Raw genomic sequence first — 72,089 nt, 5'->3', positions numbered from 1 at the left:
GGAGTATGCAACCTGAAATAAATATATATTTTTTTCAGCGCCTCTGGCAGGAAGTTTTGAATTTCGTACAGTAAAAGCTCCTTATTCGCGCTTCCTTCATTCGCGTTTTCACTATTCGCGGATTAAAAAAATACGACCCACTTCCTATATTCGCGGCTAAAGATTTCTTTATTCGCGGATCTAATCAGTACGTACATACATACGTAATAATAAAAATTATTCCAATAGGTATCCAACCCAATATCCTTTGTAAACGCCGTCAAATAGTCTAATAAAATGTAAAATAGACCTTATTACAACTTTGCCTAAAGTATGTTGTTAAATGATATCGCCGCTGTATTGGTTCGGATTTTGACATAAGCCGCCTTCGCCGCATCGGTGTTTTTGAGAATATAAACAAACAGAATGAAAGCAACCTTATTACTCAATGAATAAAGTATATTTTTAAATGCCGCCACATTATTAGATGTTCCGTCCTTTGGTAAGATCCGCTTTGCGTGTTTTATTGTTTCGTCTTTCCATTCGTTACAAAAATTGTGATCGAGTAACACGTCTCTACCGCTGTCTTCCTAATTTATACAGTAATGTCAACTAAAAAAAATGAGAAACGAGTTTCGACACGAAAAAAATCTGTGTTACCGCTTAAAGTGAAAACAGAAATGCTTGATCGTTTACGCCTTGGAGAGTCGTTTGCATCCATATCACGCTCATTCAATGCCAAAGAATCAACTGTACGATCGATAAAAAAATCCGAAGATAAAATAAGGTCGTCTGTAGCTTCAACTTCACTGTCAGCGAAAATTGTCCGTGATCCAGCAATAGAAAAAATAGAAGTGGCATTGTCATTATGGATCAAAGACCGCAACCAAAAAAGGGTGCCCCTGAGTGGTCCAATGGTCCTGAAGAAGGCAAAGCGTCTTTACGCTCATTTTAAAGAACCTGATGGTAGTTGTAGTGGTGAATGTACAGATGGAGAATTTCAAGCATCGGAAGGTTGGTTCAATAAATTTAAGGTGAGACAATCATTGCATAACATTAAAATCGTTGGAGAAGCTGCATCTGCAGACACTGCTGCAGCAGAACGATATCCAGAAGAATTTGCAAACTTAGTAGCTGATGGAGGATACAAACCTGAGTAAGTATTTAATGCAGACGAAACTGCACTGTTTTGGAAGAGAATGCCAAACAAAACATTCATTTCTAAAAGTGAAAAGTCTACTCTTGGATTAAAGGCAGCAAAGGATAGAGTTACACTGCTGCTATGTTCTAATGCATCTGGAGATTGCGTCATTAAACCACTGATGCTTTACAGATCGTTAAATCCTCGGGCTTTAAAAAATCAAAACAAGAACGACCTGCCAGTGTTTTGGCGTGCTAATAAGAAAGCGTGGGTTACAAGGGCTTTTTTTGTGACTGGTTCCGGAATTGTTTTGTTTCTGAAATTGAAACTTATTATTTAAAAAAAAAGAAAAAAAAGAATTTAGACTTTAAAGCAGTTCTAGTTTTGGACAATGCACCAGGTCATCCTCGCGAACTTGAAACTATGCATCCAAATATAAAAGTGACATTTTTACCTCCCAACACGACGGCTTTGCTTCAACCTATGGACCAAGGAATAATCCAGGCCTTTAAGCTCTATTACATTAGACGAACCTTCAAAATCGTATTGGATAATATGGAATGTAATCCTGATATGAATGTTACGGAATGCTGGAAGAAATTTGACATAGCAAAATGCATCGTAAACATAAAAGAATCATTGGAAGAACTGAAGCCACACACATTGAAGTCATGCTGGAAAAAACTGTGGCCTGCTCTGACTGCGGAAAATGACTGAGAATGTGTGCAAATTCAAATTTTGACTGCAAACATAGCCGAAATTGCGAATGGAATAGGACGAGAGGGGTTCAAACAAATAGAATCAACTGACATTCAGGAATTGCTTGAATCGCAAGATGAAGATTTGACTGAAACCGACTTGGAGGAAATGTTAAATTCACAGCCCATTGAAGAAGAGGCTTCAACAAGCACTGGAAACGTGACATTTAATTTAAAAAATCTTAGTGAAGGTTTAAGAATGGCAAATGAGCTTTGTGATTTCTTTATGAAAATTGATCCGTCTATGAAACGAAATCTTATTTTTAAGAGGCAAATTGCTAATGCCACTGCTGAATATCAGTCTGAATTGAAGGAGCTTTCAAAAACTGCCAAGCAAGAAAAAATTACAAAATTCTTCAAATCATTGCCTAAGCCTGAAGATAATTAATTAATATGGTCAAAAACTTCAATTACAGTAAATTAATTTTTGATATATGTATTGTTTTTTTTTATTTTTTTTATTTTGTCACCTAAGAACGTATCCCCTATAATTCCATATAAATTACCATTCCGTATTCACGGTTTCTGTATTCGCGGCATATTTATGGAACATATACCCCGTGAACAAAGAGCTTTTACTGTACATACGAAGGTGGCTTAGCGATTCGATGACTACTGTGAAAGTGGGCAATATCTGTTCTGTTATAGTCAACTGTAACGTAATTACATATTACAAATGTCAGGATTAGAGAGTCTAACAGTTTTTTCAATGGAATTTTAAAGGCATTATTATATAATTACATAAAAGTGTTAATTTTGTTTATGATATTGTGCAGTTCAAATATTGTGGTGCTACATAAAATAATTAAATTGGAGGTGAATATAGATATATACCAGTTTTTGTATTTGTACCTTATTTTCTCTGAATTAATGTATAAATCTATTGAGGAGTATATATATATAAATTCAAATTATTTGGCAAAGCCCTATCAGAAAGTTCTTAAATATAAATTTATGAGAAGTAAAATAACATTAATGCATTGTATTAGGGTATATTTTGAAGATGGGTTAAACTTCTCAATTAGACTTACTGCAAGAACAGGTCTTGAGTGTAGGATATCAATCCACAGGTTATTATAAATTACTTTTCTTGTTCAAATCAATTTTCAGTTTATATTTCTCTATATTACATTATTGCTATAAAGTATTTGGTAGATACATCACCTTTTATTTCTATAACCTTATATTACCTTCTGTGATTATTGAAATATAGGTTTCTCTTTTGCTATTCAGAAATACACGTTGATATGATAACAGGAATTATTAGAGAGAAGGTACCTAAAATTTTGCAATAGAATGAACTTCGATTATTTCCCGTCATTTAACAATTATATAATTGTAAGGCTTGTCTCCCTGTTTAGATACATGTCCTAGTCATTAAAGATCAGTGGCCCACGACGGAGCTTTACCAAGGCACGCTGCAACGCTTACACTTGAAACCATACAGATTTACAATGGTACAACACACAGTGCTTAAAGTGACATCAGATGAGGTGACGGTATGGAACAAATATGACCATTTAGAGCAGTAATTTCGACAAAACCCTAAAGAGCATATCTACTCCTGACACTTTTGCACCATATTTGACGTGAAAAATTTAAAGAAAGAGAGAGAGAGAGAGAGAGAGAGTGAGGACTAATATAGTAAATGTTTTACATCTCACTATCATCAGCCTAACAGAAACAAATATTTATAAAATCATTTTGCTTCTCTAAGATTTTACTTGAGCATATCGGCGATCTAAATGTGGGAGAACACGAATGATACCGTTTACTTAAAGACTGCATTTACAGTAACATAGTGATCCAACGCGGTCTTTAAGTGGACTAAAACAAGAAAACACCTATATGCCCATATGCTTTTTCGTCTCATTTTCAAGACTTTGTAGGCACTTCCGTCTCGTCTCTAGTATCTAGTATTTAATGATTTTTCCGAATCTCATTCCCAGTTAAGTATAGACAATGTGAAAAGAATAATTTTAAATTTAGAAAAGAGTCCTGCAATAGCACGGGCTGATACATGTTAAACATTTTAGGCGGGTGATATGGTAGTAAGAATTTTTTAAAGGGGGGAGGGAAATGCTCGCACAAGTGTCGAAAAAAAAAATAAAGAGCACAAATTCTGCCATTAAATAGGGTGATATGGAACTGTTATTTCTTTCGAAGCAGCAGCAGCGAAATCTTTGATAGTACAAACATATTTGTTGACTCAATGCTAACGCCCTACTTATTTCTATGTGTATTTGTTTTAAACGCAAATTTCAATTAAATCAGTTACTTTTACCGGTATGCCATACTAGCCCATTTTCTAATTTTTGGATGCGTAACCGGCTCACTTTAAGCACTGACAACACATTACTGACGGAGATAAGTTTGCTCTTGGAGAATTCTACGTGGAAATGTTGGATCGGGTAGAGTTCATGTGAGAAATCAGTCTGTAATGTTTTTATAGTATATGGCTTTAGAATATGGTAAGTTTCAGTTTATTTATTTATTTATTGTTTGGCAACTCGCATCCTGTATTTACAGCGGGGAAATAGGTCAGTATTATGTGCTTCACATCGTATATGCATATTACATTACCTTTCACCATATTGCTGGTTTTCACTTTCCTCTTTGTAACAGTGTTCGTGGAAGACTAGATATACCTGCTGGCATATTTTGATTACACTCATTTTAATTAATAAGCGTAAACTACAGAGATATATTACATGAAACGAAGTAAAACAATTATTTTGTGATCGAAACCAACACCAAAATTAATTATAAATGTTATTGTTTCTTTTTTTTCAAATATAAAAAATTGTTGACGTGACCGTAAATACACATTTTTCCTTTTCTCGGATGCTCACAGTACGTAGAACAGGTACACCATTAGTGTTCAACATGAGATTCAATGTTTATGCAACAACAGAGGCATTCTACAATATTGTCAGCGTATAACGAGAAACAAACACCTAAAGAGGGACTTAGACCAATCGATAAGCATTACTGAGTTCAGTGGCGTATTTACGATTTTGTTTCGGGGGGAGGGGCTTGGCCTGAAAATGTGAAAATTCTGCAAGATATTTCATATACTTACTATAGTAAGTAAGATTTCGGGGGGGAGGTTAAGCCCGGAAGCCACCCCCTAAATACGCCACTGACTGAGCTGTACAAAATGATGAGGTGAATGCATATTCTCATGTGTAGGCTTTTGAAACGAATAACAATGTCACCTGCACACCACGTAAAGGAGTTTGGTTTATGTGACGAGATACTCTCAATTTATATCGAAACCAAGAGTTATAGTAGATTTCTACCACTTCCGGTTTTAATAGAGATAGATTAGAGTGAAGATGACATTTATATTCTTAGGACGCTTGATTGATTAAAGAAAACCGGGTTTCTCGTAATCTATTATCCGCTTTTACTTTATACTGATCAACGCTAAAACCGGAAGTGGTTGATTTATATCATGCCCGGTTTGAATAGAGAGCTAATAAAGAAGATGGTACTTATTCTTTGAATTATTGATAGTACGGGTCGTAGGTCATCCGGTCACTTGGGATACATAGGTCACGATTTTTGCCCGGGTCTGGATTTCGCTTCTCAGACCTCGTGTGACCCGAACAGACCCGAAAACCCACACATATCCGGTCTGACTCAGTGACTCGAACAGACTCGAAATTCCAAACAGATCTAGAGACTCGGTAAGACCCGGAGACTCAGTGACTCGGACAGACCCGGAGACTCAGACAGACCCAGTGACTCAGACAGACCCGGAGACCAAACAAACGCAGTCTTACCAGTGGCTCGAAAGACCCGGAGACCCAGACAGACCCAGTGACTCGGACAGACCCGGAGACCTAGATAGACCTGGTGACTCGAATAGACGTGACGACCCAAATATTAGATCTGTAACTTTCCTGCAAAATTTTGTAGTTAATTTATGATGTTCACTACTCGCTGTCGAATATTCATTTGTTTGATTATTCATGTAACATTTCTTAATCAACCTACCATGTCTTGAATATATAAGATATAATTTCATGTTCCTTCGTCTTCCTATACGTGGTGTATGAACATAGTTTATACGAAACGAATCAACAAAACACTGTTTGGACTTAGTGGTATCTTTAATATTCTAAACGACTAATTTTAGAGGTCGATTAAACTTTGACAATCCCCGTGTAGCTTGATTCTGACACGTTTGTATTTTGATTCACCCGTGTAATCTTCTTTTAGTAGAACGTTTTGACGCACGAGATGGAAACAACAGCCGAGAAAGAAAATTATATTTAGTGAAAAGGTAATGAGAGAGTAGAGAATCATATTTCGTAGAATCGCGTTAGTAGCACTCCCCATGTGTATGACCGACGCTTCATCTCAGGGTCGTATAGGGTCATTGATTTTAATTAAGTCTGGAACCAAGAAGTTCAGCAGATTCTTTAGACAAATTTAAGTCTTTAACTAGATAATTGAGCTAGCTTTGAATGAGTGGTATAGGGTCACGAGATCTACTAGGGAGGTTGTAAACTCCATCTTCTATTTTATACTGAATCATTGTACCCACTAGGATCACTTATCAGGAGCGTCATTTCAGATTTTGCTTGCGGGGGGGGGGGGAGCAAGATCCCTTGATATAAGTAAAATTTTGTGTTTTTCACTGATTTACTACTATTCTATTGACAAAATCTATATACATCTCAAACACAGGGGGGGCAAATGCCCCTCCCTGCCCCCCCTAAATGACGCCCCTGTCACTTATAAATTCAAGACTTGATGGAGGTGTCGGAACAGGCAAGTCTGGGCCGTGCAGCACAGGTCTCATTGCAGAAGGAATATTGGAATACACTATCTTTGTCTTGTTTCGAGTATTGTGTCTTACAGTTTCACAGGAACAGAAGTAGCAATCGTCGTTCTGGTTTCTGGGCTCTCTTGGTATTGCGAATGGCAGAGATGATCGCTTTCCAGTGCTCCAGTTCCGTAACGCTTCCACGCAAGATCTACACATATTGTGTGGAGGCCACGACTTATCTTGATCTCCAAGTTCCATATGGAAGTATGCGAAATATGCTGTTCTTACAAAATCTGTAATTTTCTGACTCTGTTTGCATGGAACAAATTCACCACAGATGTAACAAAATACATCTGGTTTATTCTTACAACCACGAGATGCCATGGCAACACTGTACTCAACGAACTACAAAACAAATTTTTTTTGTACTCAATGCTGGTGATCAACCAGCAACAGTTAGAAGGTTGCGCCTTCTGTGCGGTAATAGATTTAAACGTTATTTTTGGAGGTCTATAATTTTCGATGGACTAAGGGATGTTCGTAGAGCTGGTGAAGGATTTTCTATTTTAATTTCATTAAAAGGCATTTACGTTGTATATTATTGGTTTACTATTTTATTTATATCTTCTTTCTGAAAGAGGAGAGAAGAGAATGAAGAATATAAATGAGAAATATGAAGTGCACTGTAACAACACAACACATAGGTAATAGTTAGTGTGACAAGTGAGAGTTATCTTCTGTCCAGGGGCGACTCTAAACGGAATGGAGACAAAATGGGTGCCCTGTTAAGACATGAGGTTCTTACTGTGCAGTAAATGATGGTGCTATGCAGTGGCGTATTTACGATTTTGTATCGGGAGGGGCTTTGCTAACTTTCGGGGGGGGGCTTTGCCTGGAAATGTGAAAATTCTGCAAGATATTTCATTTACTTTACTATACTAAGTAAGATTTCGGGGGGGGCTTAAGCCCGGAAGCCACCCCCCTAAATACGCCACTGGTGCTATGTATGGAGGAACTATGAATGTTGAAAATGCTACAACTGCGTGGAAATCCGGATGATCAGGAGGGTGTGTATATCGGTAAAGTGCAAACAGAAGGATAAATGCGTTTCCAATATCTTGCGAGGTGGATTGTATGAAATGTCTGCTTACATGGTAGCGAGGAGTAATGGATGTCGGGACTCAAAACTAATCTAAGAGATTAACGCTTCATACCATTGAAGCACATCTAAGATTTGGGACAATTAAATAAGAAATTTATTTGAAATGAGATAACAAGGATTGATATAGAAATATTTTAAATAGTCATGCAGGCAACAGTTAGTTAATTTAATTAAGTTAAACTTCCCTACATTTAAAGCACATTTATCCTTATTACCGCCTGGATAATGTCATCACGTGCTCGCGACATCTAGCGTCAATCACTTGAATTACGCTTAAACGAGCATACCGCAATTAACAATTATAAATCGTGAATTGTAAGAAATTCTTGCATGATATGAGAAAACTAGTGCCAGTTTCGGTTCCAGCATGTTCAAATACACATAAAGCACCCAAAATTATATATATATATATATATATATATATATATATATATATATATATATATATATATATATATATATATATGTGTGTGTGTGTGTGTGTTTGTGTGTGTGTGTGTGTGTGTAAAAACAGACATACATATACATGTATGTCTATATACATATACATACATATACATACGTATACATGTATGTATCTTATAACATAGGCTATATATGTATATATATGTAAAAACAGAACCTATGCGGCCCTATGTAATCAATCCATAGGTGGCATAGAATTGAGCAAAATTACGATTGAGGATAAGTTTATTTTCCAGAAAGTCGAGAGTTGTTGTGCATAATAATAATTACTATACTTTTTATTATGCTTGTTTATTGAAAGAGACGGCTGTTACTTGAAAGAAACAACAGAAAAGGAAAAATTAATACCTAATCTTATGATGTGTAAAAGAGTTCTTTCAAATAACAGATATTGCAACACTGCATATTACCTTAAAGCTACAGCTTTATTTGCTAATAAGGTCAAAGGTTTTAACATTACTGTAATAAAACAAGAGTTTGTGTTTTGAAGGATTTTTTTTTATTTCCCTTTTTCATTACTATCTAGAGGAAAGTTCCTGAACTTCCTAATTAAGTTGTTTCGTAAAGCAAAACAAAATTAATTTTGAGGTATGTTTTGTAGTGTGTGGTTTTCTCAAGTGGGCTGGTGGTCAGTTTGAGAATAGCCGAGTAGTAAAAGGTATTAAGATAATCATCTCAATGTGAGACTACACATATATATATATATATATATATATATATATATATATATATGGCGTGACAGGTATAAACGAGAGACAATGTAAGACTATATATAAAGGATGTCTCAAAAGTCCTCTGACAAAAGGTTACTCTGTTATTATCAGAGTTACAACAAACTGTAAGACGGGAAACCATCTCCAAATATGATCAATCTAAAGTGAAGGAAGTTATTATTATTATTATTTTTTAATCGGACGAGCCCCTTGAGCTCTACTCTTTTTATGCGCCCGATGAAGATAGTTTGAAATGGGGGCTGGTCATCGACACGTTAGCGTAAAAGACAGTAACTTCATTTACTTATGTTGTGGGTCCAGGTATATGGCAACGTTGCATTTTAATTTAACACTGGGCGCATAAAATATGTACAGCCCAAACGGCTCGTCCGATTTAAAAGAAATCCTTCACTTTAGAGATTGAAAACATTATATTTTGAGACGGTTTTCCGTCTTATATTTTGGTGTAACTCAGATAATAATAGAATTATCCTATGTCAGAGGACTTTTGAGACACCCTATATATATATATATATATATATATATATATATATATATATATATATATATATATATATGCTCTAAGATGAAGTGTATAACCTAAATCAGTGGGCACCAAACTTACGAAGCTTCTGAGATATCGTACCGTTTTTACTGTGAGCTACCAACCAAAAGAACTACAAACTTTAAAAAAAAATCACATTTGTTTATTGCCCATAAACTTATATTTCTAGTAAATATGAAATCAAACTATCCAAGTTAGCAAATGTCTAATATACACAGAAAAACATGAAATCAAACTATCCAAGTTAGCAAATGTCTAATATACACAAGGAAAACATGAAATCAAACTATCCAAGTTAGCAAATGTCTAATATACACAGAAAAACATGAAATCAAACTATCCAAGTTAGCAAATGTCTAATATACACAAGGAAAACATGACATCAAACTATCCAAGTTAGCAAATGTCTAATATACACAAGGAAAACATGAAATCAAACTATCCAAGTTAGCAAATGTCTAATATACACAGAAAAACATGAAATCAAACTATCCAAGTTAGCAAATGTCTAATATACACAGAAAAACATGAAATCAAACTATCCAAGTTAGCAAATGTCTAATATACACAAGGAAAACATGAAATCAAACTATCCAAGTTAGCAAATGTCTAATATACACAAGGAAAACATGAAATCAAACTATCCAAATTAGCAAATGTCTAATATACACAGAAAAACATGAAATCAAACTATCCAAATTAGCAAATGTCTAATATACACAGAAAAACATGAAATCAAACTATCCAAATTAGCAAATGTCTAATACACACACGAAAAACATGAAATCAAACTATTTAAGTTAGCAAATGTCTAATATACACATGAAAAACATAACGCACACAACCCCACGCGTATCCAATCAACTGTGAGATAAGGCTGACAATTACAGTTACACGGGAGAAACAAGCAGTTGTTGTCGTCAGCGCCCTCTGTCGTAAGCGTCAACTCAGTGCGGGATTCAAAGTTAGCCAACACGAGCGTTAACACAATCTACCAAAAATATCCTCGCGAGTTACTAGTAGCTCGCGATCGACAGTCTGGCGATCATTGACCGAAAGAGAAAAGTGTGTTTAAATTTTTTTCTCATCATTAACACTGGGATCGAACTGGGTTGTTTACAATTTATTTTGATGGATGCACGGCGAGCGAGGATCAAATATCCCTTTGAAATATTTTTCACAAATCTATTCTTACACTGCGATGAACATATACTATATTCCAGCTACTTTTTTAAAAAAAAAATCAAAATAAGAAAAATGCTAGGAAGTGTAACTAAGACATTTATTTCATGATCGCAAAGTTCACACTCAGATTCATGAAGCAAATAGCTTTTAAATTCTATTTTAGTTTCCATCTGTGCAGTCACCTTTAATACTTACTCCACCATATTTTGGTATTACGGTTGGTCGTTTGGTACTGTGAGGAGGAAAGGGGAGTAACAAACTGCTGCTTTCTCCTTCTACTTCCGACCCCCCCCCCCGTAAAGAGTGGTCCAAACCCCAAGACACATCCTAAAGCTTAATCTCTTGCTTCGTGTTCTTAACTCCCCATACACGTCCTTCGGTTCTATCATTTAGACAACGGTTAATCAGGTACACAAAACGTACTCGTAATTCAATCTTGTGCTGTGGTATAATTCTCACCCGCTCTTTCTCACCACTTCTTCCTTCTCTTAATCTCCCAACAGACACAAACACAGTCACAGACGTACTAAGTACACTCTTCATAGGGAGCTAGAATCATCCTTTCGGGTATTTGCCTTTTAGGAGTCTTTTTTTTTGTTTTGGAGACAACGTCCGTCCGCGCCGTACCGTACTGATGATGCGTAATCTCTAGAGAACGTGTAAAAGCGCCAAGACGTGAATTTAACGTAAACATGGTCAGCATTTCCAAATCCTTCTGCACCAAAGAGAATCCAAAAGCAAAGATTATTTCATTAAAGATTCAGAATATTGCTACGGAGAAGAGAACACTAATTCTTCTATATGTTGCCTAACAATTTAAAGGGTTTAGGACAATATCTAGTTTTATGATATTTAAAGAGTTTGAATACTCTAAAGTATGGAGTTCAAAGATAAGAGATTTTGCACTTCTGATAATTCTTACGTATTTGTGAGAGTTCAGTATTTCAGGGCCTAAAAGCTTCAGGAAATATAGATTACAATTTTATATTTAAAATTTACCAAGTACTGAAAAAAAGAAATACTACCAAAATTTAAATACTACAAAATAATTGAGATTTGAGTTTCTTTTCTTAAATATAACAACCCACGATTATGCACCGAGATTAAGGGAAACGGTGATAATGAGATGAGTAATAATTGTGGAAAGTGAGGAGAAATGGGAAAGCTCCGAGAAAACCCACGCACAAGAAGTTTGTCCACTACAAATCTTACTTGGCGGGGGTTGGAATCGAACCACTGACCCAATGTGCTAAAGGTGAACGCTCTACCACTGAGCCACCGCGGTCCCAAGCCTTAAGATGAATAATGCATCTGAATAACGGTGAAAATATTCGTTATCTATATATTAAAATACTAGGTTTATATGTTTGTCCGCAATCCTTTCGACAATAAGATCTCGAAAACCACAAGTGCTAGGAACGTGCCGATATCACTGGTCGATTCCAATTTTGTGTAGATTGTCCAGTTTTCATTCAAATTTTGAAAAACCGTGTCGTTATTGTTCTATTCAACATTTTAGGGGCCGTTTTCAGCCTGTAAGATTAGCAGTGTTGCAGGCCGAAACTACGGTGTTAGGCAACTAGAAGAGAATTTACGTATGGCTGGTTGACTGACATTGCAGGCGTTTTTGCTTAAATCTGAATGGCAAAACCTATTGCAACCTGGCAACTTCAAAGATATGCAATGAGACGTACTCGTATGGATATGGATTTATTTAAAAAAAAAAAAATCTTGATGTGTTACTTCTACAAATTTGCTATAAACTCACTCCAACATATATACATAGCAATTTACTTCCTTTGTGAGTCTCCCATCCATTACCACCTCCATGGGGTCCCTGGTTCGATCCCAGCTCGCGCCGTGTGTACTTTGTGGTGGACAAACACCGTGCTCGTGGGTTTTCTCGAGGTTCTCCCGTTTCCTCCCACTTCCATCATTCCACCATTTCACTCATCTCTCATCATCACCGTCTCCTTCAGCCTAACCGGCATAACCGTGGGACGTAAAACTTAAAGATTTCATTTCATTTTTTCCTATCCTTTACTTGTGTGAGTAAGGAGACATGCACAATGGGAAGGAGATTCATGGTCATCATAACAGAACGATGCGCTGAGTAGACAGCTACTGGTAAATAAAAATGAAAGTGGCTATATTTGTGACTAATAATTCTTGAACTGCCCTACCGATCGGGATAAAATTTTCACCATACATGTGATTCGGGTCTGGGATGTTTTTTATTCATTTCACTTTGACGGTGCATCTTAGAGAAGGAAGAGGGAAAGGTATGTAAAAAAAAAAAGAATCGAAAATGATCGATATTAGTGCCGAATCCACAGTTTTCGGGGTCGCTGAAACACATCCGATGCCGTTTAAATCCAAATTCAGCCCCACAACTTGGAGAAGGAAAGAGGTGAGATAGATACAAAAATGATAGAAAATAACCTATATCAGAAAGCGTTTGAATAATAGTAAAAAAAAAATAACTGACTAACGGAACATATTACTAAATCCCTTATTTTAACCTAAAGAAACAGGTAATTGACACTAGTAATGGATTATAATTCTAGATACAAATGCAGGAAATATGATTCAAAAAGAAATTGCATCACTGTCTTACTCAACTAAATTAAATAAATCATTTGCATAACAATGGCGGATCTAGAAGGTAAAACCTGGGAGAGGCCAGCCAGAACCCAGGCTATGATACGTATATCATGAGTTTACTATAAAGTTTCAAAGATGTATAAATAATAGCTTAAATTGTTTTTTGTCGCTCAAAAAACTGAGGGACCCGGTTAGATCCGCCACTGTACTAAACTTACAGCAAACTATTATAATGTTTTTGCAATTACATTGTAGTTTCTACGGTTGTCCCAAGATGTCACAGACCGGTTAAAAAAACTATTCAATTTCTAGTGGTTTTTGACAGTTTTTTTTAAAAGGAATACTGATATTTTTTTTAGAAAAACAATGATAATCGACCTCAACAAATTCGCTAAAAGCGTAAAATAATTTATTATTATTATTATCTGTTAAAGTTTTTGAAGTCTGCACCAAGCCAAACAAATTAACACCAAAAATAAAACTAATAGTTTTGGTGGTAATGTTTTGAGTTAAATTTGCTTAGCTTCGCTAAGATTTCAAATTTGTTTGTAAATAGCTAATAGTACTTGAATTATATCTGCTTAGCACTTTTGTTAAAGTTAGTCAATGTTAGTCTCTATTTTTTTAAGAAATGTTTTTATTTTCTGCTTTTTAGTATGGTTTTAAAGTCGGTTACTTCTCGTTTAAGTTAATTTAATTTTCCCACTTTTTCGTTATTTCAGTATTTTTGTAAGACTTGCTTTACGCTGATATGGACAGTAGGGTGGGCCGAAAATTTTTTTTTTCAGACATTCAGGATTGAGTAGTTATCAAAAGTTGTGCATTGGTACGAAATGAAGGCATGCCAAATATGTTGATTTTAAAACAATATTTAACCGGGCCCCCGTGGCCCTAAAGTTCCCAATTTTTTGTTCAAATAAAATGGTTTTAGGTAATAATAACATTTTACCAGACAATACTATTAATACATAAAACATGAAATACATGGTTTCAACATACGCAAATAACTATTAAGAGCTGAACTAACTTTCATAACTACCATATTAACACACGAAAAACCTTTGTGTTGAGCCCAGCTCAGAACTCTCAAACTTTAAGAGAATATCACTTTTTCGCATCTGGATGCAAAATGCACAACACTGGCTTTCCGAAGGCGACATTGTTGAATTTAAATAAACTAGAAACGATATGTCTGCGAGCCTCTCTTCCTGTATTGTCTTGCCTTCGAATTAAGGATATGATTTTGAATTACAACTCAAAATGCAAAACGATCATTAACCCCATTAAGAAATGAGATATCCCCCATTAAGAGCCAAATTAAAGAAATTTAAGAACGGTGCTCAGAAGTTATGTGATATTTTCTCTTGCAAATGCTGCGATAGATTAATCTGTAAGTGTGGTAAATCAAATTATATACCGCTTTTGGACTGGGAGCTCATATTAGATCAGAGAAATCAGAGACAAATGACGAGTTGCAATGTAGATGAAGCAGAAACCCATAGGCTCAAAAGAAAGCATGACACACAGATCGATTATGATGCTACGGTACCAATTACAAGAGGGTTACAATCATTAGCCTCAATCCCGTACTTGGAACATACATTAAGCGCTTCCACCCCGAATTCAGACGATGAAGAGTTCGCATGGAGCAATCATTTGGAGAATAAAATCTAAACTAAACCTAAATAAACAATAGTGAGCCCTAAACAAATGAGTACCGCAAAAGATTTAACAGGTATATCGAATAGGTCGGCTGCTAAAATTGTACGGTATCCGCTGTTTTAGAAGATATGAATTTACTGAACAAAACTAACTAAGACAAGGTAGTAGATAAAAACAAAATCCGTACGAAACTAGCAAAAAATAAAAAGAAAAAGAAAAAAGAAACCGTCTACAGTGTAAAGCTACTAATTTTAAGGGTCTCTATTTTGATGGCCGAAAATACCAAACTATAGTTCTAATTGACAATTGCAATAGGCAAAGCACTGAAGAATATGCGGATTATATCGATTTGACCGATTGGTCAGAAGTAATAGTAACGAAACCTCCAATTTCGGCTAACGTATTAATAGAAGAACCAACCGAAAAGATTGTGGAAAAGAGGAGGTTTCAGTTTGTCACGTTCCCCTTCCACACACAGGCTTTGGAGAGGTGTGTAAAGGTAGTAACAGAATCTTCTTCAGAAGTGTGCGAGAGTGTTGCACGAGACTGTTATATTCGAGCAAAACTGGAAGCACGAAAGTATCTACCAAGCTTCGAACATAAATCTCAATATTTTGTTCCAAGATTCAACTAAGGAGCTTTAAGTAAGAGGAGGGTGGATGGGAGGAACTCGCTGTGTAGCCACCTCCACGTGGTGAGTTCTGCGCTGGTTTGGTGTTTGTTGGTCAATTTTTCAACCTTACCTTATGTATTTGTGTCCCTACTATTATATCTACTAAACACCAATCAGGCGAAGAGCTGCACATCAGATCAGAACATTTAAAATCCTAGGGTCAAGTTAAAGTATTAGGAATCTTAACCAATTTTCTATACATACTTAAAATAATGGTATTTATATTTTAAAAAAATAATAATAACACTTTTCGGACCCGCAGGGCCTGCTGAAATATTTTTTTCTGCCTCTGTTTTGGGGAAGAAACATAGCATTATACAACTTTTGCACGGTACTCAAACTTAATTTTCTGAAAACAAATATTTCAATATTTTCACTACTCACAACCATATTTTTTCAGCATTAACGTTCTTTTGGGATCCCGGGGCCCGGTTAAATAACTTTTTTTATCCAGCTCTGTTTTGGTGAGGAAACGACTTATAAATTTTGCACGGTACTCAAACTTAACTTCCTAAAAATATATATTTCAATAATATTTTCACTATTAACAACTTTTTTTTTCAAAATTAACGTTCTTTGGGGCCCCGGGGGCCCGGTTAAATATCTTTTAATGCGGCTGTTTTGGTGAGGAAACATAATATAACATTATACAACTTTTGCACGGTACTGAAACTTAACTTTCTAAAAATATATTTTAATAATATTTTCATTGCTGGCTACTTTTTTTTCAAAATTACCGTTCTTTCGGGCCCCCGGGGCCCGGTTAAATATCTTTTAATCCGGCTCTGTTTTGGTGAGGAAACATAATATAACATTATACAACTTTAGCGCGGTATGAAACTTAACTTTCTAAAAATATATTTTAATAATATTATCATTGCTGGCTACTTAAAAAAAAAAAAAAAAAAAAAATTGGCGTTCTTTCGGGCCCTTGGGGCGGTTAAATATCTTTTTATCCGGCTCTATTTTGGAGAAGAAACATAACGTAATATTATACAACTTTTGCATGGTACTCAAACTTAACTTTCTAAAAAATATATTTTAATAATGTTTTCATTGCTGGCTACTTTTTTTTTCAAAATTAACGTTCTTTGGGGCCCCCGGGGCCCGGTTAAATATGTTTTAATCCGGCTCTCTTTTGGTGAGGAAACATAATGTAACATTATACAACTTTTGCGCGGTACTCAATATTAATTTTCTAAAAAAATTTTTTTTCGGCCGTTTTCGGCCCACCCTAATGGACAGCCACTCCATGATTTCTCCAATCCGAAATAGCATGTGTTGAAATCTAACTTTATCTTGATTTTGGGCAGCCTAGTTCTTTTTTCCATATGTCTATATGAACTTTTTTCTCTTATTTTGATGTGAGGAATTACCTTACGTTTGTACGAATAATTCATTAACACCTCCTATATCTATCCAGTCTGTGCGTTGCGAAATTATACCTGAACTCAACACACAATATTAACACTATAGCTGTTGAGGAGTTTCATCGTCTCAAAATTGTCATCAGATCCAAATAACATAAATATCTAAAACCTGTGAGAAAGTATGCTCTTCGAACCTGAAGAATATTCTATCTTATTCATTTCTTTAATATTATTGACTAGCAGCGTTCACCCCGCTTCGCTGCGGTCACCCCGGAACGCAATAAACTTTGTTACTTAGATAATTTTTACTTTTTCGCTTTCAAGTGATATGATAAAAACCATAGAAGATTGCAGTAAATCTTAACATTATATCGCCTGTCATTTATGTTAACCCGCCCCGCTTCGCTGCGGTCATCCCGGAAGTTTTCGCTTTCAAGTGATATGATAAAAACCATAGTAGATTGCAGTAAATGTTAACATTATATCGCCTGTCATTTATGTTAACCCGCCGAGTGACACGGTCATGCGGGTTGCATATAAATACGTTTATTTTTACCTATGATGAACTAACAAAGGATTTGTACGTTATGGACACTTGAATGGTCAATTATCTCAAGACACTGGTAATTAAAAACTAAAGTGATATGATAAAAACCATCTAGGGTCCAAATCCTAATAACCCCCCAAAAATAAAAGAAATTGGTTCAGCCGTATTAGCGTGATGAGGGAACAAAGGATTTGTGCGTTCTCTTTTATATAATAGATTTTTTTCTATCCATTTGTAAGCTTCTAGTCACAGAGAAGACCATGAATGTTATTCTCTCTTATTTTTCTGTGGTCATATTCCTGTTGAATCTAAGTAGCAATTCAAAGTAAGAAGAGGAGCAGCGGTGGCTTAGTGGTAGAGCGTTCACCTCCGGTGAGTGAGGTCCCTGGTTCGATTCCAGCTCGCGTCAAATAACCTTTGATGTGGACAAACACCGTGTACATGGTTTTTCTTGGGGTTTTTCCTTTTATCCCACTTTATTCATTTCACTATTCCATTCATTTCTCATCATCACTGTCTCCGTTAGCGTAGCCAGCATAATCGTGGAATGTAAAACTGGAAGATTTCATTAAAAATGTAAAGCGTTCACCTCCTGGTTTGTTCCCAGACTATGGAAGTTTGTGGTGGGCAGTATCGTGTCTTGGGTTTTCTTTTTCTTAAGGTTCTTCCGTTTCTTCCCTTATTTCATTCTAACATTTTTTTAAATACTTATTTACTGCCATAAATCGTCCTTTAGACTAAAGAGCATATCCATGGGTCGCTCAATTTTAAAATAAAATTCTATTTTCAGGTTAAAGGTATTTTTATTATTAAACATCATCCTTCGTATTAAAAATTGAAACGCCAAAATAGGAGAAGTCCAAAAAAAGGAGCTAGTGTCTTTATCAGTTAAAGGCGTTGGGACAGGTCATATTTTATTACTGTTTTTATTATTATTGTTATTATTAATAAATATCTCACTAACATCACAAATCAGCATTCCCAGAGCTAATTTCATCATTTTATTTTCATATTTTGAGATTTTTTTTCCAGATGTGGAAATGGTTTACCACGTGATTACTACGAGTTTATGAAAACACTAGCAGAATGCCCATTCTTCGCACAGGGAGAATATGTTTCATTTTGGACATAAACGGCAATTTAACTGTCACCAATCAACTTAGGGATACTGAAAACTATGAATTCGACACTAATATCGGTCATTTTCAATTATTTTTTTTACATGTTACCCTTTAGGAGTACCATACTATTGGGAGCTGAATTTGGATTGACACGACATCAGAAGTGTCACTATTCACCTGAGCGACCCCAAAAAATAATGGATTCGATAGTAATATCAGTCATTTTTGATTGTTTTTATGTATGTCCTCCTTTCCAAGTTGCGAAGGTGAATTTGGATTTAAACAGCATTGGAAGTGTCACTGTGTATCTTAGCGACCCTGAAAACGCTGTATTCGATACTAGTATCGGTAATTTTCGATCATTTTTATGTATCTCCCCCTCTCAAAGTTGTGGAACTGAATTTGGATTTAAACGGGAATAGAAGTGTCACTGTTCATCTCAGCGACGCCGAAAACTATGGATTCCACACTAAGATATATATATAATTTTCAATCATTCTTAAATATCTATTCCTCCCCTCCCCCCATAATTTGCACCGTCAAAGTAAAATGATAAAAATACTCCCAGACCCAAAACTCATCTATGTTGGAAATTTGATCGAAATCAGGTGGCACAAACATAGTCACGTTCATTTTTATATATATATATAGATGAACAGATAATATTTCTAGTTTAAAATCCCACGAATCTACTCTGAGAATAAGAGAGATGGTGATAATGGTACTGAATTAAATTGTAATATGAGAAAAATGGGAGGAAACGGAAAAATTCCGAGGAAATCCCCTCCTACACAGTATTTGTGCACCACAAAATCCAGTTGTCACGAGCTAGAAACGAACAGGGACCCGACACATTAGAGGTGAACGTTCAGCACTGAGCCAACGCAGCTCCATTACTAGTTTTTTTTATTATTGCTACGGAGAGTTTTCTCGCAGTTTATATGTTGTTTTACTGAAGGTGTTAGTACGTAACGTAAAATAATAATAATAATAATAATAATAATAATAATAATAATAATAATAATAATAATAATAATAATAATAATAATAATAATAATAATAATAATAATAATAATAATGTGAATGAAAGTAACACTCACTTGTAATCTTCGTATAACAAGGAAAGCTATATTAACGATGAGGTGAGCAGAATGCAAATATCGTCTTACAAAGGTGAAAAGCCGCGTCGTAAACCATCTAAAAAAAAAAAAATCCGTTACAACAAAATACTGATACCTCAAGGCCGCGAGTGAATGCATCAATTGTTGAAGTGACTAACGTATAAGGATAAATTTAATTTAATGATGTACTTAAAAAAGAAGAAAAGAAAGAAAGCTTAGAGCTCCTGCATGCACTTTGAGGAAAGGTACATATAACAAAGGCATACATTTCATACTGGCGTGTTTGGCGCAAGTTGCAAACGGTTTTCTACTTATTTGGGTCTCGCCTTCGTAGTTCAACTTGATAGATAAGATATAGGCATTGTCGGATCTAGAATGTAAAAACGGACCAACCAGAACCCAGACTATTTACACGATAGGTATATCATGAGTTAGTATTAACTTTCAAATATATATAAGTAATTTTTGTCACTCAAAAACTGAGTTGCTAGGCCCCTAGGTCCCCTGGCCTTGGGCTAGATCCGTCACTGCTTATAGGCTGTCAAATATAGAATAAAATATTGTTTAGATCCATATCGTAGTTGGAGACACAGTGGCTCAGTTTTACGGCGCAGACTTCTTTTTACGAGGAGTCCCTGGTTAGTGAGTTTGAGGTGGGTTCTCTGGTTTCCTCCTACATTCTCATTCCATTATTTCTTTAACAATCAATCGCATTCCATTATCAGCCTTCTCTTTTTAAGATGGATCACCACCCGGAAGTCAATACATATTTTAGCTCATTGCCTTAACTACTGCGCAATGAAACGTTACATATTATAAATATTGTACTATAAGATAGAGTAATTTTTCAGCTACAGCACAAGACACTGATTCATTTGGTTGTGTCTCCTGATATCGAAAAATGTAATAAATAAGAGAAAATATTTGATTCGTTTTACAATGAGCACACAAGATGGCGCTTTCTGTTCGATCTTACTAGAAGTGATCCGTTTTATGAAATGTTTATTTGTATGTGTAAAGTATTTTAAAGTAATGATCTTCTCACGAAATAGATAAATTGTTTGACCGTTTTTCGTGTTATGTTTCATATGTTATTTAAATATTAATTTACATCTAAGGAAATAGATTTTGAGACGAAACTTGCGCAGAACGCCATAATACGTTGTTGCCAAATTTGTACGTCACAAGAAGAAAATTCCTGGATTCTAGCGTTACAGTTCGAGAAGCGGAATTGAAGTAAGAGTCAAAAACTAATTTCTCTAGTAAGTATCCAAGCAGAATTCCATGATTACTCCTTTTATTATCTCGAGGCATCAGTAAACACTCGACACTATCTCTCAACGCAACACTATTCAAGCAGCGTTTAGCATGGCACTGGGAACACTTAGTGATCCACCTTAACATTCAAGGCGTAATCGTGGAACATAAAATTAAAAGAATTCATTGTAATGAAATAGAAACGTTACTTTAACATCTCCTTGTTATGTCTTGTAGGCTATACAAGACGTTTGATGAAAAACATGTAAATGATGAATGAAGGTAGTGGGGGACATGGAAAAATCTTTGAGTTTAACGTCCCACGATTATGCCCTTTAGGACATGGGAAATGATGATTAAGACAATTGAATGATGATGGAAGAAATGGTGTAATGAAAATGTGGAAGGAAACGGGAGTTCTCCGAGAAAACCCACGGACAAGATGTCCACCACAAACTTACTTGACCGGAAATCAAACCATGGTCCTCGCGCACCAGAGATAAGCGCTCTACCAGTAAGCCACCGTGCGCCCCTGTGAGGGAGACGGCACTGGTATGATATTCACTATAATCTTGCAGTTGGCATCAAATAACTCACTGGTCCTCTTAAAGATTATAATATCTTTACTATTATCTCACAATTACTCACAAGCTACATAATTGACAATAATGCCAGTTACCAAAAATAAGAAATTAATTTCCATAGAGACGATAAACTTCTTTTACAGTTTGAAACACTGTCCAAGACGTAGTTCCGTCACCACATACGGTCAGTGTGAATACAGTATCCACTTTTTCTTGTGGTCTTTTCAAATTTCTTACTAAAAGCCAGAACTTTTGACGTCCCACCTTTTTAACCTCCTTTTCTCATAAGCGGAGTTAGCAACACCAGCGTACTGTAACTACCACTAAATTCTTGTACTTAGCATCTTCATTCACAGACTGTTTTGTTTTTTGTTTATTGATACTTTTCTTTTAAATATGAGTATATTGTCTGACATCGGTTTGTGTTAAAAGCAAGTGTGAAGTCGTTCCTGGTACTGTGTACTTATTTTCCATTGTGATTTTCTTTTCAAGCGGCGTAGCTAACTAAAGAAACCAAATACTATTTTGGAGAATTCTTTTTCTTTTAAAGTTCTGCTGTGAAAGAAAGAAAAAAAGACAAGTAAAGCAAAGAGAGAACAAAGTACCAGTATCACATGTTCACCACCTGAAGGAGTTTGTTGTGTAAAGAGTGAGTTTTTCTTAATTAATATCGAAATCGAAAGCAGTACTAATATATTACAACCACTTCCGGTTTTTGTAGAGATATTGGAGTAACGATGGAATATATTCTAGGGTATTTAATTGATTGCAGATTGATTTATTTTCGCTATTACCGTTATTACTTTATAACGATCAACGTTAAAACCGGAAGTCATTGATTTCTGCCACTTCCGGTTTGTATAGATTGTTAAGAGAAAATATGATACTTGTTTCTGAAACAATAGATCGATTTACAGCTCCCTTGTGGCTAAACGGTTAAGGTAGGTGCCTTTGCGTAGGAGATCCCGGTTGGGTTTCCGACGGGAACTCATGTAATTCGGATTCCACGTTAATCAATAGGTCCACATCTCATATAGCTTCTCTGCTGAACGTGGCGTTAAACTCAAAATCAACACAATAACATAAATCGATTTAAGAAATCTGCTTGTTGCTGTCTCTTACAGTTTCTGCTCTATGTAGATCAATATTAAAACCGGAAATTGTAGTGGATTTCTACCATTTCCGGTTTTATAACACGATCAGTCACGACTCTGAAACTTATTACGCGAATAACTAACACTTTCTGACCAGAGCTTATTACAGTTATTCCTGTTTTAGCAAAGAGTTACGGATGGAGATGAAATAACCTTTGGACGCTTAATCGATTTTAGAAAACCACTTTTAACTACTTATTACTATTGTTCCTTTATAGTTATTTATCAATGTCAAAACCGGAAATGGTTGTTTGAATATTATCTCCGTTAATGAACTCGATTCCTAACTTTTAATCGAGTTCATTCCTAACTTAATTATCGTTACTGAATTCGATTCCTAACTCGAGTTATAACTCGATTCCTAACTTGAATATCGTCTTCGTTAATGGACTAGACTCCTGACTTGAATATCATGTCCGTTAATGAACTCGATTCCTAACTTCAATGTCGTTAATGAACTCAATTTCTAACTTCAATGGCGTTATTAACTCGATTTCTAACTTGAATATCGGCTCCGTTAATGAACTCGTTTCCTAACTTAAATATCATTAATGAACTTGATTGCTAACTTGAACTCCATTCCTAACTTGAATATCGTTTCTGTTAATGAGTTTGATTCCTGACTCGAGTTATAATTCGATTCTTAACTTGAATGTCGTCTTCGTTAATGAACTCGACTCCTAACTTGGATATCATCTCCGTTAATGAACTCGATTATTAACTTTAATGTCGTTAATGAACTCAATTTCTAACTTCAATGTCGTTAATGAACTCAATTTCTAACTTCAATGGCATTAATGAACTCGATTCCTAACTTGAATATCGGCTCCGTTAATGAACTCGATTCCTAACTTGAATATCGGCTCCGTTAATGAACTCGTTTCCTAACTTAAATATCATTAATGAACTCGATTGCTAACTTGAACTCCATTCCTAACTTGAATATCGTTTCTGTTAATGAGTTCGATTCCTGACTCGAGTTATAATTCGATTCTTAACTTGAATGTCGTCTTCGTTAATGAAATCGACTCCTAACCTGGATATCATCTCCGTTAATGAACTCGATTATTAACTTTAATGTCGTTAATGAACTCAATTTCTAACTTCAATGTCGTTAATGAACTCAATTTCTAACTTCAATGGCATTAATGAACTCGATTCCTAACTTGAATACCGGCTCCGTTAATGAACTCGATTCCTAACTTGAACTCGATTCGTAATTTGAATATCGTCTCCGTTAATGTAGTCGGTTCCTAAGTCGAGTTATAACTCGATTCCTAACTTCGATCTCGTCTCCGTTAATGAACCTCCTTGAATATCGTCTCCTTTAATGAACTCGTTTCTTAACTTAAATATCATTAATGAACTCGAGTGCTAACTTGAACTCCATTCCTAACTTGAATATCGTTTCTGTTAATGAGCTCGATTCCTGATTCGAGTTATAATTCGATTCCTAACTTGAATGTCGTCTTCGTTAATGAACTCGATTTCTAACTTCAATGTCGTTAATGAACTCGATTCCTAACTTAAACTCAATTCTCAACTCGAGTTATAACTCAATTCTTAACTTGAATAACGTCTCCGTTAATAAACCTGCTTGAATATCGTCTGCGTTAAGGAACTCGATTCCTAACCTTTAATCTCTACATTTTGATCAAAAATTGATTCGAATCTGTCAATTAGTTCTTGAGATTCTTTTTGTCTCCCAAAGAGACGGACGGAGAGACAGAAGTGTTGGAAAACCAAACTCCTTAAAAACGAAGCAAGAAACCTAAAAGTGTTTGTTAAAGGAAGTACCACTTATAGCAATGGTTACAGTGCTCACTCTTCGATAAATTTTAATTGATTGATTTTTTTTCGTGCTAGTTTGAGGGCGCGAAATCCAATGGACCTAATATACTCATATCCATCTACGTAGTTACAAGGAAATTAACTTACAAACTATCTATTAACACAAATATAAGCATCGCAACTTTAAGGTAACCCTTTTCGTGGCTCCATACACTGGTATATTTAAAAATTGTTCTATTGGATTCGGCATCCTCGAATTAGTTTAGAAACTCTATTAGAAATTTATCCATAAAAGTGTTTCTCGCTATCCATTATCTTATTGCTTTATCATGACCAACATTGAAACCGCAAAATGGCAGATAACTACTACTGCCGGTTGCAATAAGAAATAAAAATGGTCTTATGGAACCTATTCTTGAGACGCTGACAAGAGAAGTTCGGGAGAAAGCACTCGCCTGCAGAGTTACTAAGCATGCCATTTGAAAGGCCAAGTCAAATTGATTACAACAAGCTAATAAAATTCTGTACGATTGAGAACTTTTCGAAATATTCAACGTTAAATGCACGATTGCACTTTCTAGCGACCTACTATTATTATGCCGTTTTGATGGTTTGAACTTGCTACTGCTTGATCACTGGGGTCCATTCACAGACAAATTGTCCATTGCAAGTTAGATGACAGATGGTGTAAAGACATAATGGTTGGGAATATACCAAAAGAACTGCACACGATTTGTACAAACATTTAATGTCTTTGGATTCCGACTAACCAAAGATTATGGCAGGAGAAGTACATAGTATGAAACTTCTTCATCCGGACGTTATGATGTACCAACGAAATAATCAAATAAAGTTTGTGTGCATGCTAATGAATCAGTTCCGATCGCCGTGATACATTGGGTTGTTTCAATTTTCGTTCCACGAGACAGGTTACCGAACAAAGTATATACCTTTTGAGTCATCTGTCGAATTCCCTTCTCGCTTTAGTTATCCAAACTGTTCCCTTGACGGATGCAACTCAATTGCACTGTACATGGTGCAAGGAAGTCTTTTGCCTACGTTATTTCTTCATAGAACAGAAGAACAACACTGATCAATTTTCATCTCTAACCAATCATTATTATGAACAGTATAAGGACTAATTTTAACTAACAAACCGATTATTGAAAAACAGTTTTTTTCTGTTACCTCCGATAGATTTCAATTCGTATGTCAATATTCGTTACTTATAATGTTGTACTTAACGCGTTTAAATGCGCTTATAACCATTTTTTCATATAAACTCCCAAGTTGAATCTCTCGAACAGTTCTCAACCGTACTGGAATTTTATAAGCTTGTTGTAATCAGCATGAATTGGTCCTTCAAATGGCATGCTTAGTTTCTCTGCACACGTGTGCTTTCTCCTGAACTTCCCTTGTGAACCCATATAAGAAAACTGCTTTTCGCTATCTCTTACAGTTTTGTTCTTAATCTCGCTATCTCTTACAGTTTTGTTCTGAATCTCGCTCTCTCTTACAGTTTTGTTCTTAATCTCGCTATCTCTTACAGTTTTGTTCTTAATCTCGCTATCTGTTACAGTTTTGTTCTGAATCTATCTATCTCTTACAGTTTTGTTCTTAATTTCGCTATTTGTTACAGTTTTGTTCTGAATCTCGCTATCTCTTACAGTTTTGTTCTTAATCTCGCTATCTGTTACAGTTTTGTTCTGAATCTCGCTATCTCTTACAGCATTGTTCTTAATCTCGCTATCTCTTACAGTTTTGTTCTGAATCTCGCTATCTGTTACAGGTTTGTTCTTAATCTCGCTATATGTTACAGTTTTGTTCTTAATCTCGCTATCTCTTACAGTTTTGTTCTTAATCTCGCTATCTGTTACAGTTTTGTTCTGAATCTCGCTATCTCTTACAGTATTGTTCTTAATCTCGCTATCTGTTACAGTTTTGTTCTGAATTTCGCTATCTCTTACAGTTTTGTTCTTAATCTCGCTATCTGTTACAGTGTTGTTCTTTATCTCGCTATCTGTTACAGTTTTGTTCTGAATCTCGCTATCTCTTACAGCATTGTTCTTAATCTCGCTATCTGTTACAGCTTTGTTCCGAATGGAAGTCTTTTAAGAAGTAGGTAGCAGTTTTTTTTTCTTGCTGAGAAAAATGGAAATAGAGAAAAGAAGAATTTACAGTGCCTTCAGTATGAATGCTTTTCTTTTTAGAGACTAGACTAACACCAGGAGAGGGTTTCATTCTTCAATGCCTAAGTGAAAAAAAAAAAACACTTACAGACAGGAAGAACAGAGTATATCCAGTATCTGACTCTAAAATTAGAGTACAAAAGATTGTAAAAGGAAACTCTAGAGTTAATTTTGTTTGCAGTCCAAGAAAAGAAACACTGCACAAACAGTTGACATTTCCTGGTAAATAGTCTACAATTATCTGTCACTTGTTTTGGGGAGGTCCTGAGAGAAACACATGTAGAAAAAAAAAACATATCAAATTAATTCAATTGTAAATTTCCTACCAGCTGTTCTTATATGTTAGATCTCAAATAAAAAAAAAATGTATTGCTAAGGAACATAAGTAACCTTAGCAGCAACATGGTCTTATCCTCTTTGCTACTGGCAGCAAATAGTTAAAAGATATTGTACAGAGGTGACAGCAAGCGGTTTCTCTTCGTTACATACTAACCTCTACAAATATATTTCCAAATTTTACTTTCCTTATTTTCCTCTTAAACAACAGTTGTGTATGTGTTTGCGAGTGTGTGTGTGTGTGTGTGTGAGAGAGAGAGAGAGAGAGAGAGAGTGTGTGTGTGTGTGTCCCAGAATAAAAGAGAAGTCAGGTGTTTGTTGACAAAAACATTGTGCATTGAGGCAAATATTTGCAGGCACTCATTGCAGCTTGTTGAGAACAAACGTCTTTTAAAAAGAAGTATTTATGGGCCTCGAGTGAAAGTTTATCTTTACATCCTCCATGTACGTATGTTTTTTGTATTTTTGTTTTGTTTTATTTTATTTTTTTACTCAGAAGCTAACGACTTTCAATTGAATGGATGGGGATTTTGTTGTATATTATTCAAACACTTGTTTTTGTCTCTCTTTCTTAAAAGGAAGATTGAAAGCAGACGACAAGTTGCATACTTTAAACAACTAAGTATACCTATATGGACTAAGGAATTCAATGGGTTCATCGCCGCAGAAACAAGCAAAAAGATCTGGATTGGATTGAAAAGCCAATACACTCTAGATTCTAATTACTCACCTTTCTAAATCCTGTTTTATACGAGTACTAGAGTCAATTACCCGCTTCGCTGGGTTGAAATAGGAAAATAGCGGGTAATTTGGATTTAAACGACATCGGAAGTGTCACTGTTCATCTCAGCGATCCCGAAAGATATGGATTCGACACTAATGCCGATCATTTTTATATATATCCCATCACTCCTCCTTCCTACTTGCACCGTCCAATCCCAGGTCTGAACCTCATCTATGTGGCAAATTTGATTGAGATCGGTCGGTTGATTGAGTTGATTTTGAGTTTAACGTCCCGTTCAGCAGCAAGGCTATATGAGACGTGGACCTACTGATTAACGTGGAATCCGAACCACATGAGCTCCCGCCGGGAATTGAACCCGGGCCTCCCACGCCACGAGATCGGTCGGGTGGTTCAAGAATTATAAAGTCACATACATAGTCTCTTTAATTTTTATTTATATAGATAGATAATTATGTTTTCATTTCTATGTAAATTAATAATATGTGGTCCACTTTATTCGAAAATTTATTGATAAAATTTATAATTCACAGAGGAGGAGCGAACTTGGGTGGCATTCATGTAACTCATATATCAACATATATCTAGCATTAGAAGGCTTGATCCAAGCTTGCAAGAAGGTATAGAGTGGAATGCCTAAACAAATATTCGTTTACGTGCACACCCACCTTCGCTAACACTTTCATAGATACACTCCACGCTGTCACACGGTGCTACCAGCTTTGCTGTGTCTACAACCAAAATAGCTCCGGATCAAGCTTGTAGTAAATAGCCAACAAACGTTAGTGTGTGTTTATTGTACGATTGATCGTTTTTAATGGTAAAGCGTTTGGAAGGCATTCGGATATTATTTGCTTCAACAAAGGTAATGTGAAAGTACTTTATTGAGTGGTCTACATGTTCTCATCTGCAACCCTCCTTCTTCTTGGTCAACATTAAGGTCGTTTTCCTGAAGGCTTCACTGCTAGGATTAAACACAAGTAACGAGTCTTGGTTATCTTTTTCTTAATTTTAGTTTCTTTCAATCATCCAGACTGTAATACTTCTCGACTATGTTATGTCTTTTCAGTTTAAAGTTTCATTTTTATGCTTGGAGGCTTAGGGTGACCGTGATGATTTTAAAGAATAAACTGGTAGAATAAAGGAAATAGGGGAAACTGGAAAACCTGGAGCAAAAACTACGCATCTACCTCAAAGCAATTTGGTAAAAGCTGAGATCGAAACAGGGACCCCATGCACACGTGCACGTTCTATCACTGAGTCATCGCGGCACGACTATATAATCTGTGTGGCATTCGGTGACAGTTGCCATTCTGAAGTTTAGCGCTGTGTAGCATTATAAATTCTTCCAATTGTTTGTCTCTTTTCGTGCCAAGTATTTTAACGAAACCTTTGTTTTCGAAACCACTCAGTCTCTGTTCTGCTTTGCATGTGAACGGCCATCTTTTATATCTATACAATAAGACTGATGCTTTTATAATTTTTTAATATATATTTTTAGATATATTAATTGCGATGATAAAAGTGTTTTGTACTGAGTACTAGCACTCACCTCTCCCATGAATTTACTTAATTATGACATTTCCGTGAATAATGTTCTTCCTCGTTACTGTGCACTGCATCTTCTCAAGTGGACTTCGTCGGGTTCTCCCGTTTCCTTACACTTTCTTCATTTCACAATTTCATTCATTTCTCATTATCGCCGTCTCCTTTATCCTAGCTGGCATAAAAGTGGGACGTAAAACTAAAATATTTCTTTTTCTTTCTTTTTTCTTTCTTTCTTTTTCTTTTTTTTTTGGGGGGGGGCATCTTGTCAACACTTATATTGCATAGGACTGATTCCTTCACACGCTGCTGCTTGAATATTTGAATTCTCTTGTACTGATTTTTACGTTCCATATCAATAATTTCGTCGTCTTCGTTGTTCAGTGTATTCAATTCGTTAGTCCTCTTTACCTTTCTTGATTTATCCTAATCGCGTAATTCTAGAACAAAGTTCCAGTTCGATCCCCGGCCACGGAATTTTGTGATGGAAAATATCTTATTCATAGATTTTTCGAGGAGTTCTCCCGTTTCCTCCCACATTCTTATTCTACTATTTTCATTGTGGCCTTGCGTAGCGTAGTCGCTAACGCTCTCGTCTTCGGTGCGAGCGGTCCCGGGTTCGATTCCCGGTGGGGGCACTCGGTCGAAAAGGTGTAAAAAGCTTTCTCAGGCCAGCCATTCTGAATGAGGTTTTCCTCATTCACACCAGGCAAATGCCGGGTTAGTACCCAACTTATAGGTCCCAGATCGCTTCCTTCATTCCCCGGATAGCATGCTCGCCGAGGGACGTCATCCCTCATCCATGACGGGCTAAATGGCCATCGATGCGGAGAGGCCAGAAATTTAAATCCTATATCTAGTATCATTTTCATAATCATTCAGTTACCATTACAACGTAACTCGTTATACACAGGTCCTCAGTCATAATTATAGCTAGATTAAATTACTAAAATCACTTAAAACAGTTTAGGCTGCGTTTAGCTTTCCCGGCTTTTATTGTGGCACACACTTATTGAAATAAATACACACATTTATAATTATGCGTACATTTCTTTATGATGGTTCCGGAATTATATCGTTTATTTACAAAACGTTGCTATGACAATGTATAGAGAAAAACTAATCATAAAAATTCATCATATTTGAATCAATTTTTTGATTCTCTTTCCTTTTTTCGTATTTTCTTCTTCTTCTAACTGGTTAGTGCATATTTTAAAATCATGCATTGCCCGGAAATAGAAAGAAAATATATTTAAAATTACACTGAAAATACAAGCTGTCGTTGCACCATAACCAGCTATTCTCTTCAGCCCTAAGTTCTTAATCTTACGATATTTAATAAAAAATAATTTCGTATCAAACATTTGTTATGATTAATTATTAGCTTCCATTTTAAATCCTAGAACAAGTTTTGAAAAGAAAAGAACCCACTAAAACGTATAATTATGTACTACTCATATAAGTTTAAACAAACCTGTTTTCTATGGTTTCTGTTGTAAATAATTTAATTTTGCCTCTTGTTTCTTGCAGTTCAATTTTGTTGGTAAACTTCTGGGTCCAAAAGGAAACTCTCTCAAGAGGCTACAAGAAGAGACGATGACCAAAATGGCGATTTTGGGACGAGGCTCTATGAGAGACAAACAGAAGGTAAATTAGAGCTCATTTTCTATTAGCTCGTTTCTTTATTTGTTTACTATGTGTTTTATCACTGGTGCCCCCCCCCTCATATCCATAACGCACCCTCCTCAATTGTCTATCCGTAGGTGTTCTTGCATGAAAAAAAATCTTTTCGATTAATTTTTACACCCCATCAAACACATTTATATAGATTTTTAACCCCCCAAATATTTCAATGACGCAGTTTGAGTCATAGCCCCCCTTTGTGGGCTCCCCTGTGTTTTATAGACAAGTAAATTTAAGCTATTAACTTGCGATAAATATATTTTTGTCCATTTTCTGCAGATTATGTAAAATGAATCCATGCAGCATAGAACAATATTTGGTGATTTACAGCTGACATTATACATTGTATTTAGTAGATATTTTATTTTAAGGTAAAGGCCGTGGTGGCTCAGTAGTAGACTGTTTATCTCTGGTGCATGGGGTCCTTAGATCGATCCCAAGTGAGCTTTGTGGTGGACAAACACCGTGTGCATGGGTTTTCTCGCGTTTCAGCCGTTTCCTCCCACTTTCTTCATTCCACCATTTCATTTAACTTTCACCATCACCGTCTCTTTTAGCCTAGTCAGCACAAGCGTGGGACGTAAAATTTAACGATTTCATTTCATTTGATTTTGAGCTAATAAACTTAGAGTAAAGTAGAGATTATTTGCAACCAGTAATATATATTTGATGTGGTATAGCAACGTAGAAGGGATCTTACTAGTAATGAACATTTGGAAGCCCGATAGTATAGACATAGTAAAACTTTACTTGCAACCAAATATGAATATTTTGTGATATTTAACCATGTCCCCACCGGGGACATAAAATATGACGACATTATTATTTCTTTACAACTTTATAATCAGGCTGGCAACATTGAAAACTGTTTACAGGGTATGATCTTACAAGTAAAGGTTTTCTCCCAAGAACCGTTGATCCGGAAACTGCGCATATATTTAGAGGAGGGCCACGCCGGGCCGATAGCAAAGGAGAAATCCAATATGGCCGCCCGAAGGTCATACCAATTGACTTTTGCAAGACACATCTCACCCACTTCCCATGGGCAGATTGACTTAATGTTTTGCAGATTGATATATGTATGAACACTACACATCTATTGGTTTGAAATTTCGCGGACGTTGACGTATTGGGCCCAATATGGCCGATCAAAATGTCAAAGTGTCAACGACTCGTGACTGGAAAACGAATTGTACTAGGAAGTACAGTATCACTAGACGTGTGCGAGAAGCATTAAAATATCTCCATGGTTAAAAATATCTCCATCTGAAAATCAATATAGCCGAATAAAATCCTGAACCAAACAGCTCTTACTACAAAAACGAAATTTGGTGTAAAGATCCATTACCACTAGTAGGTGAGGAAAATAATACAAATGGATCAGAATTTCTACATCGTGTATCCAATATAGCCGCGAAATACGCATATAAAATATACACTGTAAACAGTTCAGGTGGTTTCGCATGAAAATTACCTACAATTCACTGGAACAGATTTGGCAGATGAAATACCAGTAAGTTAAAAATGTTGCCAGTGCCTGTGTTATCTGTTTGAAGTGTTACACGCAAACATATACTGTTCATTTGGGAAGGTCTAGAACGCACTAGCCACAAATGTCCTAGAATACGCGTCTTAAAGTTTGCAAACCATATCATATATAACAAAAATTTACAGTGTATATTTTACATGCATATTTCTCGGCTATATTGGATACACGATGTAGAAATTCTGATCCATTTGTATTATTTTCCTCACCTACTAGTGGTAATGGATCTTTACACCAAATTTCGTTTTTGTAGTACGAGCTGTTTGGTTCAGGATTTTGTTCGGCTATATTGGTTTTCAGATGGAGATATTTTCAACTGTTTAATACTTTTTGTACACGTCTAGTGATACTGTACTTCCTAGTACAATTCGTTTTCCAGACACGAGTCGTTGACACATTGACATTTTGATCGGCCATATTGGGCTCAATACGTCAACGTCCGCGAAATTTCAAACCAATAGATGTGTAGTATTCATACATATATAAATCTGCAAAACATTAAGTCAATCTGCCCATGGGAAGTGGATGAGAGGTGTCTTGCTACTTATAATCAGCGATAAATATTAGGTGCTTTATAGCAGTTAGTATACATGCAACCTAGCAGGGATTCACTTGCATCCAGTAATAAATAATAAATGTCTTATACAGGGCCGTTCTAAAGAGTGATTAGTGACATACTAAAAAGTTCGACTAACATGTTTCCTGCAGTATTCAGGCCTTTAGTACGACTCATACGTTAAAACGACTCTGCATAAGGCCTAAGTGGTTTAAAGCAGATGATATTCATATAACAGCGATTTAGAGTACATGAAACCTATTATAAGTTTTCGATATTTCGTAGCAGACGGGAAACACATAGTTATATTTACTTATAACCAGTAATAAATATTAGGTGTTTTATAGCAGAGTGTACAGAAATAGTTACTTGCGACCTATTTGGTGTTTTTAGCAGATGGTATACATAAGCTATAGTGGGGATTTACTTCTAACTTACTATAAATGTTTGGTATAATAGATAGCAAATATGTAGTTGAGTATACTTATAACTAGCAAATACTATACATACAGTATATACTAGTAGGAATTTACTTACAAGCATATATATATAAAGTAGTTGGGATTCATTTGCAGCTAGTGATAAACATTAGGCGTTTTATTGCAAATAATATCCATATAGCAGGTAGAGATTTACTTGCAACCAGTGATAAAGATTTCATAATTTATAAAAGATTGTTTTCATATACTAGGGCTTTATATGCAAAATCCTGAGACGAATATTCGGACCCAAGAGAAACGGGAATGGGGAATGGCGGAAACTTCATAACAATGAACTACATAATTTATACGGTTTACCCAACATTGTTAGGGTCATGAAGTCTATGATGCTGCGGTGGGTAGGTCATGTACTAGGATGGAAGAAAGTAGGAACGCTTTCAAAGTCTTGACTGGAAGACCAATCGGAAAACGACTATTAGGAAGACGTAGGCGTAGGTGGGAGGACAATATTAAGATGGATCTCGCAGAGATTGGAATACAAAGTAGAAACTGGGTGCAGTTAGCTAAGGATAGAAGTCAGTGGAGAGCTTTTGTGAACGCGGCGTTGAACCTCCGGGTTCCATAGGCCATAGAGTTAGTTAGTTAGTTATATGCAACTAACGATAAATATTGAGCTAATATTTAGTACTTCCTTTCTCAAATTGGGTTTATAGATCTATTCTCTATGTGTTGTATGGTTTTGTGAGAATGAAAAATGCAAAATTTTGGCGAAATTACTTTGTATAAATGTACGAGTTAATTGTCAGATTCCATGGTCACGAAATTTAACAAGAGAGTTTCGTTGTATATCGTGGAAGTACGTTAGATTTTGAAACTACGTGTATTTCAACACTAAAACTGAAAGTAATAGTTCTATAACTTCCCGTTATAATAGAGAGAAAAGGTCAGAGGTCGAACCGGTTCTCTTTACAATTATTACTCTAAATGTATAGGAATCTTTATTAATCTAAATATAGAAACAGCTGAGATTAAGTTCATTATTGTGTTTCTCAATCCATTCTGACTATACGTACCTGTATATATTGATTATTCTAAAAATGGCACCCACGGACTAGAGAGCACTATTCTATGTCAAAAATAAAACAAAAAGTATATATAATTATATACTATAACGTCGCAGGCAAAGAACCATTGAGTACATCTACCAATCTATCAAAAAAGTTACATCGATTCTTTCCAGATGACAATTAAAGTCGGTAGGCGTTGACACTGGCGCCAGCTATTAGCGTAACTATAATTGTTTGACGGATTTATTGAACAATATTAATATAATGTTCCAAGTCAATCTCCGACTTCAAGTTTAAAGAATCCATATTTAAAAACCCTATTTTAACTATCTTTTACCATTTTTGTTCTATGAGAATCAACATTAAAACTGGAAATGGCTTATTCCTTCCACTTCCGGTTTGAACAGCGAAACTAATGGAGAACATGGAAACTATTCGTAGGTAGGACCCTGAGTCGATTTAAAACAGAAAGAAAGAAAAGAAAAAAGAAAGAAAAAGAAAAGTGCTTTTTTCGTCAGACAGAGAGAGACAGGCGGACCTAGCAATTTTAAAAGATTTCTCATAGTTCTGTGTAACACACATAGGCGTGCGCAACGTGGGTGCCATGGGTGCCTTGGCATCCCCATTAGACAAACATTTTTTATGTAGAATTATTACAAACTGAGAAGAGATTACGTGTAAATTATTTCCCGTCTGCATGTGTGCCGTGCGTCGCCGACGCAGCGTCGGGTGTAATGACTCTATCTTTTCTTAGGGGAAAGGGGGGGGGATGACATTCCATATGGTGGTACTTTAGATCTGACACCCACGTTCCCAATGTCCTGCGCACGCTAGTGGTAGCACAATAGAGTTATACAAAACGTAAAGTAAAAGTATATCCCATAAAGAATGCAGCTTTTGAAATGTCCGCCATTTCTGTTCTAGAAAGTTGCCAACACTGAACGTTACACGATTTTCATTTGCTGTCCTTGTAGTTAGTACTCACGAAGCGCTGAATAGCGCATGAGCGTCATCTGTTTTCTATACGGATAGGAATGAAGCGCTCACCATATTCGTAATAAGTTTTTCTTTTGACAACACGCTGCTCCGTCGTCAAGCGCTCCATTTCTATCCGTATAGAAAACAGATGACGATCATGCGCTATTCAGCGCTTCGTGAGTACTAACTACAAGGACAGCAAATGAAAATCATGTAACGGTCAGAGTTGCCAACTTTCTAGAACAGAAATGGCGGACATTTCAAAAGTTGCATTCTATATGGGACACCCTTTATAGAAGATTAAGCATTTCATTTCATTTACATAAAGCAGGCTTTCTCAATCCATTTCATATTATGCCCCCTTTTATTACACCCTCTTGCTAACGACCCTTAAGTAATACCTGGTTTATCATAAGCTTGTTATGTTGCTTATTGGTTACAGTTTGTATATGTGTTCCAAGTCTTACACACTTATACAGCTTTGTAAAGAATAATAAAAGATACCAAACCAATCCATCTCCAATTTTAAATTAAATCATTTCTCCATTGTCGCTTTACCAAAAGACACAGCAGGGTCGTTACGAATTGGACCTTAAGCTTTGTAATTCCTCCGCACTGCCAAAATAATAAATTATTATTATTTTGCTAATCATAGCTACTCAATTATGCAATCCCAATCTAGTCAAACTACATAAGGCTCAATTTCAACTTAGGCTTCAATTTGAATTGTACTTTAATTTCTAGTTTTCCATCAGTTTCATTTATTTTTTTCTTATTCCAATTGAAACTATTCTCTTTTTGTTTAATATTCTTTACTGTATTGGATAACAAGTATCTTAATGAAACATATGTCTATCAATATAAAGAATTCTAAATAATCTTGAAAAAAATGTTCTTTTTTTCGCGGATAAATCCTGATTACGTTTATATTTCTCACCTTCCTTCACTTTTATTTATTCCTCTCACTACTCTCCAAGAGGTCTCTTCTATTCCACTTGTTATTCTCCTACAAGTCCCATGTATTCTTCCCGCTACTCTCCTACAGATTCCATGTATTCCTCTCACTACTCTCCTACAGGTCCCGTATATTCCTCTCACTACATCTTCTAGAGGTCCCTTGTATTCCAGTTCTTACTCTCCTACAAGTTTCATGTATTCCTCCCGCTAACCTCTTACAGGTCCTTTGTATTCCTCTTGCTACTCTCCTAGAAGTCTAATGTGATCCTTTCACTACTGACTTAAAGATCGCATGCATTCCTCTCGCTACACTCCTAGAGGTCTCCATATATTCTTCTCGCTACGCTTCCGGAGGTCCTGTATTCGTCTCGCTACTTTCCCGGAGGTCCTGTATTCGTCTCTCTACTCTCCCACAGGTCCCATGTTCCTTTCGCTACTATCCTAAACGTCTCATATATTACGCCTGCTACTCTCCTAGAGGTCCCATGTATTACTTCCGCTACTCTCCTACAGGTTCCATGTACTCCTCTGCTACAGGTCTCATGTACTCCTCTCCCTACTCTCCTAGAGGTTCCATGTATTCCTGCTACTCCTCTCCTAAATTTCCTAAGTATTCCTCTCGCTACTCTCCTACAGGCTCCATGTATTCCTCTCGCTACTCTCCTAGAGGTCCCATGTATTTCTCTTGCTACTATCCTAAAGGTCTCATATATATGACGCCTGCTACTCTCCTAGATTTCCCACGTATTCCTCTCGTGACCAGACCACATAAAGTAAGGTATCGCTTCAAGAAACAATTATATACATCACTTACACTCAAGGTTTTTGAAGTTTCTTGGATTAAACCATAGTACTCAAATGCATTAGATTGCGCCCTTGAGCAGTAAGTGGACTGTATTGGTCATGAAGTGCTTTCATAGGATTCTTCCATTAAATCTAGATAACGAAAAAGTTTATGAAAAAGAAGAAACTATTGATCATTATGTGATAACGCCAATAATTCCAGTTTTATAAGTAATTGTGAAATCATTTTCCAGTCATATGTTCGGTTTTTATTAGTGACTTTCTTTTGTTACTTCTGATATTACAATTAATGTCGCATGAAATTGATATTTTTCATGTCTTTCAAAGTTACCTGCATAACATCATTATGGTATTAGATAATGCAGGAAACACAGAATAGTGGATTGCCTTACGTTCTGCAAACAGCCATTAATTATAGATGGTATCATATCTGTCGTGTAATATTTGCCCCTCAGCACATGAAAAAGAGCGCAAAATAATAGTAATTTATAGACAGGTATGTTCACTCCATTAAGTATCGTAAAATGCGTAAATCAGTAATTCGTCATGAACTTTTTTTGCGGTAGAATATTTTAAGACTATGTGGAAATACGAAATGATACAGTATTTGACTTCATTGTGCTTATCGTTTCTAGATCTTATTTCTTATCGAAATATTACGTAACATATGGGAATTTCAGAATGTTTCATTGGTTTTGTAGTAGGTACACTCATGTCCAAAATGATTGTCGCATATCTATAACTGTCTTCTTGTAACAAGATAATTTGATAATGATTTTGCAGGGTACTTTTAATACTCATACTATGTATATAATCGGGAAATGTATATTTGTGGTAAATTTGATAGGAAAGGAATTATAAATACGAAAATTAGAATGAGTAAAACAAAATGTTGCTAAATAGACAAGAAAGTTTTATTTTAGTTTTATTATACTTATTTACTGCTCTTTTGATATGAAATTTGCCACATGCATGTCTTTGCTTATTTTACACATACTAACATTATAAGAAATACAAGGCGAATTCGTTATCGAATTATATTCCTACAACAACATTTTTATAGACATGCGACCATAATTTTGGACATGAGTGTACATTCAGAATCAACGTGTTTCTTTTTCTAGTAATTTTGCTATGAAATCAAATCCTTTCATTAGAAGGTGTTTGGCAACACTGAAATCTTCCGCTAAAAGAATATAATTTTCCTTTTAATTGATTTATGTTACCATTGAAAATGACTGGAAACAAATATTACTATTCCGTTCTTAGCTGTGTGTTATAGTCACGGTGGCTCAATAGTAGATCGCTTACGTCTGTAGCGTGAGGACCATGGTTCGATCCCAGGTCAAATAAATTTATGGTGGATAACATCGTACTCGTGTCTTTTTCGGGATAGTTCCCTTTCCTCCTACGTTGCCATTCCACAAATTCTTCCATCATCATTCACTTGCTTTAATCATCATCTTCCTTAGAATAACAGGCATAATCGTAAGACGTTTAATTCAAAGATATCATTTCACTTTCATAACTGTGTATCGTCCTTCCTACTAATACCTAAGAAACTAATAGCAAAAACTGTGTATGCTCATCGTATTGTATGGACAACGAAGTTGCTCGGTGACGTTTAAGGATGAACAAATAGTGAATTTAGGATGCTGGACAGCTCTGAGCTACACACTACGGATCATGAAGGGTTATTATGCATATGATGCGTAGATCCTAAAGGAAAACCTAGAGGAAAGGATAAGAAGATAATTTCATCTCTTTACACGGTAGTTTGGGAATGGGGTGATACGTTCCCTTTGTCCCCCGACAGAGACACCTGTGTCTAAAAGAAAACTATCCAAAACTCGTTGTGGCCCAAAAGTTGGTATATACCCCAGCATTGATTAATTACAGTGTTGTAGTGTATGAATTTATTTGCTTCGGCTGTTCCGAGCTTAAGATGTAAGTAAAAACACATTAAGAACAAATAATAAAGAAACTTGGTCTTAACAATAAGAAATGATATGAAATACAGTGGGCTGATCAGTACAGGACTGTATACCTACTTTTGGGCCACCCTATACATTACTGCTTTATTTCCATCCAGTGGTTTCATTTGAGAAGGGTATGGGGAGCAATAGTCCCCCTTGAATTTGAGAAACATATGTTTATATATATATATATATATATATATATATATATATATATATATATATATATATATATATATATATTATAACAAAATACTTTGGATAGTGTAATAATTACCTGTACCTTGGGCAGAAAGTGCTCATACATATGCACTATACTTCATAGAATGTTAATTTAATAATAACAGAAGAAGAATGTTTTTAAGATATGTAAGATATTATTATGGGATAGTTGTTGCTATGTACATGTTTATGGATACCTAGTCAGCAAGTTTGTGTGCTTGACAGTGTTAAGGAAAATATATTATAAAGTATATCAACTAATAAACCATTTTTAGCACTGTTTATCGACGTTATCATTTTTATATAAATGGTGAGAACGATAGTATATAATTATTAAAGACTACTACCACTCGAGATTTGTATATCACATTTCGACGAACCAGGTTGACGACTACCCTCGGTAAGTCGTTATAAAAGTTTTGGTTTACCTCACCCGGGATTTGTTGTAAATTCATATCCCGAAGCAGAGTAAGGTTGAATTTACTTTTGTCATAAAGTTAATGAGTACAAATTTCACCATATTGAGAAGTGGTAGAATAATTATAAGAAGAATGGACACTGAAACAATGGAGAAAGAATCCACTAATAGTGACAACGGTGAACCTAATGTAACACCAGGATTGACATCAGAAGACCGAATTTTGCTAGTCTTACAGCAGCAATTGATTCAAATGTCTACCGAATTAAAGCAGACGATGAAGCATAACTCTGAAGAATTAAGTAGACGAATAGAACAGAAGTCTGATGAATCTAACAAGCAATACGAAGAATTGAAGCAGACGATAGAACAGAAGTTCGACGAATCTAACAAGCAATATGAAGAATTAAGTACACGGATGGAACAAAAGTCGGATGAAACGAAACAATTAATTATCCAGACGATGAGCGATATCACCTCGCAGTTCGAGGAAAAGTTAAAAGGAATATCGGAGGAATGCCAGGGTAATCACAACCACCTGAGCCAAGAAATCAATGATATAAAAAAGGATTTAGAAGTAACCGAATCTTCTGTTCAACAACAAAAGATCCAGGTCATCAATAATGCTAACAACATACGAGCAAATACGCAGTCGATAGCTACGTTACAGGAAGAAATTAGAATGCTACAGGTTAAGGACAACACATACCGTAATAACATGTGTAGTGATCGCATGGAGTTTCTCCAATCACCAGAGATGAACTCGCCTTTGCCGGTGTCTGATGAGGATATTATATTGGAAGAAATACATCCGAAGAGTACAGATGGGCGAAACATAGATGGTGTAACGACACATCACGTCATGGATAGGAACTATCACCCAATAAATACACGGAATGATAAAAGGAAGGTAAAATTAAGTGTTAAGATGAGTGAAATAAGAGCTATGAGCAAATTCAGTGGTAAGTGTAACGAGAATGCTACTTCTTTCTTAGAGAAATTCCAGGACGAGTGCAATATTATGTGTATAGATAGATCACAATATATGAAATTAATCCCTCATGTATTACTCCCACCTTGTTCATTATGGTTTAAAGCAGTACGTGATCACATCAGTACATATGAGGAATTCAAAGCGGCACTGATCGCAAACTATGAAAATGACTTTTTGCTTGCGAATAGAGATGCCACCATTAGAAATCAACACTTCAATCCTCGATTGCATAAATCTGTTGTAGAGTTTGTTGTAAATACATACAACGAATTAAAGGTCGTTAATCCATTGCAATCGGAATCGAGAATAATAGCATCGATTCGAAATTTGCTTCCATTTAAGTTACAACAGATCTTATTTTCCACGCAGTGTATGAGTTTCAACCATTTATTAATGCTTGTCCAATGCTATGAAACTCAATACCATGCTATGAATCAACAAGCAGGAATGGGTAAAAATAAGAATAATTCAGATCATTTGGTGCCTGTTCGGAATTTAAATATCCGAAGTGTGAATAATACAGAACATAACCTAAGCCGAGTATATTCTAGCAATCAAAATGAGCAAAATAGGCAAAGTCATGTAGGGAATCCGCCTAACCTAATTAATCGTAGCAATCCATATGTTAGATCATATAATCAAAATAGGTTTAAAAATAGACGGAATGTATGGCGAAATTCCAGGAATACAGCGAACTACGTGAATAGACGTAATGAGAGGACAAGAGATGGCACTTCGCATCAAGATCCAGGTATTGAAGTAATTTCTGTACAGAATAATAATACGGGACATAATCATGATTGTGCAGTACAATGTACTTTATTAGAATCGTATGTAAGTACGAACGTAACCTGATTACCGTTAATGAAATTAGGTTAAATTCATATCAGCTATAAATTTTCATGAACATTTATTTTATTTTTATTCAATTTAATTTTCTTTAATTCTCATTAAGCAATGATAATTCTCAAATGTTTTTAATATATGTAAGAATTATAATTCGATTCATAAATGATTGAAAGCAAAGGTTATTTATGTTAGATTGATTTGTATTGAAAACTTAACTGTCAAAGATTATGTTAAGAAGAAGATCTATTCTATAAAACTAATTATTCGACGACTGTTTTTATGAGCTATCCTATATATTAGCCGAACAAGATTCTTCTTTATTATGACATCTTAGTGCTACGATGTATACATTAAAATGTAACATCTAACTTATTTGTTATTTAATGCGCCCTGAAAGATTAAACATTATTTATAACATCACTGTTTTAATAATGATCAAAACTATTAATCATGGTAATTTGTGTTTCACCCTCGTTAATTATATTAATAAGCGACGATGTTTTGATAATAATGAAATAAATATAAGTAATATAATTAAAAATAAGTATTGATGAAGTGTAATATTTGTTATAAATGTATATATATATATGAAATGTAATGAAGATATATACGAGGTGCGATCAAAATGTGATGGACATATGCAATGTAAGAACAGTATTGTAAACGGACCAGTGGTTCTTGAACATAAAAGCCAAACTCGCTTATGACTTTTATATTCAGTCCATTTGTCGGGCGACATTTTTATATAACAAAATACTTTGGATAGTGTAATAATTACCTGTACCTTGGGCAGAAAGTGCTCATACATATGCACTATACTTCATAGAATGTTAATTTAATAATAACAGAAGAAGAATGTTTTTAAGATATGTAAGATATTATTATGGGATAGTTGTTGCTATGTACATGTTTATGGATACCTAGTCAGCAAGTTTGTGTGCTTGACAGTGTTAAGGAAAATATATTATAAAGTATATCAACTAATAAACCATTTTTAGCACTGTTTATCGACGTTATCATTTTTATATAAATGGTGTGAACGATAGTATATAATTATTAAAGACTACTACCACTCGAGATTTGTATATCACATTTCGACGAACCAGGTTGACGACTACCCTCGGTAAGTCGTTATAATATATATATAAATTCTGTAATATACTGATAAAGAAAGTGCAATACATTCGATTTGAATACATTACAGCAAAGCTCCCGCCATAATCCTTACTCATTTGACGCTGAGTGGCGACTGTATTAAATGTAACCTCCCGCTTGGAGAAAACGAATTACACGTAGTTTATACTTGGGGGGGGAGGGCTTTGATTTCACTCCATACGTTTTCACGATCGGTCTTCGACATGTCAGAGTTTGTCGATCGGTGTGTGGCGCTCAATAAATAGTTTCAGTTTATCTCTGTTTCGTCATCTAACGAAGTTCACCACTGATGGTTTAACGGAGGTTTAAAGACAACCCTCGTATATAAAGAAATTGACGTACTCGTCATTTAAAACTAAGTGAATACGATTCTCAATGTAATAAAGATTTCAGAAAGTTTTCTCCGTAGGGGAATTTCAATATAGTAGAGGTGAAAAATAATATTACGAAAATACTGGGAATCCATATTGAGCACAATAGGGTATATGCCCCCGGAGGGATTACGTGGCTTCAGGGGGAAACTCCTCCCGGACCACCCCTGAAATCATTACTATCACTACGTATTCGAAAATTTAGCTTTTAAAGGTTAAGAGGTAAAGACGATTGTATGACAGTTTATTACAAAACGTTTACTTTTATTTCACACTTCGTTATGCCCTAAATTCGTTTTTGATGTACTAAACAATCACTTAACGCAATTCACTAGTTAATGTTCAAATTTCGACACAGAATACGATATATGCGAATTTATGTATTTTGCATAAATACTTTATCATTTACATTCTTAAGTTTTACAGAATATTTTCTTTTTAAACAAATATACACTCCTTCTCAATGGCGTATGTTTTATATTCTAAAATAATTATATAAAGCATAGATATTTATTTCTGGCCCAAACTAAATAACATGAATAGGCAGATCTGGTCATAAAAGAAAATGATATCGTACACTACGGACCATTGTCCATAGTAGCATATATACAGGGTGTTAATGAACTATACCGACAAACTGTAAGAGGTGTCCTCATATCAAAATAAGAGAAAAAGTTCATATGGACATATGGCGAAAAGTGCACAATTTCAGCGCTAGAGCTGTCCAAAATAACGAAAAAGCCAAATTTCAGGAGGCCCTATAGGGCCTATTGAAATTTTGCTTTTTCACGGTTTTGGACAGCCCTAGCTCTGAAACTATGCACTTTCCACCATAGGTCCACATAAACTTTTTCTCTTATTTTGATGGGAGGAATCACCTCTTACAGTTTGTCGATATAGTTCATTAACACCCTGTGTATACATATTATCGTTGTAAGTTCACATAATTCCAGTGCAATCGAACTTGCACGAACTAATATCTCCAAAACTAGATAAAAAAGTGCATATATATACATCAATCAGTGGCGTATTTAGGGGGGTGGCTTCCGGGCTTAAGCCCCCCCCCGAAATCTTACTTACTATAGTACAGTAAATGAAATATCTTGCAGAATTTTCACATTTCCAGGCAAAGCCCCTCCCGAAAGTTAGCAAAGCCCCTCCCGAAACAAAATCGTAAATACGCCACTGACATCAATCAAATATTTTTATAAACTTTATTCCTCCTGTTAGAAGATTGAGCATTCTCCTAGTTCTTATATTTTTAACTGTTCCTATCAGAATATTGAGTTAATATTTCCAAAATGCTGCTAAAAGAATCGACACTAGTATTCACAAATCCACAAGAGAGGGAAAGAAACTTATAATGTTTCTGAAAACGATGACAAGTTTTGGAAATGGAGTTTCCTCTAATTAAACATACGTGATAGATACAATTTAAGTGTGTAGAATCAGCAATTAGTATCTGAAATTTTCTACCGTAATTCCATTCCAGGTGCTGTTGGATATTTTTTTAAACACAAACTCTAGTGTTGTATTAAAATAACACAAATAACTCTATCATAACATTCCATTTCGCTTATTTTAATTAACAAATCTAGTTCTGTATAAACAGAATCAAAGCAAATATAATTTAATCATAGGTAATTGACAAACTTCCTGTTTAGTTCATAGATGGTGGTAATTTGAGTTTTGCTTTCTCTTCCGTGAGAATTTCAATTAGTTTTACTTTCTAGTGTCCCTATTGTAATTGTTTTATATCCCCGGAATTTCTCTACTACGCGATTCGGCGAGTTTCAAAGTGTCCAATATAATTAGTTGTCATGATTAGGCGTTTTCCAGTCTTTGATTTTGAACGTGCTTAGTTTGGAAACTTTTTTCCTCTCGAAGATATTTACAGGTAATCAATCATGTTTTGAATCTGATTCATCACTCATTCTGATTCAATTGTCAGACTTATTTAGCATCTGATATTCTATTCATGCTTTACAGATTTCACTACTTTTCAATTATTATTATCATTAACAACAATCACAAATTCTCATTACGTACTTAATGAAAGGCTTATACAAGATATTGCAACTATTTTAGTATTCTACACACCTAGGAATTCTGTTTCATAAAATAAATCTAGTATATCTGAAACAATTCGTTACTTTCTTTTTGCCGTTATAAAGATTAAAACGTTTGTAATACTTGTACAAGGAAGTGCTGAAGCATTTAGAGAAAATGTTAATTCTTAAAAGTGTCAATTAAAGTTTAACGTGTGCTTTAGACAACTAATATCTACTTGAAACTGTTTTCGGCAACAGTCAATAAGCCCATACACAAATGGCTGTAGGGGTAATCGCCTCCTCCCCCCAGAAGAGGAAACTTCCTTATTTTATATATTAATAAAACCCATCCCAGAGTTTGTAGTTCTTAAAAGTAACTCTAAGTAGCAGTATTACATCTCACCGCCTTTCCCTCCAGAAGTTCATCCTGGATCCGCCCCTGAATGGCTGTGTACATGCAAAATCTATTACGGTGGTGCTACATTGTGTTAAAACAGTTTTCGACATTAATTGACTGATTTTTCGTCACAAAAGTCCCATCAACTAACATTAAGAGAAAATATAGCATCGTCCCATATGCTTACTTTCTCGTTGTAAATGGAATATTGACTAAAGGTCAAACTAATTGTATTTATTCATCTTAAAATATTGGTGGAACAATACCCAAAATAGACTCTTCGCGGTGACCTATGGAGAACGCCACGAGCCTTTGGTGCACGAGTCCATATTCATGGAGAAACCTTGAAAATTAAACGCAGTACACAGGGCTGGCCCTAGGTAATTTGCCACCCTGTGCACTGACATCATTGGCCGACATCCTTCCTTCAGAAAGATCAAATCTTTAAAGCCACGAGTTTAAGTATGCTACCCCATCTTGAAGAACGAAAGAGAGGGAAAGTGCACTCACACTCAGAAAGGCCTAAACACTACAAATACAATCTTGTTGTGTCTGTTTTTTCTTTAAATAATAATATGTTATGTTAGTGAAAGATAGAGCAAACACACCTGCAGAGGAAAGATAGTAATCCTTTTTATAGGGTTCGATATCGAGATTCAATCTCAATATATCAGTTTGCAATTCCAGTGCAACTAGATCTTTTATCTTTATTTCTTGATTTTCTTCTACATCTGTTAATTTTTTTTTAAAACTTGTTTCCACCTTCAATGATAAGGAACTTGTTTGTGACAAAGAAAAGACTAGTTTTCATATCAAAATTGTGATTACGTAACTAAATGGAACAGGTATTCGCTACTGTTCGAGAATTGAGTTTTTGTCTTTGACAACAATCAAGCAATTCATACTGGGATAGTAAATTTAACTACTATCGTAATGAAGTCTGTTTCCAACAAGAAATATTTATTTTTTAAATAATAATGTTACGACAGACTTTGCCGTCCCTGGCTAGGGATGCGCACGAGACAAGATTTGAGGCTGTCTCGTCTCGAAAATGTGCTGTAAAAGTGATGTCTCGACTCGAAAAACGTATTCTTTTCTATTCTGTGTCTCGACTCGTATTTTGTCAGGAAAATTCTGTCTCGACTCGTCTCGTGCGCATGCCTATCCCTGGCAGTACAGTGTTTCGGACTCTACCTTAAACTACCTTAAGTCCACTCCACGTCTCCATATAGCCTGGATGGTTAACATCGGCACTAAACTTCAATGTAATCAATAAATCAGCACTTAAAGCAGGAAAAATATAAAACTTTTGTTTGTTAGGTGGCGCCGTAACTCAGTGATACTAGCGAAGTATATTAAGTGATTTTAAACGCTACCTTTTTCGGCAATTCTGAAGAGCATTCGTCCATTTAATTGTACTCGATGTTTTTCAACTCGTTGGTTGAATTGGACTTTAGTGTGCCTTTTAAGCATTAAGGATATATAAGACATGAACCTACAGTTTATGTGAAACCCAAACCAGTGGCGGGTCTAAAAGGTAAAAACTGGGGGAAGGCAAAAAATGAAAAATATTTTAAATTTTACGCCCCACAGTTATGTCGGCTAGGCTAAAGGAGACGGTGATGATGAAAAATAAATGAAATGGTGGAATGAAGAAAATGGGAGGAAACAGGAAAACTCCGAGAAAACCCACGCATACGGTGTTTGTCTACCACAAAGCCCACTTGTTGCGAACTGGAATCGAACTAAGAACCTCATACACGAGAGGTGAACGCTCTATCACTGAGCCACCGCAGGGAACGAGCAGCCAGAGCCCATACTATGATAGGTATATCGTGATTTTGTTATAACCTTCATAAAATATATAAATAATAGATAAATTATTTTTGCCACTCAGAAATTTGGGTAGGTTTAGGCTCCTCCGGCCCCGGGGTAGATCCACCACTGACCCAAACCATCTTAATGTGTTTAAAATTTAAATGCCTTTCTACTGGTCGAAAGACATTGAAATTTGAACACATTAAGATGATTTGGATCAGTGGCGGATCTACCCTGAGGCCGGTGAAGCCTAAACCTACCTAGACAAAAAATTAGGAGTACAGCGCTCACCTCAGATGATAGGGGTCCCTGGTTCGATCCCAGGCTAAGTGAGATTGTAGTGAACAGTGCCATGTCTCTAGAGATTCTCCCGTGTTTTTCCCCATTCTTACTACAGCAATTATTACATAATCGTTCATTATAATTAATCACCTGTCACCTTTAGCCTAAAGAGCATAAAAGTGGCTGTTAAAAGTTTATTTTTCTTTGTACAAAGAAGTGAGTTTTCACAAATCGACCGGAAAAGAGCAGCGTAAGAGAAGAGAAAGAAGAGGAAAAGATAGAGAAACTGTGGTAGACAGCAGTAGAAAGTTTGTTTGTATTTTCATTTATCTTGATTCCGAGAGCATCAATCGTGTAAGTGAAAGATTCCTTCCTTCGCAGCGCTTATTTGAGTTACGAAGGAAGAAAGAAAGAAAGAAAGAAAGAAAGAAAAAGAGAGAAATTAGATGGATGTATATACAGAGAAGATGATCCATAAAAATACAGTTGATTGATGCGTTTCGTCTCGTTGGGTGTTCTTCCGCGGCATTTTAAGCCAAAATGGTGAGAGACCGACCGATGAATATTTTCTTGGATGTAAACCATGAGTTAAAAGCAGAACCACGAAGCATCAAATATTAATTCTGTTGAGGTGCATAGAGGGAAGATATAGGCTCATAATAGATTTAAAAAGGACCCTTAAAAAGAACGAGATGTTCTATTTCCTGGCACTGAAAAAGCGTTGTTCAGCTTTTTATACACTGAAAAACCGAATGCCGGGAACTGAATTAAAAGGATTTTTTTTTTTGCTTGTGCAAAAAACGTTAGAGAAAACCTGAAAAATCAATATTTTATTCCATCATGTGATGTCTTTTATTTCTGTCAGTAAGTTACAATATGAAATGTTAAAGTTCCAATTTGTGAAGGTGGGTCAATTTAATGAAGTGATAGATTTCCACTTCTGCAGCGCGAGTTTGTGAGTTCGAATCCTGTTAGTACCATCTGAAAAATTATTGTTATAGAACTCGGACCATTTATTATTTGTATTTATCATCGTTTTCTTTAGGCTAAAGAGAAAGAACCCGCAGAATGGTTAAGTTTGGGATTGGATTCGATTTAATTTTAATCTGTCGTTTTAAGTAGTTGCCAAAAAAAAAAAAAAAAAAAAAAAAAAAAAAAAAAAAAAAAAAAAAAAACGAAAGTAAAACTTATGACATGAATATAGAAGTTTTATAATATAGTACGAAAGCTTTGCCACTATTTGTTACCTGGTTGGTTGTCAATAGCTGTGACACAATAGTGTACCGTGAGAGTACCTAAGCTCCCAAGAGTTACATTACTGGTGAACAAGGATTTTAGGAATGATTTTTAAAAAATGCATTGCGATCTTGGCAAAGAATTAGTTTTTGGATCAGGGGGACCACAAAATTTTTAAACGGCCTGTAATTCATTAATTGCATCGCGAGTATCAAACCATGGTCAGGATAGGTGTGTTGGTGATGCTTCTATGGTGGAAAATAGAAGGTAGTCACTCAAACATAAAGTAAAAATATTTGAATTCGAGTATTTTCGACACGCTTTACGCTGAAAATTTGAAGATCGAAGTACATTGTTTCTCTTTTCGGTAAGGCTCTACAAAGTATATTCATATTTTGTTTCACCCTCGTAACTTAAGTTGTTTCGGAGATATGAACAATTTTTGGTTTTCGAATTTTCAATAATAACTACGAAATTAGAAGGAATTCGAGGTTATGATATTTTGTCTGGACTCAAATCAGTTTCCTTTTAGTGGCATTTGCTTAGGAAATAACGCAAAATCACACGGAGCCATATCGGGTGAGTAGGAAGCTTGACGAGACAGTAATGTTGTGTTTGGCGATGAAAGGCTGAATCAAATTTCCCGGACACTCTCCTCATATCCAAATTCTCATTCAAAATTGATTATACTGATCCGATTGGATGGTTTCTGCTTGGGTATCGCCAAGCTTTTGACAAAATTTAATGCAATATCGCTGCTCAAGTTTTTCTGTCATTTTACCAAAAAAAAAAAAAAAAAAAAAAAGAACTGAAATCCGATGACCGCTTACTATACTTCTTCTCTTGTTGGCCAATTGCCAGAGACGGACGCTCTTTGCGGGCGGGAAAAATCATGACTGCCCATAAGTATCCCCTGTGCATCTACACTGTAGAAAGTCTAGCACGCTTCGTTCGTTTACGCGGGAAAATTAAGATTCGATACTTTTCAAACACACGTTGTGTATATATAGGGACGAGCACGAGACGACACATATTGGAAACTTGTCTCATCTCGAAAATGATCTGCGCTTTGTATTTCGTCGCAAATTGGATTACGTTTGAGTCTAAGCATCCTTTTTTTTTTTTTTTTTTTTTTTTTTAGCAACGAAGCTGTATGAGACCTGGACTTGAAGCTTAACGCGAGATCCGAACCACACGAGCTTCCGCAGGGAATCAAATTCAGGTCTTCTACACCAAAGATACTTACGCTGACCATTTACCCACGCGGGAGCTATTTTGTGTAATTTGAGACGAGACGAGACAAACCCCTGTCTCGGAGAAACTAACTCTAATGTTTAAAATTATTTCAAAAGAAGTATTTAGTCACAAACTGTGACTCGGAACAAATATCAGTATTTATTAATTTCAAAGAGTAGAGAATGCTTAAATTTAACAGTTAAGATTTCGAAATCAAGCTTTGCTAATTGCAAATAACCGTTAGAAAAAACAAACAAAAATAGGGGTAATGTGAACGTTAACAGTATAGATAGCTATCTATATAGTGTTTAAGAGGCCCTATCACGGCGAAATTAAAATAACGCTAATTTTACAGTAATTATGTGATATCTTCAAATAGATAAAAGATAATCGAAATATGGAACAAGAGCACGCTAGACAATATTATTTTACATGAGATACCGTTATCACGACTTACTTACCTGCTTTCGATTTCCAGCCATTTATAAAATCGGCATTTATTTCCGTGTTTATAAATTGCTGCAAACGGAAAGCTACGAGTTGACTCGTGATAATGGTATCTGATGCAAAATAGTATTATCTAGCGCGCACTTGTTCCACATTTCGATTATCTTTTATCTATTTGAAAATATCGCATAATTTGTGTAAAATTAGCGGTATTTTTCCGCAGTGATTAGGCTTCTTAAATAAGTAACAATTTCTTGTAGCAAAGTAAACCTATCAATTATTATTGGGTAGCAGCGATATACTTTGTTCTACAAAACCCACAAAATTTCGTTTTCTTCGACCCCCCACCGATAACTACGATTTGGAATTTGCTATCTGACATACTATGTTGTTCAACTCGATGCAGTCTATTGATTGATACAGGCCTTACATTTGGACAGCTTTAACTAGAAACTAAAATTTAAGATATAATGATAAAGTCATCAACTATATTGTCTTGTATGGGCTTGTTAGTGTCATGATTTACTAAGTTTAATTAGAGTGTATTTCAATATAAGTTTTTCTTCAAATAAGTAGCATGCTTCTCGTATAGCATCAGTTTCTAGGTTTACAGAGAAATGTTTCTTAATTACTCATTTTATTAAGGTCAATAATATCTATCGATCTATATATTGTCGCTGCGCCTTGAAGAACCGCTATGTGTTAAAACCACAACATTTGTGGAGAAGCAAAATAGTTCCAAACTTAAAATTTGTCAAATATACACAGAAACACTTGAAAAGTATAATAAAATTCGTTCTGCTTATATTATGCACTGGACATTGTCATAGCTTGCTTCAACAATATTGTATTACTATTTTTTTGTTTACGTAGCATGTGTCAGTTTATCCTTCGCGCCTTTATAAGCACATAGAGGATTTGAATACAGTAATCAATACGTAGGTAATGAGAATCTGAAGCCTTTAATTTGAGTCTATTATTTTTGTCATTATTGTAGAGAAACAATTGAATATTCACTTATGACATTATAAGGGATGCGGCCTGACAGCTTTCAGGTTTATTTGCACGGCATAACTCATTTTCGACAAAAATGTCACATAGCGGTTCTTCGAGGCGCATCGACGATATGTCTCATCTTCGGACATATTTTGCCCGTTAAACGGTAATTATATTCTGGAATTTGTGGAAATATATATGGTAGCGATTATAGAGAGTCAGAGCTCGTATGAAATTTGGTCGTGCGATCTTTCACTAATTGGTATGAATTAAAAAGAAAATCAATCGATGTTCATAGACGCTTATTCATACGAATAGAACAGAATGAATGTAACTGCATCTAACATCCATTAAGGGCCTATCCGATTTGCCATAAGGACTATACTGTGTCATATGACCAGGTCAAAAGTCACGTTGCGTGTTAAATCGAGTGTGGAAATTTGCAAATGAAGATGTGAGATATTTCATAACACGTAACCTCCGCGTGGGTCGCCCTGAGTAATTCGAAGAAGATGCATATAGCTTATAATTCTTATTGATTTTACTCTTAACAACTTAACTTTTGACAATGTCATTATGTCTTTACAATAAGCTTCCAACTAGCTCCATCTCCTTATTATAGTTTTTGTGATATGTAGACGACTTCATTCTTTTCGTTAATTTTCCATTGACTTTAATGGTCATTTTTCGTGATCTTTTACTATGTTCCATCCATTTCAGGACAATTTATTTTTTTGAATGTAGAATCTACACAATCTGTTCTACATTTGAGCTGAATTTCTGTCATCTCCTTCTTTTGGTTTTTGAGATAAGTGGCGGAATTATTTGTTTTTCACTGATTTTCCATTGACATTAATATTAATGTTTCGTGGTTTCTCTGACTAGATCCACCCATTTGAGGACAATTCGGTTTTGGAATATAGAATCTACATAGTCTCTTCTACTATGAGTTGAATTTCAGTCATCTCCTCCAGCCTGTTCATATTATTGCAACCGAATAGGCCCTTTGTGTAATTCATAGGATCAAATTTTGAAAAAAATCTTGCCCAATGTTGACCGACGATTGATCAAAATGGTATTTTATGCTACTGTTTAGTAGGCAACAACTAGGCGACTTACAACCGGGCAGAAATTAACAAAGTCGGTCATAAGTCAACAAGTAACTGCATATGAAAATTCATTTACTTTAATTAGATGCATTTTTGTGTGTTTTTCAGGAAGAAGAACTGAGATTATCAACGGATCCCAAGTTCTCTCACCTCAATGAAGATTTACATGTTGAGGTAACAGCCTTCGCCCCACCTGCTGAGGCTCATGCACGGATCGCTTATGCCTTAGCAGAAATACGAAAATTCTTAGTTCCGGTAAGTAAATGGTAGTAGTGTGATAATTTGGATGACTTAACGTTAATATTCCTATATATATATTCAGTAATAAAATAGATATATTGCAATATCCCTTCATATTTATAAACAACTCCATATGCTTTTACCACAAGGATCAGAAACACCTGACGAATGCCGTCTCCGAAGAAGTACGAAGAGGACACGGAGATTCACGAAGAGACTTCTACAACCTCTCCACAGGCCCTGTCCCTAAATTCGGCAATAAAAGAGCACGTCAAGAGGTAGAAGACATTAGTTTCAGTTGATCAATTCGTATCTTTCTCTCCAAGCTGCTCTGGGCGGGAGAAACTTCCTAACCATACTAATCTCCGTCCTGTACTGAGCAGGAGATACTAACCCATCTCTGCGCTGCTCCGGGCAAGAGGTTTCTCTCCGTCTTCATGCTGCACTGGGCAGGATACACTTTCCTATCAAGTAAAATATACCGGTACTATAGAGATAAGTTGGGGCTGCCTAGAACAGTCCGTAACACGGCTGACTTAAACGCAAGAGAAACGGGTTCAAACCCGGGTCCAAGGTTAAGGATAAGTTATTGTAATGAATATTCTCAATACTTGTAATCGTAATATTAAGTGTATACTTTAAATAACTTACATAATGCACAATGATTGCAAGAGGCAATGATATTATGAACACTTACTGAAAGAAAATACCACATTTATATAAATTAAAATTAAAAATCTTCATAAAAGCAAATAATTAATGGTATTGCAGAAAGTACTTGCACGGATTGTGATGTGAACATAAACTACAAAGTGACTAACTTAAGTGTTTTGCTTAGTTGCCTTTTGCACAAACATATTTGAAACAAATAATTACGTTTTAGAGGTTAGAAATTTTAATTTCCATTTCAGTCTTTTAATTGCTTATTATGTTTTGATAATGCCAAGAGAGAAATATTTATTTTATTTTGATTCTATCAAACTAAAAATCTTGTGGGTGCCAGTCTCGGAGCACCCACGTAGTCGGCGCGCATGGTTTTAGCTACAATTGATATCAAAATAGAAGGGATTCAAGTGCATAATTTACTTGATAAGCATACAATAGATCTACAATGAGTAGTGCATTATGGAGCATAAAAATCTTGAAACATATTTATAGAAACATTTTTGATGGAAGCTTTCTTTCACAATTAGAAAAAATCAGTAGTTCTCTGCAGTGTTTGTTTCCATCGTCACTCTTTGATTGTAAAAAGTCGCGATTTTTAAAATATCGGTCATGATATTTCACTTTTATACGTTCCTGCATGTGAGCTTCCCTAGAGGCGAGAGGCCATTGCAAAATTATTGCTCTAACGCACATTGCATTGTAGTCTGACCTTTTATGACTCGGCAACTCATTCGTTTATTTCCCTCCTTGGTTCCTCCAATGACAGAGACAGGCAGGTAGAGGTAGCCGAGACGAGAGACCTTCCATATACTTCCACGTTTTGTGTCTTTGTTTACGACTCGAACGTTCTTCCACCAGGTTGGTGTGATATCATTGCAGACAACCGCGCGGGAGTCAAATAGCCCATCGTAGCGTTTTACGAAGTCGCTTTCAAAACGTCACTGACACCTGATGTTCTTTTGTGGTGGACACAACGCAAGTCGTCGCTAGTTGTCTCTTTCCTTCATCGTTTGGAATAAGGGGGAAGGCGTATAAAACTTAAAATTGAAAAAAAAAAGAAGAAGAAGTAAAATAAAATGTTGACTGGCAGAAAGGATCTACGGAAGAGGAAAAGCTATAAGGAACAGGTAGAGAGCTACCCATAATGCTTCACGTTTCTTTCGCAGAAATAAAACTAAGTGCTGTATCTTGTATATACGTATATAAATGTTGTCTCTATTGATAGTCTCTACAGGGAAACATTAACAAAATAAGAAACGGTTGTTTCTTTAGCCTGATTGAAGATTTATTGCTTTTGTATAAGTTGTATCATATGAGGTACGAAATCCTCTAGGATAGATTGGAGAACTCACTTCACTTAAGAGTCTTCATCCCGGCGAAATTAAAATACCGCTAATTTTACAGTAATTATGTGATATCTTCAAATAGATAAAAGATAATTGAAATACGGTACAAGAGCTCCCTAGACAATATTATTTTACATGAGAAACCGTTATCATGACTCACTTATCTGCTTTCGATTTCGAGCCATTTTGAAAATCGGCACTTATTTTCGCGTTTCTAAACATCTGAAAACGGAAAGCCACTAGGTGACTTGTGATAACGGTACCTCACGCAAAATAATATTGTCTAGGGCGCTCTTGTTCCATATTTCAATTATCTTTTATCTATTTGAAGATATCACATAATTACTGTAAAATTAGCGGTATTTTAATTTCACCGGGATGAAGAATCTTAATAGTTTTGGAAATGAAATTCCTGCTCCCCACTAAAAGGGCCGACCATAGGCATTTTGCCGCCTCCCTGCAATGTCATTATTTGTCATTCCACTTTCTCCAGAAAGAACACATCTTAAAAGCCACGATTTTAAATATGCTACACCATCATGAACAACTAAGGGGAGAAAAAGTGCACTCGCATTCAGAAGGCCTAAACACTAAAATACATCTTATTGTGTCTGTTTTTTCTTTAAATGATAATCTATTATGTTAGTGAAAGATAAGCAAACACTTGCAGAGGAAAGATGACAATCCTTTTTATAGAATTTAATATCGAGCTTCAATCTCAATATATCAGTTTGCAATTCCAGAGCAACTAGCTCTTTTATATTTATTTCTTATCAGTCCTTCTAGATCTGTTAAAGAAAAAAAAAACTTGTTTCACACCTTCGATGATAAAGAACTTGTTTGTGACAAAGGAACGACTAATTTTCATATCAAAACTGTGATAACTGACTAAATGAAACAGGTGTTCGCTACTGTTCCAGAATTAAGTTCATGTATTTGACAACAATCAACCAATTCATTCTGGGATTTGTTTGACCATATGACCACTGTCCATATGACCTGAAACTAATCCGACCTAAACATGATTTGTGAATGTAGTATACAAACAGGTCAGCTTAATAAATTCAATTACTATCATCATGAAGTCTGTTTGCAACAAGAAATATTTATTTTAAATAATATAGTTATAACAAATTTTGCAACCCCTCGAAACTTGACACCCCATGCAAATGCACGTGTTGCACATATGGTAGAGTCGGTTCTGTCCACTAATAAGTTACTGGGGTGAATGAAGTGGCACAGGGTATCAATGATTGCTCATTTGAGCTTAATTTATTATAGTTTCAGAAATATTTAGTTTGTATTTATTTTTTGGGGAATAATTATATTTTAATACTGCCTAATTCAGGGCGCAAAATTTCAAAGTCAGTCGCACTCCCCAACCCAAAAATGATGGTCGCTAGTATCTCTGAACGTACCGGTACGAATTATGAGAGGTGCCCCCTTTCCTGGCCTTTGATTTGACAAAGAAAGAGATTACATCAAGGCATAAAATTTCAAAACCAAAGAATTGGATTCAGGATAATCAATTTTGAATTGGAAAATTCATATACATGTTAAAAGATATCTTATATCTTTCGATTGAGGGCGGGAAAGGAGGGGCGAATTACAACGTCGTGAGAACTTCTTATCTCGTGTTTTCTCTCACTCAGTGACAATTATTTTCGTGCGAAACAGAAATTGCGCAGCCCTGTGAGTTTAGGGAGAATCAATTCCTACTAAACACTTGTCGCCAGCTCTAAACTGATAGTCGCCAATGGGGGACCTGGCGACCGGAAATTTTGCGTCCTGGTCTAACTAACATGGAAGTTAATAACCACAGTAGAGATATTTACATTTATACAATTTTCAACAACCTTACAATATATATATTCTTTTCTTCTTATACAAGGACTATAACGATGAGATACGACAGGAACAAATGCGAGAAATGCAGATTCTCAATGCAACATTGACGGGGGCAGCTGAAGGTGCAGCTTTAGTAAGTGGCGCCACTAGTCCAACGGGTCCCACGCCATTAACTCGGAAATTACAAAATGGGAAGAATGAAAATTTGCTAATTCACCCTGCACTTAGAGGTCTCACGAGGGCCCAAGGGATTCTTCCTGGAGCAGGAGATGCAGGTATGTAAAATTCTTAGAATAAATTTAAAGTTTTGCTTGATGTACGTTAAATCTTTAGATTTCTAGGCCAGACAAAAATGTGTCATTTGTCGATATGTTCGTCAAGCAGTCAATGACCTGCTAAATATGCGATTCGAACTGGCATTGGTCGCTGGAAGTGTGACGTCACGCGGAAGAGAGGAAATCGCGTCTTCTGCTTTTAGCATATACTTTTTGTATACTCCGAGCATATTCTAACTTCATTTGATTGTTGAAACTACATAGAGACAAAAAAAATTACTAATTCTTACACTACAAATACGCAGGGTAAATTGCTATATTATAATATATTTATATTAATGTTATCATCCACTCATTGTTATTATTTTATGGATATTGATAGGAAATGTTAGTGATAATTCTAATTGCAGCCCTCAGAAGTCACAGAACCCGGAACGCATTAATTGTTTTTCCTTGCACTGTGTTTCTTCATTGTTTGGGCTTTATTTTTTTAGGTTAAGATTGCTCAAATAAATGTTCTTGTTTTCACATGTCTTTCTACTATATTTTGGGTTTAGTTCACGGAAAATGTGCCCGAATAAAATTCGTAAGCGCGAGTGCCAGGAGGCTAATATTAAAGGATCTGAGCCAGAACCTGACTAAGCACGAGTCTGAATGAAAGATGTGAGCTGAAGCAAAAATGAGTACAAGCCCTACCAACGACAGTGAGCTCAAGTCTCACTGAGTGTTGAAGTCTGAGCCCAAGTAAGCGCTTGCCCGAAAGAGATCAGAGAGCACGAGCTCCAAGGAACCTAGTTAGTGCAAGCCTCATTGAAAGATATGAGCCCGGGGCCAAATAAGCACGAGGTTCAACGAGAATAATAAGCATGATCACACTAAAGGTAATGAACCACATTAGTGAAAACCGCGCTGGTGTCAGTGAGCTCGAGTTATAATGATGTTAGTGAGAAAGAGCCCAGCTGGCGGAAGTGAGCCAACACAAGTGAGCACGAGTCCAATCCAGATTAGTGTGCCCGAATCCAAGCAACTGCGTGACCAAAGGAAAATAGACGGCGCGAGTTCCAAGGAGCCTAGTGAGTTCGAACCTCATTAAAGAATGTGAGTCCTAGACCAAGAAAGCGCAAGCCTCAACGAGAATAAATAGCGCGAACCCCACTGAAAATATGGAACCCGAGCCCACATTAATACACTCGCCTAGTGAGTTTGAGCCCCATTGATGAGTGAGCTCGAGCCCAGTTGACGGGAGATAGCACGCGCGAGTGAGCAAGAGTCTAATTAAGATCAGTAACCCCGAACCTAACTAATTGCGTGCTCGCTCGAAATAGATTAGGGTGCGCGATCTCCAAGAAGCTTAGTGAGACTGAGCCTCACTGAAGGATGTGAGACCAAGACCGAGTAAACGCGAGCCTCATTGAAGGATATGAGCACGACCTTGAGTAAGAGCGAGCCTTAACGAGAATAGTGCCCACTGAAAGTAATAAATTCATTGCAAGCCCCACTGACGTTATTGAACACGAGGTCATTAATGGTAGTGACCCTTACTGTAATTCAGATTAGTAAGCCCGAGCTTAATTGAGTGTAGTGAACCTAAACCCAATAAACGTGTACTCCAATGAAATGAAAATGAAATGAAATAAAATCTTCAAGTTTTACGTCCCACGGTTATGCCGGTTAGGCTAAAGGATACGCTGTTTATGAGAAATGAATGAAATGGTGGAATGAAGAATGTGGGAGGAACCGTGAGAAACCCACGAGCACGGTGTTTGTCCACCACAAAGTCCACACGGCGCGAGTTGGGATCGAACCAGGGACCTCAATCACCGGAGGTGAACGCTCTACCACTGAGGCACCGCGCCTCCACCCCCAATGAAATTAGTGAGCACGAGCTCCCAGCAGTCTAGTCGCCCCGATCGCCCCCTGGATCCGCCCCTGCAATCGATTAAATTATATGTATTACTCAAACTCTTGGAGCATTTGCCCCCCTAAATGATGCTTCTGTGTGTTCGTTCTTAACAATTCCATACCAATTCGATATATGCAGAAAAGAAATTGCATGAGGGCGGAACTTTTTTTTCTTACAGATATTTTATGAAGTTCGTGTTGTAAGTCTCACAATCTTTCGGTAAGAAATGAATAAAATAAATATTAGCATTGTTTACATCGACTCTGTCTGCGTGTTTACACGGAGAAACTCACTGTCGTTGTATCAACAACATTTTAGGAAATCGGTGCTATGTTATACATGGGGTCTTCCTTTCTCAATTCGGACACTGAGCAACAACAAAGTTATTTTTATTCATTTTTGTCTCTACCTATTCTTTAAAAATTTCACGCATCGACACCGCTTACTGTATTCCCTACAATGTGTTTATTTCGTGCTCTCTTCCACGTGACGTCACGTCGCGCAAGAATTCTGGGTATTTTTTTCTCTCGATAGCAGAAAATGTGCTACCTGTAATACTCTATATACATTGGCCAATGACGAAGGCGCGGTGTTGCAAAATTTGCAACTTTACTTTAAGAGGCCGTATCACTGCGAAATTAAATTACCTTTAATTTTACAGTAATTATGTGATATCTTCAAATAGGCAAAAAAAAAAAAAAAAAAAAACGAAATGTGTAATAAAAGCGCTATAGGCAATATTATTTTACATGAGATACCGTTATCTCGACTCACTTATCTGTTTTCGATTTCCGGCCATTTAGAAAATCGGCGTTTATTTTCGCGTTTTTAAATGGCTGCAAATGAAAACAATATTTGTGGGATAACTGCTCTCGAAATTATTCCATTTCATGTAATATGGCACAATCCCCAATCATCTAAGTTGTTTTTTTTCTATATATATATATATATAATGTAAAGGATCGTATAGGCCTATTTGCCAATCTTTCAAAAAATATTGAAAAATTAGTTTCGTAGAAAATTATTTGAAAATCCTCTGATTTTCATTAAAAAAAGAGTATGTTTTCTTTTGGACCTACGGATTGTTCTTGTTGTTTGGAGTTGCGATTAGTTGAGTTAATTTTGATTTGAATAATAATAATAATAATAATAATAATAATAATAATAATAATAATAATAATAATAATAATAATAATATACCTTGAAAATACCTTATTTTCATTAATCGTGTGTGTGTGTGTGTGTGTTTCCTTTGAGGTTTCCGAGTAGAGCCTTATTCCTTGGAGTTGAAATTAGTCATGGCCATTCATTATCTCGTTTGAGGTATGTTTGAGGTACCAGGGGCGGATCCAGGGGGGAAGATCTGGGCGATCGCACGCCAGAAAAGGAAGCTATCTTATTTTATATACAAATAAAGCCCATCCCAGTTTGGAGCTCTTAAAAGTAGCTCTAAGTAGCAGTATTACAACCCACCGCCCCCTCCAGAATTTCGTCCTGGATTCGCCCTGGCTTTCATCTGCTAATACGTTTTACGTTTTAATTATATCATCTTCCCGTTCTAGTGAAGATATTCCTGTCCCAAGGGTACCGATTTCTCTGTAAGTTTGGGGGACCATTTAGGGCGTGCTTGGTTGCAGACAAGCAAAAATTAAATTAAATCTTGAAGTTTTACGCCCCACGCTTATGCCGAGTAGGCTAAAGGAGACGGTGATGATGATTAATGAATGGAAAGGTGGAATGAAGAAAGTGGGAGGACTCCGTGAAAATCACGCACGCGGTGCTTATCCACTCCAAAGCTCACTTCGCACGAGTTGGGATCGACCTAAGGACCCTATGCACCAGAGGTGAACGCTCTACCACTGAGCTACTGCGGCCCCGGTTGCATACAAGGGTCTAAGGAGCAGGGGCTTCAATTCAGACTTGGCTTGAGGGGGCAGGTGCACCACCGACAGAAGTATTTCACGTTTTGTACTGCTATATTAGTAGACAATCGATTAAAGTATATGTATTCCTCAAACTCTTGGGGGGTAATTTCCCCCTCCTGCCCTCCCCAAATGACGCCCCTGCTAAGAAGGCTCCTATATGAGAGTTTTAAGACAAATTGAATTCAAATTATGCCATATTGTAAAAATACACATAACAATAAAAATACATATAAAAATAAGTATTCATAAAAATACACGGTTGGCCCAGATAAGAAGTGGGGGGTCTGGGCCATCTGCCTTACCAGGATCGACGGCTTTTTCCTGTCCCTATTTTCTCTTCTCCTTTCCTTTCAAGTAACCTACTAATTTATTCCGAGTGTTGTATTAAATGTACTATCACTTTAATTAGTTTCTTCTATGCCAGCGAGATTCTTCCAAATAATGACATGGACAATGGGATTATTGTTTCTAGTACTATTACTAATAGTACTCTTACACGACATATGGAAGATGGCTCTACCTTGATAATTGTTATAGTACCAGGTGTCACAAATATAATTAAAATTATATATAGTTTAATTGTATTTGAGGATAATTAGCTGTGTGGGTTGTGGTCAGTTTGGCTATGGAAGAGATTGATTTCTAAATGAACATTTTATGGATTTATAAAATGTGCATCCACTAATGGTTAATTGCATTATGCAGGCGGTACATTAACTTCCAAAGAATAATTCAATAGATGGCGCGTTTGCTCCTGTGTATACTTTATTAAATTCTGTGACACGTATTAGACATACAAAGCTTTATATATTTTACAGTAAGTACCAACTAAATTTTGTATACGCAGTTTTGGGTTGTTCATGAGATACGATTGCACAGGATAATATCTAAAAAATTGCGAGTTACGTCTACCAAACAAAACTTTTGCTCTTAAACTATAAATCCGCATGCATGTATATTGCCAGTAGAAAGTTAAATTGTGGCTGATTTGGTAAGGTATGTCCATATGCATGTCAAGATTCTTGCAGAAGAAAATGGTAAAGAGACATATACTTTTGGAAAAGAAATTGTAATATAAGTGGAAGAGGCATCCAAAATGGTAACGAATAGCTGCATCGCCTCAGACAACTTTCTACGTACCTTAACGTAATAACGTGCATTTCCATTAATAACAAAAAGTGGATACGTAGCTCAGTGGTAGAGCGCTCATACATAGTACTAGGATTCCATGCTTTGATCCCAGGTCATCTGTGAATTTTCTCGCGTTTCTCCCATTTTCTTCCCACATTCACTTTCAACCAATTATTTCACAATCTTTGCCATTCATTAGTCATCCATCTCTTTTGGCCTACAGATCATAATCGTGCGACGTAAAATTAAAATGTTTCATTGCGTTTCCTTTCGAGGCCGCGGTACCTCAGTGGTAGAACATTCAACTCTGTTACATAGGGTCCTTGGCAGTATTTCTTTCAGACATAATGTTCCGCGGGGCACTACTGGTATTATTCTATTTATTATATTATAAATGTACTATTTTGGTCTTTTCCAGGGGGCACTTTGAGAGCTCCGGGGGGCAGTGCCCCCCGAAAACGTGTCTGGAAGGCACACTGGTCCTTGGTTCGATCCCAAGTCGCGCCAAGTGAGCTTTGTGGTGGACAAACACCGTGTGCGTGGGATTTCTGTTTTCTCCCACTCTTCATTCCATCATTTCATTCATTTCTCATCATCACCGTCTCCTTTAGCCAAGCCGGCATTACCGTGGGATGTAAAACAAAGATTTCATGTCTCTTTTTGTATTTCCTTTCTTAAAATAATTATAATAGTTTATTGTGCCGTATTTTCCAATTCTAAAGAGTACCCTACGATTCTGTTTTCTCACCATTTTGACTGTGGAACATTCCTAGATGCAATGAATACAAATCTATAACGCGCGATAGTCTTATTCTCTAACTGGTGTAATAGCTGGAAATTTGAAAAGAAAAGCAGTAAAAGAGAAGCATTAGTTATTGAACTACTGAAATTTAAAGTCTCACACAACATGATTTGTCATTACTTAACACAGAGTTCAGGTACATTTGAACAAGAAAGTAGATTATTTAAGAGATATCTTAGAATCACAACTTAATTGAAAATCACATTTTCTCGATATACAAGACAAGCTTACCAGGATATATCTTTCTACATGAGAACAACGGACAGTCTCACCAACTTGACGCGGCCATAATCCTTTTTCACATCAATAAATTCAACATATACCTCTTTGACTTTTCTTATAAATCTTTCACCGGCTACTCTTAATAAATCAATTGCATTTATTTTCCCCTTATTTCTGCTAAATCCGAACTGTTCCTCCTCAACTTTTATTTTTTTCACTTATTCAACCATTCAACCTTCTGTTCAGTATTCGAAGTACATTTTTTGCTGTATACGATATGAGACTAATAGTTCCATAATAGTCACAGGGTTCGATTTCTTAGTCACTGGTACCATGATCATTTTCAGAAAATCTTAGGCTGCTATCCTGTTTCATATATTTCGTTTCAGAATCGGAACACTTCTTTCGTGTCTCTGTCTCCCATATTCTTAATGAATTCGTTTTTGTGTATTATCTATCCCGGCTGCCTCTCCATTCGTAATCTCGGATATATCTTTTTCAAACTCATCCCGAAAATTACTAACCCTTCATGTTCGCGTACGTCATTTTCTACCTCAACATCAATACCACATGTTCTATTCTTACTCTTATACAAGTGTTCAACATATCATTCCCTTCTTCCTAATTCTTGACTTCTTCCGTTGACTACCTTCCAAATTTATTTTCTATTGTTACCGTAATATACCCTTGTTTCTTCCGAAGTACCATAGAGTTAATCCCAATGTAATTTCCTCTAATTTCCTAACTTTCTCTAACTCTTCTGTGTCGTTGCATTTTCTTTTATAAAACTCTTCCCTTGCTTTGTCTGTTTCCCTTTGTAACAAGTAGTTTAACTTCCTGTGTTCAACTTTCTGTTCTCTTCTGTATAAGATTTTTCCACGTCTTTCTTTCTCTCATTTTCTGCAACATCTCTTCTGTAACCCATGATTTCTTACCCGTTTTATGTTCACGGTAACTTACTACTTCTTTTGCAGTCTGCTGTATGCGTGGTTTAATATGGTTCCGTCTGATATTACCTACACCTATCCTTTCCCTGTTTGAGTATTTTTTTTTTTCGAATGTTTCAACGAAACACATTCTTACTTCCTCATTTTTCAACTTTTCAGTATTCAAAATCATGCTCCATACTTTTCTTTTACGTACATATTTTACTTGAATATCCACTTCGGCCAATACAAGATTTATGATCGGCTAAAATGTCGGTCCCGGGAAGGGTCTTCGGGTTCTTGTAGCTATTCCGATACCTGAACTGAATCATAACATAGTCTATTCCATATCTTCGGTCGTTTATTGAGGATTTCCGTGTACTTCTTCTTCTCTCGTGCTGATTGAACTAAATGTTCGAATAATTAGTGTATTTTTCTATAGAAATCGACCAGTACCTCTTCTTTTTCATTTCTTTTGCCTAAACCAGATTTCCCTACAACACTGTCTTCCTGTCTTTGTACCACAATTTCATTGAAATCGCCCATTACAATTACGCATGTACCCTTCTCTCTGTCTATATTTTTCTGTTTTGTCATAATTTCCCTGTACTTCATCTGCTGTATGCGAAATGGCCTGTTTCACCACTAGATCCTTCTTTTTTTGCCTTCAAGTTATAACATCGTAAATCTTTGATCAATAAAATTTACAAGCGCTTACCAAGAAGTATCCTCTTACCAACAATTATGACTGCCCATTTTATTATTAGAGTTTAACACTCTATATTCTTCGCTTCTGAACTCCACATTACCTTCTATCTAACTTTATAGGCTCCTATTAAGTCTAGACTAGTTCGTTTCATTTCTTCTCTAAGAGTTTCCAATTTCCCTTCCTAGTCAAGAATAAATTCTTTCCGAAGAAAACAAATAAATTTGAATATTTGGGTTATTATAGCACAGAATGAGGAGGAGGCGCGAAGCTAGAGTTTCTGGAACATCTTCTTACCAGAAACTCAATATTTATCTTACAGATATAGAAGCAAAAATAAATGTAGGTTCGTACTTCATCATGTTATGCCAATATTATGCACGCTGCTACAAGATCGAAGGATTTGCTTAGAAGATAGAAAAGATGTTGGTAACTACTGTGGGTAGCAATATAAGGACGAACTTTTGTATATTGTCAAATTGGTATTATTCCTTACTGTCCACATTCAAAATATAAAAGTGAATACGTTGTGGACAAGTCGGTCTAAATTAAACGATTTTAAACGAATAAATATAGAAATACGTTTTATGAAAACGATTTCTATTTGGTGATCTCAATGCACAGTGTCCTTTCCTCAGAATTTCTAAGCTCGGCGAGGTCATGTTTCCATGGTAAACACTTACTGAAAGAGAAATATTTCCTCCATGTGAAGGGTTCATTTCCTCTCAACTAAGAATTTGTCTTTATTTCCCAGACTGTGCCCCACGGACAACTGGGGTGGTTTGCAAGGGCGCCGATCCTGGGTGGCCAGGGCGCCCGGGTTCCCCAAAGCTCATGTGGACCCCCTAGTGTATTTATGAATATACAATATTTGGCATAATTTTAGTACAGTTTGTCTTAACATCCTCATATATATATACCTTCTGCGTCTGGGTGCCCCCTCAAATTTACAGAGAAATAGGCGCCCTTGGTGGTTGGTTGGGTTACAAGAACACCACGTATTATTTGGAAAGTGTCACTGTAATGACACGTAGCCTAAAAATTGTTGTTAAATATAATGACATTTATTTTGTTTTTGCGTTTATACGAACAGTTGTTAAAGATTTATCTTGAATTTAAAATGTGTTCCATTTTATATAGCCTGTACACAGTCCATTTATATATTCCATTTATATATTTTCATGTATGAATTTATGTATATGACTTGGGTACACCTATGTTGTAACTTGATTTTATTTCATTTTCCAGTCTTTCGTAACGCTTCCATTTTGAACAGGATTCGTCCTGCAATACCTCTAGCCCGAGTGGCCACTCCTGCTTCGAAAAGAAGTATACTTTCCCTGATTGGTCGCGGGAGAGGCGGAACTTTAGGTGAGGAAGTCATGGAGACAGGCGAAGAAGCTGCCGCAGTGTACGGGTTATATGACGGCTACAACGGAGCCGCAGCTGGGTAAGATAATTACGAAATGTAACTTGTATAGTAAGGTTGTTGCTGGGTAAGATCTTTACTTCTAAATGTAATTTGTATAATGAGAATGTAACTGGGTAAGATGTTAGCTTCTAATTTCACTTGTATAATGAGGTGTAACTGGGGAAGATATTAGCCTCTAAATGTTACTTGTATAATGGAGATGTAACTGGTTAAAATATTAGCTTCTAAATGTCATTTGTATAATGAAGGTGTAGCTGGGTAAGATAATTAGCTTCTAAATGCCATTTGTATAATGGGGATGCAAATGCTTAAATTATTAGCTTATTGTTACTTCTATAATGGGAATATAACTCAGGAAGATATTAGCTTCTAAATGTGACTTGTATAGTGCTGATGTAACTGAGTAAGATATTAGCTTCTAATTTCACTTGTATAATGAGGTGTAACTGGGGAAGATATTAGCTTCTAAATGTCACTTGTATAGTGCTGATGTAACTGGGTAAGATATTAGCTTCTAATTTCACTTGTATAATGAGGTGTAACTGGGGAAGATATTAGCTTCTAAATGTCACTTGTATAGTGCTGATGTAACTGGGTAAGATATTAGCTTCTAATTTCACTTGTATAATGAGGTGTAACTGGGGAAGATATTAGCTTCTAAATGTGACTTGTATAGTGCTGATGTAACTGGGTAAGATATTAGCTTCTAATTTCACTTGTATAATGAGGTGTAACTGGGGAAGATATTAGCTTCTAAATGTCACTTGTATAGTGCTGATGTAACTGGGTAAGATATTAGCTTCTAATTTCACTTGTATAATGAGGTGTAACTGGGGAAGATATTAGCTTCTAAATGTGACTTGTATAGTGCTGATGTAACTGGGTAAGATATTAGCTTCTAATTTCACTTGTATAATGAGGTGTAACTGGGGAAGATATTAGCTTCTAAATGTCACTTGTATAGTGCTGATGTAACTGGGTAAGATATTAGCTTCTAATTTCACTTGTATAATGAGGTGTAACTGGGGAAGATATTAGCTTCTAAATGTGACTTGTATAGTGCTGATGTAACTGGGTAAGATATTAGCTTCTAATTTCACTTGTATAATGAGGTGTAACTGGGGAAGATATTAGCTTCTAAATGTGACTTGTATAGTGCTGATGTAACTGGGTAAGATATTAGCTTCTAATTTCACTTGTATAATGAGGTGTAACTGGGGAAGATATTAGCTTCTAAATGTCACTTGTATAGTGCTGATGTAACTGGGTAAGATATTAGCTTCTAATTTCACTTGTATAATGAGGTGTAACTGGGGAAGATATTAGCTTCTAAATGTGACTTGTATAGTGCTGATGTAACTGGGTAAGATATTAGCTTCTAATTTCACTTGTATAATGAGGTGTAACTGGGGAAGATATTAGCTTCTAAATGTCACTTGTATAGTGCTGATGTAACTGGGTAAGATATTAGCTTCTAATTTCACTTGTATAATGAGGTGTAACTGGGGAAGATATTAGCTTCTAAATGTCACTTGTATAGTGCTGATGTAACTGGGTAAGATATTAGCTTCTAATTTCACTTGTATAATGAGGTGTAACTGGGGAAGATATTAGCTTCTAAATGTGACTTGTATAGTGCTGATGTAACTGGGTAAGATATTAGCTTCTAATTTCACTTGTATAATGAGGTGTAACTGGGGAAGATATTAGCTTCTAAATGTCACTTGTATAGTGCTGATGTAACTGGGTAAGATATTAGCTTCTAATTTCACTTGTATAATGAGGTGTAACTGGGGAAGATATTAGCTTCTAAATGTGACTTGTATAGTGCTGATGTAACTGGGTAAGATATTAGCTTCTAATTTCACTTGTATAATGAGGTGTAACTGGGGAAGATATTAGCTTCTAAATGTCACTTGTATAGTGCTGATGTAACTGGGTAAGATATTAGCTTCTAATTTCACTTGTATAATGAGGTGTAACTGGGGAAGATATTAGCTTCTAAATGTGACTTGTATAGTGCTGATGTAACTGGGTAAGATATTAGCTTCTAATTTCACTTGTATAATGAGGTGTAACTGGGGAAGATATTAGCTTCTAAATGTGACTTGTATAGTGCTGATGTAACTGGGTAAGATATTAGCTTCTAATTTCACTTGTATAATGAGGTGTAACTGGGGAAGATATTAGCTTCTAAATGTCACTTGTATAGTGCTGATGTAACTGGGTAAGATATTAGCTTCTAATTTCACTTGTATAATGAGGTGTAACTGGGGAAGATATTAGCTTCTAAATGTCACTTGTATAGTGCTGATGTAACTGGGTAAGATATTAGCTTCTAATTTCACTTGTATAATGAGGTGTAACTGGGGAAGATATTAGCTTCTAAATGTGACTTGTATAGTGCTGATGTAACTGGGTAAGATATTAGCTTCTAATTTCACTTGTATAATGAGGTGTAACTGGGGAAGATATTAGCTTCTAAATGTCACTTGTATAGTGCTGATGTAACTGGGTAAGATATTAGCTTCTAATTTCACTTGTATAATGAGGTGTAACTGGGGAAGATATTAGCTTCTAAATGTCACTTGTATAGTGCTGATGTAACTGGGTAAGATATTAGCTTCTAATTTCACTTGTATAATGAGGTGTAACTGGGGAAGATATTAGCTTCTAAATGTCACTTGTATAGTGCTGATGTAACTGGGTAAGATATTAGCTTCTAATTTCACTTGTATAATGAGGTGTAACTGGGGAAGATATTAGCTTCTAAATGTGACTTGTATAGTGCTGATGTAACTGGGTAAGATATTAGCTTCTAATTTCACTTGTATAATGAGGTGTAACTGGGGAAGATATTAGCTTCTAAATGTCACTTGTATAGTGCTGATGTAACTGGGTAAGATATTAGCTTCTAATTTCACTTGTATAATGAGGTGTAACTGGGGAAGATATTAGCTTCTAAATGTCACTTGTATAGTGCTGATGTAACTGGGTAAGATATTAGCTTCTAATTTCACTTGTATAATGAGGTGTAACTGGGGAAGATATTAGCTTCTAAATGTCACTTGTATAGTGCTGATGTAACTGGGTAAGATATTAGCTTCTAATTTCACTTGTATAATGAGGTGTAACTGGGGAAGATATTAGCTTCTAAATGTCACTTGTATAGTGCTGATGTAACTGGGTAAGATATTAGCTTCTAATTTCACTTGTATAATGAGGTGTAACTGGGGAAGATATTAGCTTCTAAATGTGACTTGTATAGTGCTGATGTAACTGGGTAAGATATTAGCTTCTAATTTCACTTGTATAATGAGGTGTAACTGGGGAAGATATTAGCTTCTAAATGTCACTTGTATAGTGCTGATGTAACTGGGTAAGATATTAGCTTCTAATTTCACTTGTATAATGAGGTGTAACTGGGGAAGATATTAGCTTCTAAATGTCACTTGTATAGTGCTGATGTAACTGGGTAAGATATTAGCTTCTAATTTCACTTGTATAATGAGGTGTAACTGGGGAAGATATTAGCTTCTAAATGTCACTTGTATAGTGCTGATGTAACTGGGTAAGATATTAGCTTCTAATTTCACTTGTATAATGAGGTGTAACTGGGGAAGATATTAGCTTCTAAATGTGACTTGTATAGTGCTGATGTAACTGGGTAAGATATTAGCTTCTAATTTCACTTGTATAATGAGGTGTAACTGGGGAAGATATTAGCTTCTAAATGTCACTTGTATAGTGCTGATGTAACTGGGTAAGATATTAGCTTCTAATTTCACTTGTATAATGAGGTGTAACTGGGGAAGATATTAGCTTCTAAATGTCACTTGTATAGTGCTGATGTAACTGGGTAAGATATTAGCTTCTAATTTCACTTGTATAATGAGGTGTAACTGGGGAAGATATTAGCTTCTAAATGTCACTTGTATAGTGCTGATGTAACTGGGTAAGATATTAGCTTCTAATTTCACTTGTATAATGAGGTGTAACTGGGGAAGATATTAGCTTCTAAATGTCACTTGTATAGTGCTGATGTAACTGGGTAAGATATTAGCTTCTAATTTCACTTGTATAATGAGGTGTAACTGGGGAAGATATTAGCTTCTAAATGTCACTTGTATAGTGCTGATGTAACTGGGTAAGATATTAGCTTCTAATTTCACTTGTATAATGAGGTGTAACTGGGGAAGATATTAGCTTCTAAATGTCACTTGTATAGTGCTGATGTAACTGGGTAAGATATTAGCTTCTAATTTCACTTGTATAATGAGGTGTAACTGGGGAAGATATTAGCTTCTAAATGTCACTTGTATAGTGCTGATGTAACTGGGTAAGATATTAGCTTCTAATTTCACTTGTATAATGAGGTGTAACTGGGGAAGATATTAGCTTCTAAATGTCACTTGTATAGTGCTGATGTAACTGGGTAAGATATTAGCTTCTAATTTCACTTGTATAATGAGGTGTAACTGGGGAAGATATTAGCTTCTAAATGTCACTTGTATAGTGCTGATGTAACTGGGTAAGATATTAGCTTCTAATTTCACTTGTATAATGAGGTGTAACTGGGGAAGATATTAGCTTCTAAATGTCACTTGTATAGTGCTGATGTAACTGGGTAAGATATTAGCTTCTAATTTCACTTGTATAATGAGGTGTAACTGGGGAAGATATTAGCTTCTAAATGTCACTTGTATAGTGCTGATGTAACTGGGTAAGATATTAGCTTCTAATTTCACTTGTATAATGAGGTGTAACTGGGGAAGATATTAGCTTCTAAATGTCACTTGTATAGTGCTGATGTAACTGGGTAAGATATTAGCTTCTAATTTCACTTGTATAATGAGGTGTAACTGGGGAAGATATTAGCTTCTAAATGTCACTTGTATAGTGCTGATGTAACTGGGTAAGATATTAGCTTCTAATTTCACTTGTATAATGAGGTGTAACTGGGGAAGATATTAGCTTCTAAATGTCACTTGTATAGTGCTGATGTAACTGGGTAAGATATTAGCTTCTAATTTCACTTGTATAATGAGGTGTAACTGGGGAAGATATTAGCTTCTAAATGTCACTTGTATAGTGCTGATGTAACTGGGTAAGATATTAGCTTCTAATTTCACTTGTATAATGAGGTGTAACTGGGGAAGATATTAGCTTCTAAATGTCACTTGTATAGTGCTGATGTAACTGGGTAAGATATTAGCTTCTAATTTCACTTGTATAATGAGGTGTAACTGGGGAAGATATTAGCTTCTAAATGTCACTTGTATAGTGCTGATGTAACTGGGTAAGATATTAGCTTCTAATTTCACTTGTATAATGAGGTGTAACTGGGGAAGATATTAGCTTCTAAATGTCACTTGTATAGTGCTGATGTAACTGGGTAAGATATTAGCTTCTAATTTCACTTGTATAATGAGGTGTAACTGGGGAAGATATTAGCTTCTAAATGTCACTTGTATAGTGCTGATGTAACTGGGTAAGATATTAGCTTCTAATTTCACTTGTATAATGAGGTGTAACTGGGGAAGATATTAGCTTCTAAATGTCACTTGTATAGTGCTGATGTAACTGGGTAAGATATTAGCTTCTAATTTCACTTGTATAATGAGGTGTAACTGGG

The 72,089-nt window shown here is 35.9% G+C and overlaps 1 protein-coding gene across 1 annotated transcript; it reads left to right on the top strand.

Annotated features, from left to right (window-relative positions):
• Positions 1-30,978: 30,978 nt before the first annotated feature.
• Positions 30,979-66,481, top strand: LOC145677301 (KH domain-containing, RNA-binding, signal transduction-associated protein 2-like). The gene is made up of 4 exons (XM_081747847.1): positions 30,979-31,091; positions 53,141-53,287; positions 57,176-57,407; positions 66,271-66,481. Exons 1-4 carry the CDS (start codon positions 31,041-31,043, stop codon positions 66,474-66,476), a joined length of 636 nt encoding a protein of 211 aa, XP_081603973.1. The 5' UTR covers positions 30,979-31,040; the 3' UTR covers positions 66,477-66,481.
• Positions 66,482-72,089: the final 5,608 nt, after the last annotated feature.

This window comes from Thermobia domestica, unplaced genomic scaffold, assembly GCF_964235325.1.
Source record: "Thermobia domestica unplaced genomic scaffold, izTheDome1.hap1.1 HAP1_SCAFFOLD_740, whole genome shotgun sequence".
Taxonomy (NCBI): Eukaryota; Metazoa; Arthropoda; class Insecta; order Zygentoma; family Lepismatidae; genus Thermobia; species Thermobia domestica.
Note: the sequence above shows the minus strand (reverse complement) of the source record. Positions and strands in the feature narration are given on the sequence as shown.

Coding starts and splice junctions, on each gene's coding strand:
- LOC145677301 (XM_081747847.1), top strand. CDS start 31,041: ATGACCAAAATGGCGATTTTGGGACGAGGCTCTATGAGAGACAAACAG. Junction 31,092..53,140: donor CTATGAGAGACAAACAGAAG/GTAAATTAGAGC, acceptor TGTGTTTTTCAG/GAAGAAGAACTGAGATTATC. Junction 53,288..57,175: donor TACGAAAATTCTTAGTTCCG/GTAAGTAAATGG, acceptor TTCTTATACAAG/GACTATAACGATGAGATACG.